Consider the following 72089-nt stretch of genomic DNA (forward strand, 5'->3'; position numbering starts at 1 on the left):
GAAAGATATGAATCCAATTGTTTAGGCTAAGATATCTGAACTGTCAACTGCTCCTTTGACCTTCCAGCTTCTACTGAACTTTTTGAGTCTTTTGATGCTTATTTTGTGTTTACCCTACAGGGCTCTATGAATACTATCCAACCAATGCAGAACCAGAATGCTGTGATGTCAGATGGGGACTATTATCAGATCATCAATCCAAAGGGACTATAAAAACAAGTGGCTCAACAATATGTCATAGGACATCGCTCACAGTTTCATCAGCATCAAGACTGTGTAACAGCAGACTTAAACTGTGTGTTCTTGTATTAATTCTATTACATACAGTACTAACAGTCTCAGCAGCACAGAACTCAACAGGACTGGGCTTTGGAGGCATAACAACTTTGGAAGATAATTCAACCAATGAGGAATGAAAAAAAGGATTCATCTTATATGACAGAAACACAAGAGGCCCAAGTGACTACAGTCAAATACAAAAATGACTGAGTGCTTTATCCTCAGATATCTTCTTCAATGATCTTTTGGGTAAAAGGAAAAGAATGGGCCACTACCCAAACAAGAAGAACACAAGAACACAGCTTTTTATTGACTAAAAGGCTGTATGGTGACTTAAATTTCTCACACCATTTTATACACTGTGTTTTAATGTTTGGAGTTTCTTTTTTTGTTTGTTTTTTGCACTTGTTAATACAGGATTTTATTTTTGGGACAGTTTCTCAAAGCTAAATTAAGTCTTTTCTCTGTCGATATATTTCTAGTCATTGTGTGTGTTCATCTGATAGTTCTGTCTTTTATGTCCTGTCAGTTTCTATTAGAGGAATGACTGCTATGATTCCATGGCATAGTAAAAAAAATAAAATAAAAAAAAAAATTAAAAAAAGAAAAAAAAGAAAAAAAGAGAAAAAAAAGATCAAAAAAAGAAAAGAAAAAAAAAGAAAAAAAAAAGGAAAAAATACACAAAAAGGAAAAAGAAAACAAAATAAAGATTTAAAAAAAAAAAAAAAAAACATACCAAAAAAAAAGAAAAAGAAAAAAAGAGAGGAAAAAAAAAACAAATCTAACTGTCCTCTTACCCATTGGGAACCATTCATCTCCTTTCCCCTCCTCATGTCAGACAAATACACTTGCTTCTGTCTGTGTAATCACAATGAATGGGTACACAATTCCAGTGTGCCTCTGCCACTGTTGCACAAACGTGTTGACTGAGCAAAGTCAAAAGGAGCATGAAAGGGGTTCCTTTTAGCTGAACAAATAAGTGCTCTCCTTACAAGGTGGGATCGGACAGTTAAAAAATAAAAAGAAATATATAACAAACTGTTGTTCCAATACCCGTTTTGAAAAGTCCAGTCCTTTCTCACTGGTCAGTTGAACAGGAGCAGCCTTTTTTAAATGTGCTATGTAAAACCAGTTATGCTCAGCAAGTTGAATAGTTGGGAAGCCTTCATATTGGAGGTGAAGGATTGGCATTCATTGTGAATTACGTTTTGAGTTCTCCTGCTCCACATAACCAGCAGCTTTCCACAGGGAATGGGAGCAAAGAGCTTCCAAATTCCAAGTCTTTTTGTCTCAACAAAATTACGCTACAAACCTTTGAGCATCTTCAACACAAAGTATCTTTTTGATTTTTATCCATTGTTTTTCTAATATCTATATGTTGTTGAAAGTTACTCTAGTTATTAAGGGTGCACAAGAATGTGTTAGCACAGATAAAGAAACTATTTTGTTTTAAGTATATAGGACAAACCATTTTCATAAATGTGCAATAAAACAGTAAAGATATACTAGGATACGAGTAGTCAAGAGAAAAGATTGTAATCTGATTGCTGTTTTTTCATTGTTTGGGGTATCTTATAATTTATTTACTTTTATTTTTGTGGGAACATTTCACCTGCTGAGTGTATGAGAATTTGCTTTTTAAAAAGGCTTTTTAGAGTTTACAGTAGAATCAATGGAAGGAAAAGTTAATAAGGGCTGTTTTTAAAAACTTTACATTCCTTCCTATTCTCTAACTACACTTGGGAAGTGCACTTTAGAGATGTTTGCTGTGTAGCTGGGAGATGAAGGAAGACTATAGGAAATGTTCTCTTAGGAAATAAATTATAGTTATCTACTTTCTAGCTATGAAGTACCCCTTGATAAATATTAATGTTGTAAGAGCATTTAATCACTGGTGCATAATGTGTTTTTGTATACATTTTATGGTCTGTTAAATTCTGGAGGAAAAAAAGAGATGAAATCCATGCTGTTTAAGCAAGTCAAGATGCATACACTAAGTTGCAAAGGCTCAAATATTTTGCAAGAATATTTGTTTTGATAGTGTTTTACTACAACACACACTGAGGAGCCTAAAATGTGCATATTTGTGAAAATATGACAACAGAAAGCACCAGCTAATGCAAAAGTATTCAGCACTGGTTTCTTTCTATATCTTCTCCCTTCCCTTCCTTACACATGCTATATTTTGTTCAATAAAACACAGTGCTTTTTAGTTATTTCAGTTTCTGTTAGAGGCACATGTATTTATTATATTGAATTAATGCAAAAAGAGAGAAAAATGCAGAAATGTAAGTGAAAAAGCCTTAAATAATGGTAGAATGTAGACTTTTGAAAGGATAGAGATGTAATTGAAAAGTGATGGAGCAATAACTGGGCAGTGTTCTGGTACTGTACAACTGCTGATGAGTCACACTACTGAGAAAGCTCTTACTAGGTGAGCTCTTGTTCAACTGACCTCTTAATTCAAGTGTACACGGTCAGTAAACAGTTTGTTATAACCTTTATCTACCTCTGCTGTGCAAAGGCCATCCAGCATCCATTTCTGTGATGTTCCTCTCATACTTTTTTTTTTGTTTGTTCATGCCATTACTCACTGTCATCTTTTTTCGCACTGTACCAGTATACTAGCAAGTCTGGATCATCCCAATTTAACTGGCACATGAGGAAGAGTTATTATTTCTTTATTTCTGTTTTACCTCATGATGAATTAATGTAGAGTTATTTTTAAGGCATTTTCTTTCCTCTTCCTGCTCTTCTTCATCCTTCATCCCTTATTTTTTCTATAAAAATGTTTTCAAGTGGTATCAGTGAAAAATATGACTACTTCGCCGCTTGGCTACACTCAGTCGTGTCATACAATATGAGATATACGAGTGAAAACAGTGACAACATTATTACATTCATAAAGTAGCCAATTTAGAGTTGAGCAAGGGAAAAAAACCAGGAAGTAATTTCGGACTTCCAATTATTACATATAATATGTAATAAGCTCCTCCCCCTCTCCCCATCTGGAGTCAGTGCCTGCATTTCAATGGTCTGTAAATTTTCTCTGTCATCTTTCTGAAGTTTGTTTCTTTAATTTTTGAAACAAAGAGTCATATTGCAGAGGTGACTTGCTGGGGTTTATGTTGTCATTTTCACTCCAGCAGTGTGGTATACAGCTTCTCTTGGTGGTACCTGGGACATCAGGAGTATACAAAGACTCTTCTATGAAGTTAAGCAACATGTAATCATGTATGATGCAGAATTTCATTCCATCCATTCCTCATTCGTACTAGTTTCCCTGGCACAATCTTAAGCATGCTCAATATTGTGCACATATTACTTTTTTTTCCAGAATAAATTTGCATCTTGCCACTGCTATAACTGCCATCTTGTTCCATTTCTCCTTGTACTGTATGCCTAATACATACATGATAAAGAACTGGCTTAACAAGCAAGTAATGCTAAAATATTTCTGCAAATGATTGATGAGAAGAAAAAGAAAAAATATAGAATAATATTTATTTTATAATCATATGGAGAAGATATATTTCCCATGTATTTTATCATCTTATTTTCTGCAATAGGGAAAATCCAGATTCTGTGCAATATGTTAATACTGCTAAGCCAAATGTCATATAACGTAACCAGAGCTATATGTTATTCCTTATTGCATTTGCATTTGGTAATACATTATACTGACATTTTTCTTTCATTAAGGAGACAGTATTTTTTTTTTCTTTTTTTTTTTTCTTTTTTTCTTTTTTTTTTAAATATAGCAGATGAAGGCTGTCCTTCTGCACACCGTATTTTAAAGATAAAAAGAAAAAGAATTATGATGATGTGTTAGTTCTATAAATGACAAAACCAAGCCATCAGCTGCCAAAGAATCTGTGGAACAGTAGATACAAACCAAACATAGGCTTTCAAGAAATTCTTTCTTGAGGGTTATAAAAATTTTTACTGTAAATGAGTAAAAGAGAAAGAATGAGAGCTGTGTATCAAATAGCAGAAATGGCAGGTTTCATCTGGTATGTGATGTGGCTCCTAGCTTACATAGTTATGCTCTTCTATTAAAAAGTGAGGGATAAGGACATTGTCTTCTGCTCTCTCTGTATTTGTTATGATAATGTCCTTTTTATAAGCATTGCCTCCCCACACAGACAATATGCTTATCATGAGAGCTGAAGATATGTACACGCACACAAATTTACACAATGAAACTTGTCTTAGGTGACTACTGAAAGCACAAGCAAAACTCATCTGCCAAGTAGAGGTAGCTTACATTGAAACTATTATATCATAGGGAATTTTAAGATACATTTGAAAAGTCACCTAAAGAAAAACATCTCTGAGGGGGCCTGGTTCTTACTGCAGTTTTTGCTTACGTGTCATTGGAGCCAAGGCTCTCTGATCTGCTTTGTGCTGACAGGCTAGTAGCCAGACTCAGAGTTAAGATGGCTTCAGTGGGCCTATCTTCAGGTACAAACCTGCAACATAAAAAAGTTCACTGTAGCACATAGGTCTACATTTGTTGTCCCATAGTTTTTGCTCAGGAATTGTTCACAGACATAGTGCACCAAAAAGGGATCACTGAGTTCAGCCCTATCATAGTCTGGGTAAGAGACTGGCAATCATACATTGGGAATGGTTCTGACACATTATCACTGTCTTCATTGTCTACTGTTTTATTAGTTTTGTGAATGGGTGGCTTCAAAATTTTGCTGGGAATGCATAGGACAAGCTAACAAATCTCATCAATGCAAAATTAAATAACCCTTCTGGGGTAAAGAGAGATTCCATCATCTGTCAGCAGCGGGTCAGAAAACAACATTATTTTAGAAAAGTTTGCAAAAAATAAGAATTTCAGCTCTAAGTAAGATAGATTTCTTAAAAATTATATTTTTGGAGTCAAATAGAAATGTAGTGCATATCATATCAGATGAGATATTTAATTTCCCAACATATTCTCCAACAACTTTTAGCAATCATATTTACTGAACACTTCTAATTTTTCCAGCATTTTTTTGCAATCATTAACAAGCTCTATCTGTCCCTGGAGGGAGGAGAAAGGAGGGAGAATAACTGTGGGAGATGAAACTAAAAGAAAAAACAGAAATAGAGTTGGGCAAACTTGGAAAATCCATCTTCTTCAAAATATGAAAGAGTTGCAAAAAAAAGATGCATATGTAGGTTTATAGCTGTACAAAAAATAATTCTCTTTTAGGAGAGAGAGAAAAAAATGTGTTCTCTGAAATTATTACAAATACAGCATATTGCAGAATAAATATACCAAAGGATATGACCTATAAAATAAACATGGCAAAAGAAAAAAATTGTATTAGCAGGAATATCCTACTATAGATTGTGAATTTCCAGGTAGAATTTCAGCGACATAAATATGTCTTTTGATATGAAAACTGAAAAAAAGAAAAAAAAAAAAAGAAAAAAAAAAAAAGCAGGGGCTGAAGGAGTATACTGGGTTATTCTATCGTTTTAGGTGGAAGTAACACTGGAGGCCTTGGTTACAGGCCTGGTGTCCATTCAAAGCTTTGATTATGCTTCAGTTTGAATTTCTAGAATCTAGACTACATTCATCTTTGGCACATACACAGAATGACTTGCCCTGTTCACATCTGCAGCTTCAGCCAGAGACCCATGAAAATGATCAGAGGATCTACTAGTCAACTTTGAGAGAAATGCATGTGCTGAACTCCCCAGACAATTGAAATATTAAACCAACATGCAGGCTTTGTTACCAGCCCTCTAGGTCGGGGGGGAAGATCTTACCAGCAGTGTATGTCTCCAAGTCCTTTTGCACCAAGGACTAGATAAGCAGAAGGTACAGCAGGTTTGACAACAAATCACTGTTGAATTCCACTATGGCAGTTCAGACATTTCTGCTCCCAGATGTCCCTCCATGTGATTTTGTCAGGACATATTGCTCTGGAGTAAAGTCAGCAGAAGCGAAAACAGTGATGTACCACTCTGGTGTGAAACGAGGGGCATTTGTGAAGACAAAATTACTGACTGGGACATTTGTCACTTAGGCACAAAGATTTTTCTTTTGAGTCTTAACAGTGGGTGGAATTGAAGAAAGAAAAGAACTTGCCAGAGAGACAAAGCAGGCAGAATAGAGAAATAATGTTTTAAAATTCTTCTACAAGATTTATTTAAATATCTCTTTAGCTGGATAACACTAAGCTTCACAGCACCAAACTCATGTATCTTACAACTAGCAAATAGAAATTTCTGAATTAAGCAATCTTGAAGAAGGATAATATAAAATAGGAGTTAATATGAGACAGTCTACTAAGGAAGATGTCACTTAAGCCAGTGCTCTTAGGCTAATCTTACTTTAGGTCTGCCCTCTCAGAGCTGTTCTTTGAGCATAAAGGAAGCACCTATTTTCAAATGGAATTCACGTTTCTGAAATGCTTGCGGGTTTTTCGTTTCTTTGTTTTTGTTTCTTTGTTTCCCTTTTTTTTTTTTTTTCCTGGATTTTGGTTCCAGCATCAGCTTCTTAGTACAAACTATAGGTAGGGGATGAAGTAATAATCCCATCCCAGCTAAAATGAAGTCAATGAGGTTCACCTGGATGAGCGTCAGTGCTCTAGTCAGCAGGTTACTCTTTAATGAAAGGAAGAGATAAATCTGAATATTTTTTTTTTAGCCTGTTTCTTTTCTGGTGTTGCTCCAGTGGACTCAGATTAAAGTGAAGCAGTGAAACTAAATCCACTGAAAGATATCAGGCCAGTGAACAATGGGGTAAATAGTCAATAGTTGTTGTGGTTTTTAGAGAAGACTAGTAAAAGGCAAAATAATCATTGTCTTTTCTTTCTCCCATTCCTTTCCTCCCTCCACCTTCTTGTTTCTATGATGTCACTAATCTGACCTAGAACGTATCTTAGTCTTAAAAGCCCTCTAAAAATTTAAATGCATTTGATAAGACATAAAGCTGTCCTACTTTATATTTTCCTACATGTGCAGAAAAAAATATTTTTCATTAAGAGATGTTATTCTTTCACCATTTTTCTACCTATCGCTAGTTCACAGGTCCACTGAACACAATGGGATTCTTGCATTTCATTTAGATGGAACTAGGATCAATGCCATGGAGCAAAACCTGCAAATTTCAGTGCAAGTTTTCTACCAACTTCGAGGAGGATTATGAAAGACCAAGTCCCTTTGAGCACTTACAAACTTACATGGATAAGATTAAAACATCTGAACAGCTGAAAAAATGACTTGCTCCAGAGGTTTGTTCATGAGGTTGGTCAAATAATTCGCTGCATCTCTATGCAAAAGTCATGTTGAGCCAAAGCTTTGAGCTTTGATTTGATAGACCTTTCTTTTTCTGAAATCTAACAAGCTTCATTCAGGGTTTGAATATGCAAAAACACAAGATTATAAATATAAGTAGAAATATTTAAAAATCAAAAATATTTTAACTCCTAGAAGTGAAAATTAAATTTAAGAGTTCTTACAATTGCATTTTTTAATAACAATTTATTTATGTACTTCATTAGAAGCTGCTTGGTTCCATTTATTTCTTTTGTTTTGATCAAAAATCAGTTTTTTGTCCTTTTTAAGATTCATACTGAACTATGCAGCTACTAACAACATGCTTATGTTAACAGATTTGCAGTTAAAATTATTCTACTCTTCTGTTATCCTGATTGTATTAACAGAAAACTCAAGTTAAAAGCAAATTTAATTAATTGTATTTAATCCTGTTTCTTTTTTTTTCTTTCTTTTCTATTTTTTTTTTTTTTTTTTTTTTTTTTTTTTTTTTTTTTCATTCTTTAAAGATAAGGACTGGATTTTATTTCAAATGGGCTAAACTGGCATCAGTGTTTTTTAACTATATGGAATGTCCTATGATTCTTAGCATTGAAAAGAGGGCTAAGTGGTCCTGTCAGAAAAAAAAAAAAAAAGAAAAAAAAAAGAAAAAAAAAAGAAAAAGAAAAAGAAAAAAAAAAGCTGTAAATTGTAATAATATATTAAATATTGTATTATTATAGCAACTTTAGTTAAGCAACTAATACTATCTTTAATTTTTTACGGAGAACTTTGATGAAATAATTTATTACAATGACTCACAGAAAAACTTGTTTTCAAAATGACAGGAGAAACTGTTGAAGATTGTGAAAAAATACTAAAAATAATGCTCTACTAAGAATAAATTTAAAGATGCAAACAGTGAGTCTGACTCTTTGGGTACCAAGGACTTCTGAATAAAATGAAACCCAAGGTGTTGGGGGGGATAAAGGTTTTAAATAATGATCATGCTTAAGCAACTTTCTTTTTTCCTCAAAAGAGAAAACAAACACATTGACATACACACACATAAACCCAAAGAAGAAAAAAATAGAATTTGTCTTCTAACTCTAACTACAGCTACTTATTTCATACAATACTTTTGACAAAATATAAAGGTTTCCACATATTCCACCAAATTGCATGATAGTACCGTACAACATAGCAGCTGTTCATTGGTAGTAGAGGGAATGAAATTAAATGAAATTAATAATCATGCCAACAAAAGAAAAACATCCAGTATCCAGTATCCAGATCATGTATGTGTCAAATTTCAGTGATATGAAATATAAATATATATATATATATTATTGCTAATGGGATATTCAATTTTTTACAACAATGATATGAAGGGAAAAAATGATGTTAGCTATTTGTTTGTCTGTTTGTGCAAGGATTTGTTCTCTAAAGGGATGTATAATTGCACAACAGGTCAAAGAGGTGAGTAAAGAGACATCTACAAGTTGGATTTCAAATGTTTCAGGAATTATTTTGGATGACAGTAAATGATGGCAACACATCTGTGGAAATCAGCATCGACCATACCTGATAAGATGAGCCATATTACAGTGGTTGGAATAAGGTACTGTGGAAAACAACAAGTGAAAATTAAAATTTATTTCTAGTTACCCAAGCTGTAAATATGATTAAGAAATAATCGAAAAGCTTCATACTTTCCCAACACTCTCGTACCTGCAGAAATGAAATCTCTAGTTACACTTTCACAGCCACTCTCCTTTTTACCTAACATTCTGCTCACACGGGTAGATGCGTACAATTCATGAATGAAGTCCTCAACAACTCTTTTATTTCAAAATGGTTCTATTACAAACTAATCTGCATGTAAAAATACTCCAAAACTAGACGTTCTCTACCATGAATAGCTTCAGGCAATGTGAATGAGAGTAATATCACCAGCTCAGTAGATTAAAATCAGTGGACCAGCAATGCAGGTTCATCATTAGGCCTTCTGTTACTAAGAAGGAAGAATGAGGCTCTGACCTCATTTCAAATCTGTGCTCAAATTTTCCCTAGATGCAATGTACATAAGAAAGTCTTGGCTTTCTGGAAAGATTTTGGAAAGCTACCAGGAGCAAAGCTGTACTACACCTTTGATGTCCCACTAAAAGGAGAATTGATTCTTTCTGGTTATGAACATTCATAATATGTATTTTAAAAGGCTTCAGATGATATATATCCTGATTTCCTGTGTAGTAGTTAGAGTTGGGAAAGATTATCTGTAGGCAAATATGTTATGCCTTATATTTTCTCCTATTAGAGAATTTTACTCTGGATTGCCTGTGGATTTGGTTTTATTTTGGTTTTTAATCTGGGAGGAAGGGGTGGGGGGGGTTGTTTGCTCAGTGGTCTTTTTTATTGTAGGCTTTCACCCTCAGTAAATAAATCAGGCAGTTTAAGGAAGCTTAAATTATTTCAGTAAAAATTTCAGAAATGGCTAAAACTGGAGCTGCATAGTTCAAGGATATATTTTGAGGCACTAGAAGATCTATGAGGCATAGACACATGGTCCTGTAATTTAATGCTACAATTTTTGTTGCAACGAGAAAACAAGTGGAAAGTTGTGTGGGAGAGTGATAGTCTGGTAAGAACAAAATTAAAAGTAGCAAACCAGATTTGATAGATAAATAAAAGCTGGTTGAAGAAAATAGAAAGTTTTTGTCATTATGAACATCACTTCTGGTTTTGAGGGTTGTTTTTTTTTCCCTCATCATTTTGTAAACATTCTCTTTCATGACTACTCTGGAAAATCCTGTCTCTTCATAAAGTGAACAATTCTTTTACCCTTGATAAAAAATTACTCCGATATACTCCTTATTAAACAAAAGCAACAACAACAGCAACAACAAAAAAAAACGATGTCAACAACAACAAAATAAGTGCTCATTAAGCACATAGAAGAAAACATAATTAATGTTACATCTCTGCAGGAAATTAATGAAGATACTAATATATAAGCCTTGTTTTCTAAGCCAGCAAGAAAATTCACATCTATCTGGAAAAACAGACCAAACAGAAAAAAAAAAATCATTATTGGAAGAACACAGGAAAGTTATTTCATGCTACAGTATGGAGTGAGTATAGCCATTAGCAGGGAATTTTAACAAATCTGCCTTTAAGTGGTCCAAATTACACAACATGGGAAATAAAAATTTACTGACAAGAGTAACTTTATTATGTATACCAGTATTTATGTCCTGTTTAATATCTTTATTGATGATTTGGATGAGGGAATTGATTGTACCCTCAGTAAGTCTGCAGATGATACCAAGCTGGGGGGAAGTGTCAATCTGCCTGAGGATAGGAGGACCCTATAGAGGGATCTGGACCTTCTGGATCAATGAGCTAAGGCCAACAGAATGAAGTTCAACAAGACCAAGTAACAAGGCCTGCATTTTGGCCACAATAACCCCAGACAGTGAAGAAGGTAAAGAGTGTGGAGCACAAGTCTTATGAGGACCTGGGTGAGGGAACTTGAATTGTTTAGTCAGGAGAAGAGGAGGCTCAGGGGAGACATTGCTGCTCTCTGCAACTACCTGAAGGAATGTTGTAGTAGGTGGGTGCTGGACTCTTCTCCTGTCAAGCAGCAGAACCAGAGGAAATGTCCACAAGTTGCACCAGGGGAGGTTCAGGTTGGATATTAGGAGGAATTTCTTCTAATAAAGAGCAACTAAGCATTGGAATGGGATGCCCAAGGAGGTGGTAAAATCACTGTCCCTGGAGGTGTTTAAAGAAAGGGTAGATGTAGCACATAGGCACATGGTTTAGTAAGCAATATTGGTGATGGGTGGACAGCTGGACTAGATGATCCTAGAGGTCTTTTCCAAACTTAATGTTTCTATAATTTTATTATTATAGATATATAGAAAAAAATCAATGACAACTTCAAATAAAGTACATCTTCTTTTTATATGAGTTAGTGGAGCTCTGCGTATTCCTATTTCATTAAAGTCATGTATGATTATATATTTCCTTCAAGATTTCTTGTAATTGTGAAAGCATAAAAAAATTGAAATCTTCATACACAACTGTAAAATTCAGCCTTGCAAAACAGAAGAATGTATATGAAGAACTGCATTTAAACACCAAATGTTTTGAAATAACAAATGATACATGATGAAACTGGTATCATAACCAGTTTAGAAGTGTGTTATTTTAAAACCTGGACACTTGTCTTATGATTCAGGGCATTGATGCTGCCACCATGCCTGGTTTGGTGATGAAGCATTCTTAGAGCTAAAATTCACCAGATCCTGCATCCAATTGCACACTCTTTCCCACCAATTTTGACAGAGCACTGTAGAGTTAAATTTATTCTCATTTCCTTTTATCAAATTATTTTGGATCTTTTTTTCCTTTATAATCATCCTCCAGGCACACAGAACTTTGGGCAAAACTTGCATATGTGAAAGCACAGCATAATTGTATTTCTTCATTTTCTGCCAGATCCTTAAGTTTATCCGTAATGTCGATTTACCTTGCCTTTGAACTTATCCAACATTATGTTGAAAGCAAAGACATGAAATTAATATTCCTTAGAGTATGAACTGGCTCTTCCTTAGCATTTAGAATCCTGGAACTGAATTTCTCTGTCAGGTCCTGTATTCAAATCAAAGACCTAGAACAGAACTACATCCTCTTCTCTGATCTAGTAATTAAAATTCCCATTCAGGTGTTGATGTTCTATCTCATTTATAATTCCAATCTCATTTCACTTCACAGAAGATGTAGTAAAGTGTTAAATTTAAAAATGAATACATACATTCCTATCTTAAATATGTGCATAAATAAGTGTAATGGATTAAATACACAAATAAGTGTAATGCAACTTGAGGCTTGCAGTGCCTAGGTGACATCTCCTAACAGTTTTACTACACATCTATAACTCTGACTCAGGTAAAAAGGCTCTACAAAATCTATGGTTAAATAAAGTGTTTTGTCATGGAATTCTTAGAAAATTTCTTAGAAAATTCTTAGAAAATTCTTAGAAAAATTCTTAGAAAACTTTTAAGCTAGGCATAGGAAACCAAACCTTCTGCGTTCTGTATCTATAACAACTCCAGTTTTATGAATAATTGTTTTCTGCCAAGGACTTGAATGCCATTTTAAATGCTGGAGGAAGAATATAAGCAAGAATAACAAATTCCTCTCCTTATGTGAGATATCTCAGCTTTTTCATCAAATGCCCAAGGATGTAAATGAAATTAAGGAGAAGAGATTTAGCAACCTTTATTACAGAATTTCTCTCCTTTTCTCTTGCCCTTTTTGTGGTAGTGCACACAATTGTACTTCTGTCAATAGGTCAGTGGTTTAAAAGTATGCAGCATGAGGACAACAGTCTTTAACTTTCTTCCTGTGGTTGAGATCTGCTTACTTCATGTGAACACTTTCAGGCTAATAGGTACTGTCTTCCTTTTCTCTTTAATCTATTGCTACTCTGCATGGCAACATTTCAGCTTAAAATTTATGGGGAATGAAAGGGAAAGCCTGAAAACAAGAACGAATAGTCAAGATGGCAGATAAATTCGCTTGCTTTGTATCCTTATTCTCCTCCAAGACTCGGCTCCTTGCTGTAATACATTTCACATCATCTATCATATTCAGGGAATTAATGACTCATTACCTCCTCTGTCTGAATGGCTATCTTCCAGAGATTTGCCTGGCTCAGAGCACCTGGCCTGAAGAAGAAAAGGCAGAGTCAGAACTTCCATCCACCATGAGGCATAGAAATTCTAAGTTTTTACTTTTCACAATTTTTCATCATTAAAATATATATTAAAAAAAAAAAAAAATGCAGGGAAAGGAATCATTCTCTAAGCAGTTGTAGTTATTTTCAAATGGAAAACTCATGAAAGTTCAAAAGAAAGCACAAAATCGAAGGCATCTTGTGTCCTTTCCCTGTCACACTGAAGGAAATGTCACACTCAAAGAAAATGAGTGGATGAAGGCAGATTCATACTTGGGGCTACAAGCAAAACCCTTCCTTGCCCACTTCACCCCTCCCAGGTGCCTCTGTACAGCAGGCACAAGGCTCTGGATGCAGAATGCCCATATGTAGGTGATAACAGCCCATTTACAGAAGAGGAACAAGAAAAACCCAAATGGGAAAAGCCTTCCCCCAGTATCAAGACTATACCCTCAGAGAAGAGATGAATATTAGCCATAAGTAACTCTCCCTGAACGCCCAATATGCAGAGTAGAAACTTCATAGAAAAGTCTATTGCCTCCCTGAGGCTCAGGTGAAAGAAATCACCAGCAAACTGCCCAACCTAGTATAGCTAACAGATTGCTGCCCGTTACTGTTTTTCCACACGGGGATGATGAAGCAGCTACACTTAGTTCAAAAGGCACTTCAGAGCCTTCAAACATCTTCTGAAGGAATTGAGGGCATATGTCATCTTCTCCTTATCTTGTAATGGGTAAGGACACTGCAGGGAATGGAAGAATCCAATCTTTAATGCTTCACTTTGTGGCTAATACCTCTGCCAAAACTTGAGGTTTTTTGACAATGGAATGGTCTACGTGGCACCAGGCTTGCAGTTACCAGAAGGTTTTCACCTCTCTCAAAGGGGCAAAAGGATCCTTGCACTTAGCAGTGCTTTAAATTCAGTTTGAAGGAGGAGAGATATAACAGTGAGCCTGTCTACAGTAAGATATTGTCCTGAGATGTGCTGGCAACACTGCAGCACACCTAAAATCTTACAACATATCTAGCATATAGTAAACCAGAAGGGAGATTTGTAATCTAGCAAGAAATTAACTTTGTGGGGTTTGAGTAGTGTTAATGATTATAAATAAGTTTTGCTCCAAACTCCAGCACTTTAGGAAAAAATTACTCAATCTGTCCACTGAGACAAATGATTACTGAGATAAAGGGCTTCTTTAGCCTGACATATCACTTCCTTCTCTGGAATCAGCTATATTTATGTAGATTAATGAATGTTTATAATACTTGTAATGTCAAAATATTTAGACATGAACATGTATGGAATCTTATGGCACAAAACAATCAGATTACAAATGTATGCCTAGCATACAGCAGCAATTTTTTAAAACACAGACTTTCTCAGCAATATGTAGTAATTAATATTTAATGTGGTTTTCATGATCATTCAGCGAGAGTGTTTGTGTTCAGAGATACCTAATGGAGTACTGTGGACACTCATATCTTTTGCATAAAGGCCTGGTTATTAGTATGTTTTTTCAAACTGGCTGTTCAATGTGACATGCAAAGCTGTTAGTATTGGATCCCTAGCTGTTTGCCCAACTAATACAATGCACAGTGCTAGCAGTTCCAAGCAACTGTGTAGTAGCTGTTTACAACAGAGACACCTTTGCTATCTATAAATACCATGTGATGGCTGAAAAATAAAATATCGTGCAGATGTCTTCATGGACATGCTGGTAAGTGATTAAAAGTAATTTATCTCGTTTCAGTCCTGAATTATTATCAATGTATAATGTGCATCAGGTAGCACTTCTGTGTTAACATTCTATTTCTGCTCTCTCTTTAGATCCACTCCTTTAAAACGATTAGTGTTTAGATCCTTTTAATGTTTAGATCTATTCCTTTAGAAAGAAGTTAAAGTATCAATTGTGTACAAGCATTTTACAAACGCTTTGCCTTCAAGGCAAAACCAATTGAGTTCTTCAGAATTGGTACAGGACATGAGTTCAATCTGTATGACCTAGAGTTAGAATAAACTTTTACTCATGACACATACAAGCTACTTATTTTTAAGTGCTGGAGGACACCACAAGGAGTATGTAAACTTTGAATATGAGGGCTAAATAGGAGTTCGTGGATAATAAGATCTTAAATTCTGATTTCAAATTAACTAAATAATCACAACATAAATATGTTACTAGATAGAATTCAAACATGTGAGCTGTATGTCGTTGAATGAGACACTTAGCTCAGTTTCAAGTCATTACCAAACTCGTCAGTTATCCGTGTACATTGATGGAAGGTACTTTAGGGAGCCACTTGTTATTGATTTACTCACTAGGTCTCAGATTATCATATTCAACGTATGACTTTCTCTTTAGACATCTAAAAATTCTTTAAAAAATGAAATATGAGACAGAGAAGGAATGAGAATTTTGCCCACATTTCTCTTCATAATTTCAGCAATATTTCCCACAGAATAACACCTGTATCTTGGGAAATGGGTGTTTTGTTTGTTTGGCTTGGTTGTTTGTTAAAACAACAACAACAATAAAAACCCTAAAGCATTTTGAGAACTGCTATTCATTAATGATCTTGGGTCTTCCAAAAAACAAATTACTTTCCCTAGTAACCACCAGGTGGCAATCATAAACTTAGCCTGCTCCATTAACTCCTCAGAGGCAGTTACTGCGGGCTGAGAATATGCTGTAAGCATAAAGCAGAAGACATCTCCATGGTGACTATTATACTCTGTTGTTTGTCATGAGTGAAACCAGACGAAACCATGTTCATGCTTTTAAATTACATGTTTCATCTCATTAAGTCCTGAGCAACTAACCTTAGAAAAATGCATTCTACTGAAATAAGTACTTCGTCTCAAAAAGAGCCTGTAGATAGCTTATTATCCATGTGGTATTTTCAGCCTTCTGGACAGTGACCATGGAGAAAATTCCTGGGGGCTTGGAGTGGGGAGAACTATTTAGATTTTAAACTGCCTTTTCTACAGAAGAAAAAAAATACATTTAATGTAATCAGTTTTCATCCTGATTTTTTTTTTTTTCTGTCTTCTCTTTGGACTTTGAGTGAGACGTACAAGCTGAAGCAGGCAGAGAAAGAGGTTCTGCTCTTTCTCTTACATGTCATTTGGCTTTTAAAGACCTAAGAGTCCTGGAATAGTAGCTCTCACTTTACCAAAACACTTTGAAAGCTAAGGATGGAAAGCAGTGGTCCATATATGAACATTTCTTGAAAGATAAAGACAATAGATATCTTTGATTCTAAGAGTTTTAAGATCTTAAAATACCAATAATTTTTTGATTAATTTAACTTAAGAGTAGAAGCTTTAAATATAAAAAAATTTATCTCACTTTTGTTTTCTTTTATTTTGTTTTTTTCTTCCAGATCACCTTCATCTAGATCTTTTGCTATAGATCTTTTAGTCTTAGCTCCCAAAGTCCTAGCTTTGTATGCCTATTCCATGCATGCGTATGCAGTACAGAAAGCAAATGATCTAAAAACAGATAATGAAAATTTTTAGAGACCCAAGAAGCTTTGGAATAAAAAAAAAAAAAAAAAGAAAAAAGAAAGACAGAAAGAAAGAAAATCTGAATAACTGAAAATCATAAGGGAACCTACAGGAAAAAAAAAAAAGAAAAAAGAAAAAGAAAAACCTATAAGATAAAAATTGTTGGAAAGTGATAAAACAAACAGATAAATATATCCAGATAAATATATCACCAATAGGCTGTATGAGCATCAAGATTTGAGTGTAAAAATTTTGTACTCATGCATCTCTTTGCTGTTAATATCACTTCTAGAAATAGTGATAAGGGGATATGAAAATAAATTATAATAATAATAATAACAATGAGACCTCAATCTACACAAGGAAGCAAAAACAATAAGGTGGAACTTTATACACTAGCAGCCTCTGTGATGTATTTATTAACAATTTTCTATTTTGTGTTCTTCTACAGTCTTCTGGATCATTTGTCAAACACAAGGCAGCAAATTTACAGTCCAATTGTGTGAATTGATGCAGAAATGTGCGATCATGTCTGTTTTTCATTCAGCTTTTCACTGCCTTGCAGGCTGCACACTATCTTGTATCTTCTCCCTGGAAAATGTCAGATTTCCAAAGTCAAGTTCACATTTCCATTACAGTTTTAACTTCCTGTTTTCATTCAAAAATTAACTGAATTTCACTATTTACAATGAAATTTAAAGAAAGTATACAACTTTGGTATTACTCTTTGAAAATCAAAATCAGGTAATTTGTGTTTTAAAACAACAAGGGCTATCTTTATGCAGTCACCTTAAAAAACTATGAAGACTAAGTAGAAATACTTGTAAATCTAAGGAATTTTGTTCTGGGAACTTGTGATTCTCCGTAGAAATAAGTAGATGGCAGTGTTGTTACACCATTCAAAGCATTCATTCCTTTATTTCTGGTATTGTCAGAAACCATCATTTTAATCCAACATTAAAAAGTCAAAGCATAATTACCATTAATGCTCCCTCTCTCTTGAGCAATGCCATCAGGGTATATCCTGCAAATAAATTGAAACTGTTAATTATAATTATATTAGACACCCATATTGTATGTTTCAGTATTGCTAGTGTCGTCTTTAGCTCTTTGTTTATCATTACACAGGAGATATTAATGAAAAAGGATGAAGACCACAGTGACTTCTTTGTAGTACAAAAATAATGCATCTTATTTCATTAGCAACCCAGCACAATAATGTGAAAATATTTGTAACTTGATTATTTTATACACACATTTTACATATCACAAAAAAAGAGGCTGTTTAATTTTTCCTCTTTTAATACTGTTTGCAATCTAATTAATATGTTTACATTCATTTATGAAGAAATAACATTTCGTATTCATTTTGCCTTGAAACATATCTTCATTTTCAGTGAATCCTCCAGGGAATTATTTTAAGTAGAGCTATAATGAGTGTACAGCATAAAATGCTGTTTCTGAAGAAACTTTGGAAAAACACATACTTTTTTAGCACTTCATACTCTCTTCTTAACACCAATTTTCCTAGCTCTGTTTTTCTCAGAAAAACCCTTGTTTATTCTTAGATTCTGACCTTTCCAGAAATGAACTGTTATCTTTCCCTTAGCATTTTATTTAACCAGTTATCCATATTCTTTCTGATGCACCCCCCCCCTGAAATTTTTCATCTGTGCTCATCACTGAATGCTGTACTGACTCTGAAACTGTATTTCCTTACTCAAACTTCTGACTCTTCTCAGAACTTGTCTGAACTCCATATCAAGAAATTATTGTTTTAATTACTCAAGAGTTCATTTTTGTTACTTTATGCCACCTTGATTGTAGGATTGTAGAGTCACCCTTTAAAGCATGGGTGTAATTGTTCTGGTTTAAAAGATCTTTTGTTGAACATGACCAAACATCTTCCAGTTATAGCACTGTGAATAAGCTGATGCTACTTGCAGCAGATTCTTTGGCCCTAGGCCACCATCTCTATCAGTTCTACCTTTGCCTGATGAGTCAGTTGAGGAGCTTATTCAGTTGCTAAATGTTTCATTCAAAATAAGCCAAATCTACAATGAACAGCTAATCAATTTAAACTGATTAGATAACTAAGCATGCAACTTCTCTCTAATCAGACCATGATCGTAAACTGGTAAAGTTCAGTACAAAATACAATTGATAGTACTCACTGTTTGCCTAATGGTAAAGAGCATTGTCTCTGTACAAGAAATCTTTTACTATCCTGACTCATACTGCTAAGTAGTTACCCACTCTTACCATTTGAGAATGTCATCTGAGAAGCATACTGATATTTCTCCTTGAAAGGCAATTCATGGGTATAATTCCTTAAGAAAAAATATAGGTTATTTCATTTCTTTCCGATCCAGCTTTCCATCCTTCCTCAAACCCTGGCCAACTGCCACAATTACAAGCTTGTATCTTGTAATCATGTAGTGCAAGGACCTGCAAGGCAAGCTCAGGTCCTCAGGGCTCCCAGTGGCCATGCTGCACAGCAGGGAACACGGAAGCTTTCATTGGAGGCAGCATTCCTTGGCTTCCTTGGGATACCAGTACTGCAGGAGCTTGCAATGGGGAGTGCCAAGGAAGCAGAAAACCAACTGTTAATGAGATTTTTACTGAAAAACCTTACTGGATACAACTGGGACATTACAAAAATTTGACATGTTTTGGTGGAACATTTGAAATGTTTTTGAATATGCATTTCCCAGTGGAAGGTTTCAAGACAGCTGTCATAAATTTAGGCCAAGACAGATAAACAAATACACTGTAGATACCATAAACCATTCTCTTCTTGTCTTTAGATTAATGCCTCAGAAAGTCATTTGCAATAAAGTCCTTTGAGTGTATTCAGTTTATCTGAGCTCAAAGACAGTTATGTTGACATTTTACCGCTCTTCATGTAGAAAAGGTTCTCCAGAAGTACAGAAAGAAGTTCTGCATGAATACATGATGAACTCTGTCTAGATAATCAGAAATATCCAGGCAGATAATATCTATTCTCCACCTTAGCAATTACTCATAAGCAACTATTAGAACTATGTTCACAATTACTTCATATTAGGTCAGCCCCCATGACCTCCATATGTCTCAGAAGAATATACATGTAGATCTTGCTGCATGAAACTCTTGAGAAAGCAAATCAGGGAACAGAAATGACAATGGTATGTCTACATCTGATCATTATGAAAGATCTTACTGTGGCATTTTAAAAGCAGCTATCAGCCTTAGAATTACCCAAGGTTCCCTACAGAAAAAAAAAAAAAAAAAAGAAGAAAAAAAAAACCTCTGTAAGTAATACAGCCTAATTTTCCCAAGGTAGGAACATCTGAAAGTGATCAGAAAAACTGTAATCTAAGAATTCATATTTCTATACACTAACTATAAATATTCTGAATGAGTATGTCAAACCTGAACATCCAACTCTTGAGGATGTAAAGCTGGTAAAGCATGCCACAGTCTGTAGACCATATACGAACAGTTAAGGCTCCTCTCTCATCCAAAAGCATTTCATTCATTCTTTTAGGAGGATCTAGTGGCTATAACTGAACCATCACATATAATGCTGGTATTGATCTATTTGCTCTGAACAGAACCTCTATATTTAAAAAGTTGGTAACATAGCATCCCATGATTATATTTTTTCATAAATCCATTCTGCTCTTACTCCAGTTAAAAGACAGGTTTCAGTTCAAAGGTTTTTGTTCTTTTATTCAAAGTTGTCCAGGAAAGAATGACCTGAAGCATTTGCATTAAATTAAAGTGACTATCTTCTACTTGACTATAGGGGATTCAAACTGTAGTGAAAAAATTGAAAAATAATAAGTCCACACTGAACACATCATAGAAAAAGTATAACATCTATAAGTATCTTAATAGCCAGATCAGGAGGTTATTAGAGCTCCTAGTCAGTTTCACAGGTCCACCTATCTTTCCTGCAGGCATTTTAGCTGACTTTCTACAGTATTATAAATCTGCATTTGAAAGATTAAAAAAAAAAAAAAAAAGCAGATATAAGTAGACATAATTAATTTCTGAAAAACCACTATATAAATCTTTATCTTTTTTTTCAGTAAATTCATATAATGAAAAATATGTATTCAAAATTTTATTATTTTCCACACATAGAATTCAAAAATAATCTCCATCTCGCTAATACAACAGTATCAGAAAGACTATAATTAATGATATAATTAATGATATTTCTTCTAAAATCTCCTGATTCATTCTGAAACTGTACATGAGGTTAGGCAGAGAGAGAGAATACAATATGGTGTAGTATAGTGTAGTACATTGTAGTATAGTATAGTGAAAATAGATAGTATCATTTTTGTTTCAAGAAAAAGCAGTGGGAAAAACATAATTAATGGACAATCATTACTCTAAAGACTCAAAGCATAGAAAACTACATCCAAGCACTCTTCAAATCATAGAATCATAGAATTATAGAATGACAAGTTTGGAAATGACCTCCAAGACCATCTAGTCCAACCGTCCTCCCATTACCCTTGCTACCACAAGCCTCTAATCCATATCTTGTAGCTCCTCATCCAGATGCCTCTTGAACACTGCCAGGGATAGCAACTCCACCACTTCTCTGGGCAGCCATTCCAGTGCCTGACCACTCTCTGAGAGAAACAGTTTTCCTCATGTCTAACATAAACCTCCTCTAGTACAACTTGTGGCCATGTCTTCAGGTCTTGTTTATTGCCTGGGAGAAGAGGCCAAACCCCTCCTCATCACAACCTCCCTTGTTGTGATGAATAAGGATGAATGAGGAAGTTGTAGAGTGCAATGCAGTCTCCTCTGACCTCCTCTTCTCCAGACTGAACAATCCCAGCTCCCTCAGCCGCTCTCATAAGACTTGTGTTCCAGACCCCTCACCAATTTTGTTGCCCTTCTCATGACAAGTTCCAGGGCCTCAATGTCTTTTTCGTAGTGAGGGGCCCAAAACTGAACACAGTACTCAAGGTGCGACCTCACCAGTGCTGAGTACCGGAGGATTACCTTCCTAGTTCTGCTGGCCACAATATTTCTAATGCAGGCCCGGATGCCATAATTGCAATTTTTCTATAGCATTTCCCAGTCTCACCATTTACTTCTACTAAACTGGGATTCATCTTCCAAGTTTGCTCTCCAGCAAAGGATATTGCACACTGTTGGCTCGTGTTCAGCCGAGCATCAACCAACACTCCCAGGTCTCTTTTTTATCTTCACAGTCTCTTTCCTCTTCACAGTCATAATATGATAGACATCTGATTAGAGTGGACAGGTATTTAGATCAAAAGATTTCTCTCAAGTAATCCAACAAATAAAGAAGGATTCCTCACAAAGATCAAGGGTAAGTAGGTGTAATGCCATCAAAGCATACTGAAACTGAAATGCTGAATTCACTGTGATTATTATATATTTTTCATATATGTTTTCCTTTACTGTATTGTTTGTTTTGTAATGCATTTCATCCATCATATTTTGATGGGAAAATGTTGTGTTTTTTGTTTTTCATTTAGCAATTTTTTTTCCTTAAGAAATGCACATTTGAAATGCAAAATAATATAGTAAGAAAAAATATTTCTTTATTCAAAAATTCAGTGTTCTATCATTTTCCTTTATACTAGAACAAATATATACTTTTTACAAGGGTAAGTATTGATAGGACAAGGTGGAATGATTTTAAGCTCAAGGAGGGAAGGTTAAGATTAGATATCAGAATCACAGAATCACAGAATCTTAAGGGTTGGAAGGGAGCTCTGGAGATCATTGAGCCCAACCCCCCTGCCAAAGCAGGTTCCCTACACCAGGTAGCACAAGTAGGTGTCCAAGCAGGTCTTGAATATCTCCAGGGAAGGAAACTCCACAACCTCCCTGAGCAGCCTGTTCCAGTGCTCCATCACCCTCACCATAAAGAAGTTCTTGCACACATCTGTGCAGAACTTCCTATGCTCCAGTTTCCAGCCTTTTCCCCTTGTCCTGTCTCCACACACTGCTGAAAAGATTCTGACCTTGCCACCCTGCCCCCCACACCTTAGATATTTATAGACCTGTATCAGGTCCTCTCTCAGTCTTCTTTTCTCAAGGCTGAGCAGACCCACTTCACTGTAATTACCTGGATCTTCCTTCTTGTCCTTTTTGAAGACTAGAATGACACTGGCTATCCTCCAGTCTTCAGGAACCTCGCCCATTCTCCAAGACCTCTCAAAGATGACAGAGAGCGGTTCAGCAATCACCCCTGCCTGCTCTCTCAGCACCCATGGATGCATCCCATCGGGTCCCATGGATTTATGAGCATTGGTGTTGCCTAGACACTCTCCGACCGCCTCTTCCCTAACTGAAGGGAAATTTTCCATTCCTCAGGCCCTCACACTAACCTCCAGGGTCTGGGATTCCTGAGGGAGAGCCAGAAGACAGAAGGCATTCAGTATCTTCGCCTTCTCAGTATCCCCCGTTACCAGAACACCCCCTTCACTTAGTAGGGGAGCCACATTCTCTCTACTCTTCCCTTTTACTGTTCAAGGGGAAGTTCTTCACAGAGAGAGTGGTGATGTGCTGGAATGGGCTGCCCAGAGAGACTGTGTATGCCCCATCTCTGGATACCATTTTGGCAACCTTATGTAATACCAAGTATGGAGGTTTGTGGCCCTACCTGTGTCAGGGGGACTGAAACTTGGTGATTCTTGGGGTCCCTTCCAACCCAAGACATTCTATGATTCTGTGATTCTATGATTCTAACTTCTTCTTGCGGATCTAGTCATCCATGTCTGGGATGAATTAAATAAAAAGTCTTATGCATCAACAAGAGAGACAAAAAGAAATTATCTTGTGAGAGATGTTTCAAATCTCATGTGAGATCAGCTGATGTTAGACAGTTCAAATGTGCATGTGTATATACACATTTCTTTTTCAGGCTATGTCACAGATTTTTAAGCTCCTCTTAAAATTGATCCCAACACAACTGTGAACAACAGCAAGGATGAATATGATAGACATATTTGAATAAAACTGCTGTTCCCCTGTGTTTCAAAGCTTCTCTTTTTCCTCTGGAGTCTCCCATTCTTAGTTTTTAAATTGCCTATGGTTGCTACAGTTGATCAGCCTCTTTAGTCCAGATTGGCTACTTCTACAAGACCTCTCAAGACACCCTCTTTTCCAGTGCATTTGCATTGAACAATACTATGAGGTATATTGTCGTGAACAATATAACAAAAACAAACAAACAAACAAAAAACCCACAGAGTAACTGGGGATGAAGTTAGGAGAAAAGATTATTTTACTACTCTTAGATTTTAAACAGACAAGGGTTTTATCTTTTATTTAATCACTCCCTGAATTTCTAGAGTCTTTCTCCCTTCATCTGAACAGCTGAGAAATGTAATTTAGTAGTAAAAAAAACAAAAATCCAGCTAAATGCCTTTTTGTTTCCTTGATTGTATTTTACTATGCAAAATGAACACTGAAGATGTATGGGATGATGTAGGGTAGGCAGAATGTAGGTTAAAAGCTGCTTTTATTTTTTCATTCTTCTACTCCAAAGAGTAAGTAGCTCCCAGTTGTTTTTGTCAAGAAAATGTAACACTGACAAGATGGCAGGGTGAGAGACGTTAGGCTGTACATATGTGAAGAAGAAAGAATAATCAGAGAGATTACTAAGAAAGAAGAAAAAAAAATCGTGGAGCAAAAAGTTACTTATTTCCATATAATAAAAAAGGGAAAACAAAAACAGACAACAACAACAACAAAAAAAAACTTTCAAATCACAGAATCATAAGGGTTAGAAGAGACCTCTGGAGATTGATAGTATAGTCCAACACTCTCCTCAAGGAGATTCCCAAGAGTAGGTGCACAGTACTTTGCCTGTTAATGTCTAGGAAATAGTCCCCTACCAGGAGTAAAAAATAGAGTGAAAGATTTCTTAAAGTCTTCTTTTATATTAGTAGTAGCAACTGATTTCAGGATTTGAATCTCAGGGTTTTAACAACTTTACCATGATAAAAGAGTGGTTATGTCTGAGTCCAAATAGGACTAGCAGACAAAACAACTCAGCATTCCATTATAAAAGGATAAAGCCATGCCTATCCAAACAACCACCAATAGGCAGAATCAGGCAGTCATCATACAGATAACAACAAATCCTCAGGTTTGTTTTGGTGTCTGATCCAGGCACAGGTTCTTACCAGCTAAATGAAATCAGCTAATGATAGTGTGATGAAGACCAGCTGCCTACCCATCAAACTTAACCTCCCACTAAAATTAGCTGTATTATCCTGCCAAGCTCTGGGCCTTCAACCTTTCCGGAAGAAGAACTGAAACCTCTGCTATAAAAAGCCTGTTAGTCCAAAGCTAGAGCAAATAATCTCTATGCAAATAATGCATAAAGTGAACTTACTCTAGGGAGCAACAGCAGCATGAAAAAAAAAAAAACCACAGTTACTTATTAACCAGTATTGTTGCAAGAGCTGCTTTAATCACAGTGTTTCCTAGGATGGAATATAGCAGAAAGGAAAAGAAAATTTCCTGCAAGAACTAATGTGTTGAAGTACTGGCACCGCAGATGTATAGGAAAAGGATGTTTTTCCTCTGCTTGTTTTTTACGCACATAACAGTTTTACTGCCATACAACAGTTTTACAACCATACAAGGAAGAGTATCACTTACTTCATAACATCTAGGAGCACTGAGTCTCCTCTCCCAGAAGCAGGCAGCAGTAGGAAGTGACTTACCTCACTGTTGTACACAGGCTTAAAATAAATAAATAAATAAAATAACAACAATCATACAAATGTCTAGCAAGACCCAACTGTCTTGAAAACTCCTTCTGCATCAAACTGCCAGAAATGAACAAGGCATATGGATGGAATATATCACATGATTACCTTATTCTTTCTGCTGTTGGACAGCCATAGACTGAATCCTGGACTGGCTGGAATTTTAGACTTGTTCAAGTTCATCCTTATATTAGTATGACAGCTCAGGAGTGAATAAAACAGGATACTTCAAGCCTATTATTATTTCCAGTATCTTGAGAGATGTGCCTACTATTGTGTTAACACTGTATTTACCAGTTGTTCTAGTTAGACCCATACTCAAGATTCCAAGATTCTGCATTCTGACAAATATACAGTTTCAGCTGGGAAGGAATTTTTTTCTTCAGAGAATCTGGTATGATACCATGTTTTGGTTCTAGGAGAAAAACAATGTTTATAGTTACTGCTAAGCAGTGTTGTACAGAGCCAAGGCAACTCAGTGAAGGGCCCAAGGAGCTGGAGAGGAACAGGGTTGGAATAGTTGACTTAAAATGGCCAAAGGGATATCCCATACCCCAGGACATTCGTGTGGAAGGAATTTTGAAGGGGAGTGGGAGTTCATCTTTTCTGCTGCTCAGGGTTTAGCTGAAATCAGGGAGTAAGCAAATGTCTGTACCACCTGCTGTGTTAAAACCACAATAACAGGAAAGTATTAGAACAACAGAGAAGAAAGATATTTCTCATGAGCAGATATAATTTGAGTAACACACATGGCTTTTTGCAATTCTGATTGATATATGAGGGATGGTCCAAAAGTAATATCTTCTGTTTTATTATGTTGGCCCACAACACCAGAGGTAGATCTTGGTGTTATGGAAGTAGAGGCTTAATTTTCTCAGCAATATTCCGTAACATTTCATTGCCATGCGACAGATGACAGCAAAGTAGCAGTCTGACAAAAAGGCATTTAGTATGGAAGTGCTTATAAAGCAGAGGTGTGTCACTGTATTTCTCCAGGTAGAAACAATGCCATCCACTGACATTCACTGATGCTTGCCGAAACTCTGTAGACACTAAATTGTGGATGTGAACACAGTGAGGTGTTGGCTGGTGACAGTAGTGGTGATGGTGAGGTAAAAGATAAGTTACATTCAGAACAGCCACGCACATATGTCATACTACAAAATGAAGAGTGTCTGAATCAGTTCATCTGCATGAATTAGCAAATTATGACCAGATAACTGTGTATGGAGCTGAATATCAACTTAAATGTGTTGGAAACTGTGCCTTCCAACAAATTTTGGAATTTTGCAGTTTGCTCCAGGTGAGTCCCACAAATGCCTGAACACTCACTCAGAAACAGAAAGAGCACTGTATGCAAGTCTGTCAGGATGTTTTGAACCTATAGTAGAATGAAGGTGACAGTTTCCTGGATTGCACCACTACTGATAATGAGCCATGGTATCATCACTATGAGCGAAAGTTAAAACAGCAGCTCGTGGATTGGCAACATGTGAATTCTCCGTCCAATATAAAGCTCAAGACACAACCCTCAATGAGTAAAGTAATGTGCACTGTTTTTTAGGATAGGAAATTAGTGATTCTTCTGGATTTTGGGAATCAAAACCATCAACTCTGGCCACCATACTGTGATGCTGACTGAGCTGTCAGTTCAAATGTCCAGACAACCTTTTGCAACATGGCAACACCAGTCCCCATAACAGTTGGAAGACTGGGGAACACATCACCAGTCTTCACTGTACTGTCCTCCTATACGCATCATATAGTCCAGTTTTGACACCTTTTGACTTCAATCTGTTTGGACTGATGAAAAATGGACTGCATGGGCAATGTTTTCCTGACAGAAATACCAGCTGTGAAACAGGATGTCACCTCCACTGGTGAGTGTGTGCAGACTTTTTCATCACTGGTGAAAACGGAAAGCTAATGTTAGTGACTATGGTGAAAAATACTGTTTTGTAGCTGAGAATTTACTCTATCAAATAGTGTTACTGCATTCTTTGTTATCTGTTTTAGTTTCCGTGGAAATAAGTAGAAAATATTACTATCATAGTGACCTACACATATCAATTGAGCATTGTTCCTTATTTCACATGAACGCTGCAATGTCCTTAGCTAACTTAATCAGGTTATGAGAATTAAGAACTTGTAAATAAGTGCAGAGGCTTCCAATCCTCATTTCTTAACTTCATTTATATTCCAGCTGAAGAATTCTCCATTAGTCATGAAAAGTAATAGGCTTATAAATTCATTAATTTTGGGCAGACTTTTCCTCCCTAACAAGTTAATAAACACAATTTTCAGTTAGCTTCCTGTCTTTCTCTAGTAGATAGGAATAGCTGGTTCCATTATATTTTGTCTCAATTTAATCTCTCGCCGTTACAAGAAGTGGAAAATGCAATTAAATGCACTTCTGAAACCTTTCCCTGCAGTTTTTTACATTAAGCAATCTATGTAAGGTGATACATACTCTTTTCCATGCATATGCTAACCTTAAGAAAATTTAAAACAATATTTTTTGAGTAAAAAAATAAATACCCACTACCCCTAGAAAACAACAGTGAACAACAGCAACAAAACAAGAAAACAATAAAAGAAATAAAAGTTATTCTCTTTTATAGTGAGATATTCATCCAGAGGTGATAATGTTGAACACAGATTCTTGACAGGTCTCTTAGGAGAATATTGTCAAAGGAGCCTAAATTTTTGTTTTTTCTCTGCTCTCATTCCCACATTCTTAAGTGGACCATGAACATCTAGAGGATTTTAGTTTATCTTAGACAAACTTCATACACTTGCATTTTTTCTTATCTATGTATTCTTTCTAAGCAACAAGAAGAAAACTGATAGCTATGGCATTAGATAGGGCCTAAATTTATTATCTCCTCATGCAAAATGTGTGTGTAGATAAGCAAGGTGGAATATGTCTCTATCCCCATGTATCTATAGGCTTTTGCATTTTAGGTCTTAGCTCTCTTTTTAACTTAGTGGAAAAAAATGGATTTTTAATGATTGACTCATGTGACCAGTTCCAGGATTTGTACTTCTGGATAAGGTTGTGACTATTTGTTGAAGAATTCACAGAATCACAGAATCAAAATCGCAGAATCGTACGTTTGAGTGGAACCTTTGGAGATCACCTAGTCCAACCAATCCCACTCCTAAATCATGTTTCTTAGAGTATGTGACACAGGAAAGCATCCAGGCAGGTTTTTAACATCTCTAATGAAGGAAAATCCACAGCATCTCTGGGCAGCTTGGTCTAGTGTTCTGTAATACTTGAAGTAAATACTTTTTTTCCTCACATTCATATAAACCTTTCTATGTTTCTCTTTGTGCTCCATGTTCCTTATCCTGTACCACTGGGCACCACTGAAAAGAGCCCGGCCCCATTCAGTTGGCTCCTTTCCATTAGATAGTTATAAGCACTGATATGACTTCTCCTCAGTCTTCTCTTCTCCAGGCTGAACAGTCCCAGGTAGCTCAGCCTTTCCTCATACCAGACATGCTACATGTCCCTGATCATCTCTGCGGCCCTCTATGGGACTCTCTCTAGAAGTTGCCTGTATTTCTTGAACCGAGGAACCCAGAACTCCAGATGTAGCCTCCCCAGGGCAGAGTAGAGGGGGATGACAACCTCCCTCAGCCTGCACACCACACACTTCTTAACGCACCCCAGAATAACTTTGGCCTTCTTGGCTGCAAGGGCACCAGTACCAACCTCCAGAGAACGTTGCTAGTTATAAGTCTCCAATTGGATTCTGTGCCATTGATCACAACCCTCCAAGCTCTAATTGTCAGCCAGTTCTCAATCCACTTCACTGTCCACTTGTCAATCCCACACTTCCTAAACTCACCTACAAAGATTTTAGCCTCTTAAATTGCTATGTGATGCAATATTGTAATTAAGTTTCCAAAATCACTAGCTGTTTTAGAAAATCTTGGCTTTCTAATTAAAAGTAGCACAAAATAAAGGCTTGATGTTCTACTGAGTTAAATATCAGTAGCTCACATAACATTTCTAATAATGGAGCAAGTTATAATAATCTCTGTCATAAAAGATTACCTAAATTTAATAGGGTTAGAAACCTTAATTCCTCAACAGTAAAGCATCTCAAATGCTAGTATGTTGCTGTATGTCTAGTATGTTGCTGTTAATCTTCTAGAATAATTTTATAAAAGGCTTCTAAAAAAGGAAAAATCTAGGAGAAGGAGTACAAACTGGCAAGATATTTATAAATGGGAAATAAAACAAAAACAACAAAAAACATAGGAATAGATAGTTTCCACAATGATGGCAGTTAGAAGCAGCTTTATCTCAAACCTGGCCAGCTCTATTTACTGCCCAAAATAATCATAAATGATCTGGAAAAAAAAAACCAAACAAACAAACAAAAAAAAAAAAAAAAAAAAAAAAAACAGTATAGTGTAGAAAGCTGTAGATGACAAAACATTACTCTAAAATTTGACTACAAAATATGCAGTAAAACGTCCAAGAATATTTCTCTATGAAGGGAAGTAAAAGGCAACATGATACCTGAAATGCAATTTTAGTCAGTAGAAAGTGTTTTGTGTTGTAAAGAATAGCCATAAAAACGTATGTGTAATTACATGCTCTAAATTTATTACTTCTACTCAGACACAGAAAATGACATCTCAGTATCACTCCCCAAAATATCATCCCAATAGTCAGGAGAAGTCAGGAAAAAATGGCAGAACATAAAAAGGATAAAGAAATATTAAAGAAGGAATTGGAAAAAAAGGCGGGTTTTATCATAATGCAATTTTATAAATCTGTAAGTTCCCACCAGTGAATACAGCATGAAATTCTTGCTCTGTTTCAGAAAGTTACAGAGAATCTAAAAAAGACACAGATAATGATACAGCCTATTGGTAGAGGTTAAGAGTAAGTTCTTTGTACCAATAACAGCAAATCAAGTCAATACAGAAGCAATGCAGATACCAGTTACACATGACAAGGAAAATCTGACTAAGAAACATCTACGTACTCACTTTTCTTCTCAGTTAACTAGAAGCATACCTACTGGAATCATCATGCAGAGGTTAGATCAAAGGAGAAACTTTTCTCAAGGGTACACAATTAAGCTGTCAAATTCATTCTGTGAGATTGTGGTGGAAGATGCACGAGAATGAATGCACAAAAATACACAAGGGTAGAGACATTCTATATTTATTTATTTTTTCACACATTTTTCCTTACTACTGATCATTGGTGGAGACAATATACTGGACTGAGCAGACTAAGGTCTGTGCAAGGTTTCTAATGTAAAAAATAAACATAATACTAAATCAAATCTAAAAAAAAAATTAGAACTGACATGATATCTAACAGTAGTTAATACCAATAGGGAAAAGCCTGATAATCATTTAACAACTGTACTCTCAATCTGTTTCTCTGTTTGCTGCTTGTTTTGTAGCCAAACATGGAATGAGGGAAGAATTTAAAATTTATAATTGTTCATATTTTGTACAGCATATCTCCATTTTCAGAGACAAAATCTCATTGTTACGTAATTTATCTATATAACTACAAGTCACTTTTCTGAAGATGCAAGACACAACCAAAGGATTGGACTCCCTCCAACATCATGATATGTATTTGTGAATTTAAAAGAGTTAATTAAGTTGTAATCATCCCAATTCTTGGATTGGCTTTCAAGAAGAAAGTTAGTGGGCATTCTCTTTCCCCCAGAATCTCTCCACTCCCTTATTGTGTGGGAATACACATACCCGATTCCCCAGACATTTATTATCCATTGAGATTTGGACATTATCACTGTTTGGTTTATGTTGCCAAGAAATTTGTAGTCTACCTGATAGACTTTTTATAGATTTAGGGACACAGAGAGGTATTTAAACCCTGATTGTTACAAGAAGTTGTTAAAAGCCATTAAACTTAATTCTGAGGTTTTCCCAGCTTTTTTGGGGGGAAGAGGAGAAGATGGAGAATTCTGAAACTGTTTGAAGGAGTGAAGCTCCTGATATAATAGTACATATAATACAAAATAATGAAAAAATAACAGTGAACATATTTTTTCCCTGAAGGGACCCATATGCACAACATTTCCGTTTTGGATTATCTGTGTATTTTTTCTCTCTGCTCTGGTGTATCATGTCCTTTGAGCCATGAAATGTAAAAGGGAATTAAGAAGACTGTTTAGAAGGAGGCTTTCTGTGAACCCTTGAATGCATTTTCAGGTTTTTCTGTTTTTCATCCTGGACTTTCTTGTACCTGTGTGTCTGTTCTGGTGTTAGTAAGAAGGAAAAATGACCTGATGTTACAATGCCAGTAAGTTTAAAAAATTTTTTGCCTTCTCCTAAATTTCATGTGCCTTTTCCATGTTATGAATTGTTTCAGTATTTTGAGAGAAGTTGGTATACAAATCTTAACAACATCAAGTTAATACTTTATCAAAAATTGATTGGGAAATAACACATCAAAAGACACCTCTACAGAGAGAGGAAGCTGTACAATTTTAAGCTCTTGCAAGTATAAGATCAGTAGGAGGTTTTCAGGAAAAATAATTTTGGGCAGATAGAAAATGAAAGCACAGCAGGGTCATCTATCCTCCTGGCATTTGAGAAAACCCTTGCAATATACAGTTCAATTCCCTTCCAATTGTTCAGCTGTCTGTATCATTAACCCTGCAGCCAAGAAAGTAAACAGAACAGCAGTTCTAAGACTGTTATTCATCACAAGGAATTCAGACTCATGTCCCTACAATTATCTTCACTGCTAATGATTTGGAAGAGGAATGTTTTTACAAGTTTGTGTTTCTAGGACCTGAAGACAGGAGGGCTGAAGATATTTGACTTGTTTGATTGGAGTACTCACTTTTTTTCCATTTGCCAGCAAGCCTAAGATCCACATTTGATGAACTTGATTTTTTATTTTTTTTGGGGGGGGGGAAGGTGTTGTTTTTTGTTTTTGTTATGTATGGTTTTTGTTTTGGTTTGTTGTTTTTTAATCAAACTAAAAACAGATTCTTTGTTTTAATCTGTTTTTTTTTTTTTTTTTGTGATTGTAAAGTGTATCTTTTGGGTTTCTTTGGTTTCTCTGTTTTTTACCACAAGGTAAAGCATTGATAACAGTGTTTTTTATTGCTGAACAGAAAGCGGAAACCTGTAGTAGAGCTTTTTTTATGGGAAGAATTGTTTAAACAAGAATTAGTTGACTCAATCTGTCAACATTTTGACAAGTAGAGAAAAAAAAAAAAGAAGAGTAAAGAGGACCTTATCATTCCCATATAATAAGAGATCAAAGAGATTGGTTTGTTTTGGGAACAAGAGAGCCTAGATACAGATATTCACTCTGAAGTTTACTGTGGTCTGTTGAACAGGAAGAAGTACAACAATTTTCTCACATCTTATTTTGGAATTCTTCCTACAAATAAAGTTAAATATGTTCAAGGGATGTTTGTCAGACTGCCACCTTGTTAGTCTGCACAAATTATTTAAGTTACTGTTAGTAAATTATTTTTTGGTACAGTTAATAGGACATCATGAAAAGATTAGAGAACTGATTTTAAAAAATCCTCCTGCCTCTACCTGTATTAGCCTAGAGATTCTCTTTTAAGGCAATTTTTTGAACCATGGAAAGTTCAGCCTTGAAACCTTCACTTTCCCAGTTTCCAAGTGACCATTGTCCACCAGTAAAACTTAAACTGAGTATAAATCAACTTTTTTTAGCGATGTGGCAACTACAAACACCTCAGCTGCAAGAACCTCATTCACACACACACACACAGTAATAATTCCCAGAAAAGCCAGAAAGGGCACTCAGACAGAATGATATCTTGTCTCTTAATTCCTATCTTAGAAAAAGTTACAAATGCATACACACAGTAGTTCCTTTCCTTTAGAAATAAGATGCCTTCAGAATTAACAGAATATTGAGCCACACTTTGCAATATCTGCTATCCGGATTTTGATGCGTAGTTCAGTGACTGAATCACTTTTAAAGATGGAACTCACTGCAACTAGCATTAGCTGACTAAATTGTTGGCATTTACTTTCCACCATCAGTAGTGAAAGGTAGCTAAGGCCCTCCAGAAAAACACTTAATTTCATTCTAAGCTAAGCAGGACAAATTTTCTGGAAACACTTATTTGTCTCCATTAGCTAGGGAGGAAGGCAATGCGTCATATCAGGTTTGAAGCCTTTGAATGGCTAAAATTCAGGGGTGAAACCCATTCCAGAAACCAAAGTTTCAATTTGGACTTGAGCCACTAAAAAGAGTATTTTATCAGTATAATTTATCAGGTACGTGAACTTAATAACATGAATAATATCACCAACTCAAAATAATGTTTAGAAGATTTCTTAGGACTGTGCTCATTCTAGTCAGCAAAATTCTACTACAGGTCAATAGTTTAAATCCAGAATGATAATCACAAAGCAAATTCCCTTTGCATTTTTAGCCTCACTGAAAAAGAACGATACTTTTATAAAACATGAAAAATTCAGATTTTTTTGTACTTGCAGTTTAGTTTTATAGATTTGTGGTTTTAGATCTTCCACGTGAGTAGTTTGCATAATTACTGAATGTAATTTCTGAATGTGGAGGTTCACAAGTGTAAATGTTCTCTTAAAAAAATTGTTGCCACTCATGTAATGAGAGAATGATTTTTGTGTTCCTGGACGACACGTATTGTGATACAAGTCCAGATCCTGATACAGGATATGCAAAATTCCCTTCCAACAAAAGCACTTCACATTTAATTTCTGACACAGAAGCTGACACAGCTTCTTGGATGTTGCTGGGGAGAAGAATATTCACAAAATAGTTCACTCAGAATCTCAGATATCTCAGTAAGCATATGTCAAGCATGCCTGCATGGCATTTCAAACACAAGTATTAAATACCATGAGGGATACCCTCATCTTATCTCTAGTTTTTATTTTCCTGTACAATTTCCCTTTTTGTCTCTTTTTCTTCTTCCTTTGACTTTTTAAAAGTAACCCTCTCCCAGTTTCACCAAATTTTTCTTTGTGTATTTTAAAGAACACTCTTCACATATTTTCCCCTTTGTGCTTTCAATTTGAGCACTCTACAAGTTGCTGTCCTTTATAAAGACTTCAGAACAGCTATTATTAGCAGAAAATTGAGAAGTGATACAAAATACATAGAATCCATTATTTTATACTACCCATGATTGTCTGGTGAATTTGAGTACAGCTTCCACTAACAGAAATACAGCAATTGTCTTTAGTGCTTTTTAATTTTTTTAATGAAAGAATTTTGAGGATTACTGGTGCTCTATAATGTGCTATCTTGACTGAACTATCAATGCCTTTAGAAACATCATGCTAGAAAAGAACAAAGAACTTTCTTCAAAACCTGTATAAGTTTGAAAATATAAGTATTCCATATCTTGCACTTCCTGACTGACTTGTGTGTTTATGAAATCAAACTTCATATCTCACACTGAACTTCATTCAGCCAGTGAATGCCTACAAGAGAGATGCAATTTCACAGTTGATTTAAGTCAGGTTAAGAGCAAGCAGTCTCACCTTCCTGCCTTTGGTTATGTCTTCCCATCTCATTTCATATATTGCTGTTAACATTCATGCGACTACACTGTTACCTTAACAGGTGTTTGATCCAATGGAAAACTTCTATGCACACAGACTGTGTCACAGTTTGACAGATACACTTGCTGAAGTTTATTCTCATATGGCTGACTGCATATGTAGCAGGGCTGATTTAGAAAAAAGGTCAAGAATTATGAAGCTCTAGATTATTTTACGAAATATGAGAACTTTGTATGCTCATTTATTCTCTTAATATGAAGCACTAATAACTATTTCTGCTGCTATTTATTTATTTGTTTGTTTGCTTGTTTGTTTGTTTTTGTAATAAGTTCTTAATTGACTTCTAATACTTATTTCCCTGCAGGAATTATAATCTTCCAAATCAAACATGGAGTTATTCTGTCTGGATGTGTTACATAAGATGATGATGAGTGCCATTTTTTTTCCTATACTCACTTGCCTGCTGGTGTGAATTGCAATGTTTTTCTTTAACCTTATCTTCTTTTTATGGAACATGTTGTAAGGTCTGTAATTTATTACAGTATTATTTTCTAGACACAGTAAGTTATATTACTCATCCCACTCACCTGTGAAAGATCATTCAGAAGGTGAAAGATCTTAGAGATATGGCAAGCATTAGTCTAACAAATGATGATGAAGAGCACAGTATAAATCATGTTTGTGGGTTGGATGAAATGATCAGAGGTGAGTCTAAACATCATATATCAGCGGGCAAATTTTGTGTAACACCATACTTCACCCCAAAGGCAAAGTCTTTTCTGTCAACTTTTTGTGCCCAGTCCCATAACAATCCAATGTATTATTTGACTAAAGTAATATCTTGGTGTTAATCAAATTTGCACTTCAAATTATTTACAACTTTCTGTGTAAATATTTACAGTGTTATGTGCCAAATCCCAGTGTTTCTGGTTTTTGATGTTTTGTGATTATTGTCAGAAATATGAGAAAAGGAAACGAGAAAAGGAAGCTGAGATAATATTCAGATACCTCAGTGCTTATGCTTACTTTCAAGAAAGGGTATTATTTTATAACAAATCTTATGTACGTAGTAATAATATAATTCTAATATGATTCTATGCTCATATAACAGTATAGTATATAGTACAAATATTCTGTACTCATAATATGCATATTAAATGAAATGCTAAAATGTTGAATGTAAATTTTTATTTCTGGTCATGATGAAAATAAAATTTCTCTGTTAAGAATACGACTAGATTAAAATCAACAACCCATTCAGATATGTATTTAGGTAAATACTATCTGTAACTCAGTCTATTCAAAATACAAAGGAAACCTCATATGGAGAATTTCCCATGGCAACAATGTAGGCTAGGTCCTATTACCACTATGCAAGGTACTAGTTTGTGTTTGTTTCAAAAACGATACTTCATGTTATTTTCTTCATCATTGGGATAACTCATTATGTCACCCTAGTAAGTTTGAACATACATATGTGTATTTAATTCTTTGATCCATATAATTTAAGCCAAAATTGAAAATGAATAATATCCAAAACAAACTATTCTCTTGACTTTTTCATTTTTCTTGACTCTTATTTTGGTGTCATGGCTAGTTCAGATACTTCTGTTTCATCAAGTATGCTACGTAGAAACAAATACAAATGTGTGATTTCTTTTTAGTTGCATCTAAAGACTGTGATATTTGAAAAGTGTTAATGTCTACATGCTTTGTAAAGTAATCTTTTTCTCTGTAGAGACTTCCAATTCTTTGATAGGAATTTAAAATGGAAAATGCCTATAGACTGAACTCTTGCTTCTGAAATGTCTTCTTGCAGATTTACAAAGGGAGTAACTAGGAGCTGTTGTTTTTTCTTCCTAGGAAAATTCCCTGTTCCAACAAAATCCTCTCTGTTCAAGGTATGTGTTGTAGCAATTTATTTCGAGACACAACTTCAGTTCTGTCATGTATAACAACTTTGTTTCTAAATTAGATTTCAAATGATGTCAAATAAATGCAAATTTTTTGAATATGTTTATTTTCTTATCTTCTGGGAACAAGTTATAAACCACAATTATTCCTCATACTTTTTCATGTGGTGATGAAGACACCTTCCTTCTAAATTGTGGTGAGATATATTAATGAGAAATAGAATGTGAGAGGTGATGGGAAGGGAATCAAGAGGCACCATTTGGAAGAAATTTATTTCTTTCCTTAAAAATTTGTGTAAGAAAACGATAAGCATTGGAACTAATGAACTCTGGTTTTGTACACCTTCCTGTCTCATGGATAATAACTACGATGCATAAAAAAGTGCTAGCACCAATTAAAAATTTTCCCTTTGTCAGAGCATTTGTAAGGGCTCTCTTCTGCTTCCTGATCTGAGTTAGACTTCCAGGTGTCTGCTTTTCCCTCAGCTGTTTTAGTTGCTTTTGCAGAAAACTTTACAGAATTAATGTTTAATACCTCTATTCCTTTGTTAAATTTGACTGAAAAGAGCTCATTTTAAAAGTTCTTGGGTCAAGAAGCAAAAAGATTTCATGCAATTAAATATGAACATAAGCTTCACTTCTGTATAAAATCAGACAAAGAATTTTATAATAAAATGCCTTTTTATAACTCATATTCATTGCGAACTCCTGTGATGAAAACTTTCATTAACATTAGAAGGGGAATTTTTAGGATTGCTTGTACACAAAGCATGTCAGTATTCATTTTGTAGAATCATAGAATGATTTTGGTTGGAAGGGATCTGAAAGATCATCTAGTTCCAACCTCCAGTACTAGGCAGGGACACCTCCCATAAAACCAGGTTGCTCAAAGCCCCATCCAGACTGGCCTTGAATGTCTATAGGGAGGAGCATTCATAACCTCTCTAAGCAACATGTTCCAGTGCCTCACTACCCTCATAGAAAGGAGTTTCTTCCTAATATCTAATCTAAATCTGCCCTTTTCCAATTTAAAATCATTTCTCCTTGTTCTATCACTAAATGCCCTTAGTTCCTCCCCAACATTCCTGAAGGGCACCCTTCAGGTACTGGAAGGCTGCTCTAAGGTCTTCCCAGAGCCTTCTCTTCTCCACGTTGAAGAGCCCCAGGTCTCTCAGTCTGTTCTCATAGGCAAAATTTTCCAGCCCTCTGATCATGTTCTTGGCCCTTCTCTGGACTTTCTCCAATATCTCAATGCCCTTCCTGTGGTGGGAAGCCAAAACTGGATGCAGTACTCCAAGTGGTGTCTCAAAAGAGCAGAGCAGAGGGTCAGAATTACCACTTTTAACCTGCTGGTCATATTTCTCTTGATGCAATCCAGGATATGGTTGTCCCTCTCCTCAGGGCTGCTCTCAAGGCATTCACTTCCTAGCCTGTGTTTGTGCTTGGGATTGCCGTGATCCAGGTGCAGAAATTTGCACATTGCCTTTTTGAACTTCATGAGGTTGTCATGGGCCCACCTCTCAATACTGCCTAGATCCTTCTGGATGGCATCCCTTCCCTCTAGCGTGTCAACTGCACCACTCCACTTGATGTCATCATTTCCATTGGTTACCAGTGTATCCCATGCATGTAGAATCACATACACTGAAGGTTGAAGAAAGGAACATTCAAGGAAATACAACACTATTCACATCTGCAATGCATATAACTATTGTTGAAACTTACACTTGTTTGTCATTCATTCTTCTACAATGCTGACAAGATAAAAGGCTTTATTAGTTGAACTGCCTTGTTGATGAACTTGTCAGGAATATTATTTGTAAAGACTGACTGTGTACTTTTCCTACTTGCAGAAAGCTTTGCATCATCTTGGGAAAAAAATAAATAAATAAAACAGGAAATAATGCAGTAATAATAGTTTATTAAAGTAAAAGACTTCTGTATGATGATTTCCTTCTAGAGGTTATTATGTTGTCATTCAATCATATCCCCATTTCATTTCATTTCATTTCATTTCATTTCATTTCATTTCATTAATAGTATTATAACAGAAGAAAATATAAAATACTTTCTGCATGTTTGTAGGTATTAGACTGATGCCTCTAAATCCTGGAGGTCTACTTCATAGTCTGTGATATATATACTGCTAATTAACTTGATCCATCAGCTTTCAGAGCAATCTACCTTCACTCAGGAGAGCTTTTGCCCTCCAACTTTGTTACACTAGAGTAAATTATTTTCTCACTGTTCTGTCATGTTTCAAGCATCCTAAACTCTGTTTCCATACAGAACCTGGATTCAGTGAATGCCTAGTATCTAAATGAGCTGAATCTTTTGTTCTTTTTTTTTAATCATCCATGTACAGGCACGGGGGGGACTCTCTCAGTGAAGCAGGTTCTTCAGTGCAGAGGTTTAGTTGAGATAACCTGCACATTCAAGGCTGTGCCCTTCGGAGAAGCCCTTCAGAATGTTTAATGAAGCAAAGAACTGAGAAAGTACTTTGTTCTCGTGGTTTCTTATCCATTCTTAAAAACCACAGTGTTTAACAACACACAGTAATGAATCCAGTTTGTTGGGTGGGAATACAGTATTCTTCATTACAGATGCTTTAACAAATAGAATCAATTAACAGACTGTTATGGCAGCTCAGGAGTCTGAGAAAATGATTTCCAATTACAAAATTGCACTTGTGCAACCCTCCCTTGGATGTTTATAAGAATGTTGAGATAACCTTTGAAGGGAAGTTCTAAACTAAATAAGTGTTAAAATAGCAGCTGTTAAGTGAATAAATTTATTTTGGTATGCTGAAGTGCAAATTAATGTAAGTTGCTTTTCTGATTCCAGACTGTTTTTTTCAAGAGTGAAAATTCAGAACATCTTTTCACTTCACACTTATACATATATTCATATAACATATATGAGGAATTAAATGGTTAGAAAAAATCTTTAGACTCTTTCTATTTCAGTTTTCCCTATTTAAACTTCAATTTAAAGTAAAACTAAGTACAAACAATAACATATTTAGCTGAAAGATGCATGATTTTTGTTAGTCTTAAAGGAACATAGTAGAAATATGATTGAGGAAAAATAGCTTTGGCATATATATAAAACAGAAAAGAGACATTATGAACACATTTTTTAAAACTAGCATGAGCAAAAATCATAAGGCCTTCTAGGAAAATATTTAGTGTTTTTCAGTGTTTGCAAGAGTTTGTGAAGGAGAAGTATTTCTACGAAAAAAAGAAAAAACACAGTTAGCCTCCATCCTGTAGGCAGCATATTAAAATGTAGTATCAAAAGTTGTTGCTTATTTCACTTCAAGACTCAATTCATTCTGGTCATGTGTTTTTAGATAAATGGAAGCACTTACCCTAAGAGTATTACTTTCAATTGACAGATATTACTGTCCATCTCCACATTAAAAAGACAAGAAATATATGTATATATCTTGCTGGGATATCAGCAAAACCTCTTTTTGGCATAGGGATTAAGACAACTGTAAGTATAAACTGGAGTTTTATTTCAGTACATGGACATGCTTCCACTTAAGGATGTTTGTGTGCATTTGTACCTTATGCACGTGCATGTGATTAGGTGTACGTATTGGATTCTTTCAGAAGAATGCAGAAACCTCTTCAGTGTGTCTGAGTATCAGTCAACTTGGCAATTATCCTCTTTTACTCTTCAACTTTTATCTTCCATTCATATGCATGAAGATAGCTTTGAGGTGTTAAGTGATTGCAAACATCTTATGCAACTTTTCTTTCTAAATGTGAGCACCATAACATAGTTCCCAGGAAGGAGATTGTGGTAGTCTGTCTAATAGCTTGGCGTCTCTGATCATCTGAAATATACAAAACCTTTACAATATATTTTTGTTGTAGTTGAAATCAATTATCCTTGTGAGACCCTTCCATCTTGGGATCTTCTATGATTTGAAGGAACATCTGTATTCACTATGGCCTGTACCTAAATTATCTCTCAAATCCTATGTATGAGTCAATTTCCTGTTATAATACAAAGCCAAAAGAAGTATCACATCTCCATTTTTTTGTAATAACAGCAAATTAAATGACACTGGCTCAAGTTAAAAGTGTTAATCCTTAAAAACGAATCAGCAAAAGTAAGAAATTCTTAAACATTCTATATAATATATATAAAAAACAAACAAGAATGAAAGATAAGAATACATCAACTATTTAAAAACTTAAAAAAAAAAAAAAAGACTGCTGACTATTCTTTGAAAGGGAAGTTTCTGGAGAAGTCAAATCTACAGAACGTGCACTCCTTAGATATTCTATTCATCCAGTTCATGGAATAATAGAATGTCTTGGGTTTGAAAGAGCTTCAGAAGATCATCTAGTTCTAACTGCCTGCCATGAGGAAGTTTTCCAGCTTCTAGATTAGTATGCCCAGGGTCTTGAACACCTCAGGGATGGGGCATCCGCAGCTTCTCTGGCAACCTGCTCCAGTGCCTCACCAATATCCGAGTAAAATATTTCTTCCTAATATCTAAACTAAATCTCCCTTCTTTTATCTTAAAAACATTGCCCTTTGCCCTATATAATGTCTGTGTAATAAGTTTCTCTCCATCTTGTTTATAAGCTCCTTTTAAGTACTGGAAGACCAATGAGGTCTCCCCAACTTTCTCTTCTCCAGGCTGATCAAACTTAACTCTCTCTGCCTGAATTCATAGGAGAGGTCCTCATGGCCCTCCTCTGGATACACTCCAACGGCTCTACATTTTTCTTGTTTTGGGGGCCCCAGGCCTGGAGGCAGTACTCCAGACAGGGACTCATGAAGGCAGAGCAGTGGTGGACAATCACATATCCTTCCCTGCTCTCCATCCATCTTTTGATGCAACCCATGATACAGTTGGCATTCTGGGCTACAAATACACTCTACTGACTCATGTGGAGCTTTTTGTCCACCAAAACCCCCAAGTCCTTCTCCATAAGGTTGCTCTCAATGAGTTCTCCTCTCAATCTGTACATGAACCTGGGACATGGCTCATTCATGCCATTTTCCTGAATGGGATTGCCTCAGTTCAGAAAGCAATATATTTTGTACTTCTAAAAAGCAATTGTCAGTAGAATTCTCACCCTCATCAAGTTTGTTGATGACATCAAGCTGAGTCGTGTGGTTGACACGGTAGAAGGAAAGGATGCCATTCAGAGGGACCTCAACAGGCTTAAAAGGTGGGCCCGGGTGAACCTAGTGAGGGTCAACACAGCGAAATGCAGAGTTTTGTACTTGGGCCGGAGGAATCCCAGGCATCTATACAGACTGGGAGGAGCGGTCCTTGAAAGCAGCCCTGTGGAGAAGGACCTGGGGGTCTTGATGAATGAAAAGCTTAACATGAGCCAGCAATGTGCCATTGCAGCTCACAAAGCAAATGGTACCCTGGGCTCCATCAGAAGAGGGGTGGCCAGCAGGAACAGGGAGGTGATTGTCCCTCTCTACTCTGCTCTTGTGAGGCCACATCTGGAGTACTGCTCCCAGTAAAAGAAAGAGCTCTAGAGAGCTGTTGGAGATGGTCCAGAGAAGAGCCACAAAGATGATCAGGGGATTGGAGCACGTCCCCTATGCAGACAGGCTGAGGGAGCTGGGTTTGTTCAATCTGGAGAAAAGAAGGCTTTGGGATTACTTCTTTGCAGGAATTCAATACCTAAAGGGAGCCTTTAGGTATTGAGACAAGACAGGAGACAAATCAACTCTTTGAAAGGGTAGATAATGCAGGACAAGGGGAAATGGTTTTAAGTTGAGGGAGGGAAGATTTAGATTGGATATCAGGGGGAACTTCTTTACAGAGAGAGTGGTGAGATACTGGAACAGGCTGCCCAGAGAGGTTGTGGATGCCCCGTTCGTGGAGGTTGTTCAAGGCCAGATTGGATGGAGCACCGGGCAGCCTGGTCTAGTATTAAATGGGGAGATTGGTGGGCCTGCTTGTGGCAGGGGTGTTGAAGAGTCATGATCCTTGAGGTCCCTTCCAACCCTGGCCATTCTGTGATTCTGTAATTCTGTCTCATTTTTCTGGGATAACTCTATTTTCCACCAAAATATATTGTTGTGTCCCTGCATATACAATTTTTTTCAGTACAGATATTCAGTGTTTAACACACTTTGTTGTTAGAGGACTGTTCAAATTCCTTGTCAGTGCTGTTTAAGAGCTCTTGATATGCTAATCTTCACCATTGTTGAATGATAATAATCAATTCCTACTTTTTTTTACTTTTTACATGGCTTCTGATTCATGATTTCTTTTTACTTATCATCCAGTGAGTACCTCAAAAAATAGAATCATAGAATAGAAAAAAAAATAATCGAGAAAAAATCTAAGGGGATACTTCATCATTATCTTTTCATTTATAAATGTTGTATTTCACTTCAATGATTATGTGCATAATCTTTTTAAAAAGCTACGTAGCAAGTAATGTCTTCCCTTAACAATGGCAAAAAAAAAAAAAAAAAGTCAATAAAAACATCAGGTAAAATCTTAGCTCTGGTATGATGGCAACAAGAGTTTTACTTTGTGTCTTTCCAAAGTATAAATATAATCTTGGAAGTCAGAGTAAACAAGGAGTTGTATTTTCCTCTTCCTCACATCTTGCCATTTTTGTCTCTATATGTAGACTTGCCAAAGGTAATGATGTAACTGTTCTATAAACTCTAAATTATTTTCTGAGGAACATTATTTTCTTCTGGATGACATACACGGAAGTTCATATAGCGCCTTGGAGAACTCTAGAAAATCACTGCGTAAAACTCAGGTTGATATCATAGCACAGATGTTAGTACTGAACAATTGTACCATTCTGAAAATTAAAATGCACACATGAAAAAAACCTGTTTTTAGACTAAACCATGCATTCTAATACGGAGATTTTTACCACATTTTCAGTTTTATTGCACTTATTTTTAAAAGTAAATATTTTCATCGTTTTCTTCCTCGACTGAATACAAATATTTAATAAAGCAGAGCAAAATTAAATTGTGCTAAGAAACATTTAAGATAAATTTTCAGTGGCCATCTTAGAAACATAGCACTCAACAATGTAAAGGTGTTATACCATTTAAGGAAAGGTATTTGAGTTTTCCATTTTTCACGACATTTCAAAATGTCAATGTAAGGTGATTGCCTCTATAATACATGTTTTGACAAAAGTAATTAAAGCGTGGACATTTTGAGTTATTCTGATATTTGAAACTAAGGCTTGTCTGTGTTATTACTTCTCATCCATCAGTTGTTTTGTTCACAATGACCTTAACACTATTCTGGCGCAGTCACCTTGAAGGTGAATTCTAAAGCTTTGATTAGCAGCCTGTGCTTTTTTTACCCATTACTCCTTGGGTAGGTAAACTAACATAGAACCAACTTCTTAAAGGTTGATTGAAGAATCTGGCAAAGATTAGATTCTTTAACCAGTGGTAGCACACCTGTAGAGTATAAAGGAAACTAATTCAGAGAAGTACTAAAATTCTTTAGAAAAAAAAAATACACTGATGCAGTCTCAAATAAAAATCATTTTGGACTAACATAAAGTATTAATACTTTCATATGACATGTTATTTATTTATTTATTTCACATTTTCTGTTTTGTCCATCAAAACAACATTCACATGCCAAGCACTCAATTATTGTGCCTCAGCCTTTTTTTTTTCTTGTGTTCTGTATTTTCTTCATTATAGAAAAATCTTTTAAAATAATCTTTTAAAAATCTTCAAAAATAAAATCTGTATTTTTGTTCAGGTACATTAAAGTTGAGATGGGCAATTTATTTTTTGGGGTCTAATTCAATATTTGAAGCCTTACTGGACATAATTATCTGGCACTCTTCTTCAACTGAACTCTCAAATTAATCTGCCAGTGCTAGGATACAATCCACTACATAGTCCTGATGGGTTCTTGGTGAAGTCTAAATGAGAAAGGATTTTAAAGTTCAAAAATATAACAGGGCCTGTCACTGATCTTTTATGTATGGAAATCCAAAGAAAAATGCTTTTTAATAAAGATATTAAGACTTTTCCTTCATTTTTTAATGTGCTACAGCTTGCAGAGTAATCAGAGAATCATAGAATATCTTGAATGGGAAGGGACCCATAAGGATCATCATCTCCAATTCTTGGCTCCACGCAGGACCAGCAAAACATTAGAATTTAAGTCTGAGAGTGTTGTCCAAAAGTATCTTGAACTTCAACAAGTTCAGAGCTATAACCACTGCCCTGGAGAGCCTGTTCCATGCCCAACTTCTAGTGAGGGGCATGGAACCTAACCGCCAACCTGACTTTCCCCTTATAAATCTTCATGCTGTTCTCTTGGGTCCTGTCACTGTTACCAGTGACAGTAGAGCTCAGTGCCTGTCCCTGTGAGAAGATGCAGCCATCATGAGGTCTACCCTCAGCCTCCTTTCCTCAGGACTGAAAAAAACAAGGGAGATCATCTACTCCTCATTTCTTCCCCTCTAGATCCCTCACCATCTCTGTGGTACTCCCTTGGACACTCTCTAACATTTTAATGTCCTTTTTGTACTGTGATGCCCAAAACTGTACATAGTACTCATGGTGGTGCTGAATCATTGCATGTAGAAAAGGAAATTCACTTCCCTCAACTGGCTAACAATGCTGTGCTTGACGCACCATAAGATATGATTAACATAAATTGAATCAAATCCACCAGAATGAACTAGAGGTTCATTCACTAGGAATATTTTTTCCTCAGACCTGGAGGAAAAAATTTTACTCCCCATTTTTCTCATTCACCCTTCCACAATCAATTTCTTCTGCTTGCAGTGTTTGAAGGGGAAGTTATGCTGACACTGACATTTTGGTTAAAAGAAGTGGAGCTGTGGTGTGAGCCATTAGTTTAAATGGAAATGCTTGCTAATAAGTTTAGTATGTGAAAAATAATTTTAGACCACTGCTAGTGAGAAAATCACTGCATTGAAACATGTATCTCCTTTTTTATTGAAAGAAAATTATTGTAAACTTTTAATAACAATTATAATGTCAGTATAGACCATTTCAGGTAAAATAAATCCTTATATTTTATTTATCTATATAACAAAAGACATCATGTAATGAAACCCATAAATTTTCACAATCTCCCTTCAATTGTTACTAAATTTAAATTTTGGGCAAAGAAAGAGGAAATACGATACATGTAGAAAAAGAATTTGTCCTGACTTTCTAAAGTAGTAGATTAATGGAGCAAAAAACATATTTCTTCCTCAGGTAGACTATGTATTAATCTGAAGTTTGCTTAATTTAAACATTTTGATACAGGAGATATAATAACGTGATTGAAAAGTCTGAAGAGATACACGTAGATGGGAAAGTTTTCTCAAGATTGGAGTTACATGACATGGGTTCTGAGAAAAATCTGTAGTGTTTATATTTTTAATCTCTTTCTTCTGGAGACTGTGATTGAATTTGTTGACTTTGACAGTCTATGACCTTCAAAGATGCTTGTCCTATTCTCCATCATGTTATTTCTGCTCTACAAGTCCTTTTTTAAAATGATATGTTATTTCTGAATGAAAAGTAATTCTAAACACTTTACATCTTCAGTAGAGATTTGATACTTTTTCATGTCAGCATGTCTCATTGTTAAGCTACCTAAGACAATGGATCAAAATGATTCAACACTAGCTTCTGAGCTTACATTTATTATGAAGTACAACACGCTGAAGATAAGTGACAGTTAAAACAAAACTCTGCCAATAGCCGTTTCTTGTTAATGATTATAAATATGAATATATATCTTAGTTATCAAGGCGTGGATCATTTGTGTCATGTATCAGCAAAACAATGGATGTAGACAATGCATATTCATTCAAATATGACAAGACTTATGAGTGGAGCTCTATTCAAATCTACTAAGGCTTCTTTCAGGTGTATTTGCCTCTTATGACTACCTTTTTAAAGCAAGCTTGAGTGTTTCTGTGATTCTGGATCTGGGAGAAATAGGAACACACCTGATGAGAAGGAATAAAAGCGAGGGAGCTGGTCTTTTCTCAATAGGGCTAAAGGCAAAGGATAAAAATTAAAATATGTTTGGTTCATTCTGAACACAAGATAACATGTTTTCAGTGGGTCAAACACAAGAACAGGTTGCCCAGGGAGGCTGTGGAATCTCCATCCTTTGATGTCTTCAAAATCTGAGTGGTCATGGCTCTGGGCATCCCTCTATCATAGCTGAACCTGCTTGAGCATGGGCATTGAACAAGATGATCTCAAGAAATTCCTTACATCCTAAAAAATTCTGTTTCTCTGGTTCTGCATAAATGATCTAAGGGATAAGAATCCAGATGAGAGCACTTACTCCAGTTAATAATCTGGGTTTATTGCAATCTAGTTGAGCAGACGTACTCTTCCAGCCTTCATTTTACCTCAACAGACATAGCAAATTCAGAACACATTATGTACATATTGGCTTTAATCAATGTCTGACGATCTGCCAACTTGCAGGAAACCTCCCTTTTTCTTATCAAGTAGCTGCCCCTCCCTTTTTCTTTTTCTTTTTCTTTTTCTTTTTCTTTTTCTTTTTCTTTTTCTTTTTCTTTTTCTTTTTCTTTTTCTTTTTCTTTTTCTTTTTCTTTTTCTTTTTCTTTTTCTTTTTCTTTTTCTTCTTCTTCTTCTTTTTCTTTTCCTTTTCCTTTTCCTTTTCCTTTTTCGTTTTCTTTTTTTTTCTTCTTCTTTTTCCCAAGTTCTTCATAGTTTTAGAATTCAAATGCAGTAACCTAACTCACTAATTTTCACTATTTTCCCATTTAGCATTTATAAAAAAAAATATACTGCTTGCGTCAATCCTGGGTTTGTAGTGTTGATCAAGGATTGGGTTTTTTTGTTTTTTCTTTTTTCTTTTTTTTGCAATGTTTCTAAAGATACCTAAGCAATTTCTAGACATATTCCTTAGAGTCTATTGGGCATTCTATGTCAGTGATCTTGTCTGAAGTTATGTTGAATAAGTCTTCTTAGATTATCATATACATTCCGATCAAACCTTCCAAAAACACTAGTCTTTAAGTACGCTGTCTAGGTATCCAGAGTGCAAAACTAAAATTAAGCAAGAAACTTATAGTGACTGATATTAGTTCTATGTGTGCATTTCCAGCGTACAATAGCTGTGAGTATTCTTTGCTTTTTTGGGGAAAAAAAAATAAAAACAAAAACAAAACAAACTCATGCTTTGTCAGAAAATATTTAAATATAGGACCATTAGAAGCTTAACCAGACTTCTTATGATGAGGTGTATGGAGAAAGACATAAGCTATACATCTGTGCACTTCTGCACTCTTATCACTTTCAAGTCTGCTTTGTGCAAAGAGTGGTATGTAAAGTGCATACAGTGATGGGAAAGGTCTGGGAGAAGCAGACATCATTTCTACAGATTCATAATTGATTCTGAAGTTATGCGTCTCCTGTGAAATCTAAGAAAATTCACTCCCTTACTTTCCTACCCCTTTCAACTCACTTACCTTCCCAATCTTCCTTCTGTAGGAAAGATATGCTTCCTACAGCATATCTACTAAGTTCTGTAGTACAGAGAGGCAAAGAATCTCATAACAAGACTGTTTCATAATGCAGACATAACTTGATAGTGAATAACTTTGTAGATACGTGGGTTCTACTGCCAGTTTACTAAAGCCTTCCTAGAGGCATTACACTGCCTCTTCTATTGATTGGTAATCACCATAAAACATAAGCAATGTTTTTTGTTGTTTTTTTTTTTTCATTTTGTGTCACTCATACACAATGCATTATGAAGCATTTTTTGTTTTAATGGTTAAAACATTCACATTCTTTATCAAGTATTTCACATGTGACAGTATTTATAACATTAAAGAAAAGAGGTTGCATTCTAGAAATTATTCTTCATTTTACCAATTTGTAAAATGTAAAAATTTGTGGCCTGATATCATATACATTTTAGTCGATGGGATTTCTGCTGAGAAGATCAAAAGAGAAATACAGCATGAAAATAAAGCAAATAACATTAAAACTATGTTGATATGAAGCCTCCACATGTAGAATGGTGATGAAAATAGAACTACAACAGCTATTCAGACACAAAATAAGGACAACCATTGTTGTAATAGTTTCTAAGTGATAAGGAACTGAATTGCATATGGTAGGGTTCAAAAGCTGAGCACTTACTTATCATATCTGTTCCTTAACTTAATTTTTATTTTTTATGAAGTAGTCTAGGTAACGCCAATAGAAAGCTTTGGAAAATATAAAACCTGAGTGATTCATTCTGATTGCTCTCTGCATTCAGACACTTGATCTCCCAAAAGACTTCCTGTCTTTCCTCAATTCAGATTGCTACTCCCTAGATATCCTAAACAAGTAGCTCACTGTGATGTTTCAAAGAGAAAGTAGTTTTGTACAAGCTCACTAATTCAAAGCCAAACACTGGCAATTTGACTTGGGCCTTAATATATCAGTGATGGATTTTTCAGATGTTTGTCACTGTGTTTAAGTATCAGCACGAGCTGGCCACAATGTCTTCAGAATTGAGCCCAGAACTTTCTTAGGTCCTCTGCAATATCATGACCACTCACATTTGATTCTGATTTTAGAGAAGGGTATAAAAGCTATGAAGATGAGTTGTACAAGGCTGATACAGGGAAGCCTACCTTCATGTTATGTCCTACCACTGAGAGTAGTACTTCCAGTCATACCATGTGTCCTGTAATGTCTGAGTGAGATTACTGTGTCATGGTTTTATGATTTTTGGTGATCGGTACTCCACATCATAACATCATGTAATGCCCTGGGAGTTAAAGTGTTAATGCTCCAGTTCTGGGCACCTGTCCAGAAGAGAAGAACTACATATCCCAGAAGATTTTGTGTTCAGAGAGGAGGTATAACCCCTGGCAAGGTCACTAGACCTTCCCTTTCTTAGCTCTCCTCCATGCTGCTTAACCCGGCTGTGCACCTCACCTCAGAGTCATGGAGACTTTTCCATCTTTTGTACTCTCTCTCTCTCATTATATTTGACTTATTAGCTTCAATTCTAATTATATCATATTATAGAGTGTTATTTTGCATTCCAGTACCGTATTTAGTAAATTAGTTTGTTTCTCCTCAGATCATTGCTACTGTTTTTATATTATTCGAGGTCTCCTGTTTCCCTTTTCTGGAGGCACGAATCTGAGGATCCCTCCGTCCCACTAGTCAAGAAACTGGGCCGAACCAGCCTGTAAACCACTGACACTCTGCATGTGACACTTCTAAGACACTAATATCGCTCCATTGGATGTGATTCTACTTAAAGTATAGTTAGAGTAGTTTGGATACTGTGTGTTGTATCTAAGCCTTATTCAACTGGTGATACGAAAGTTTTATTAGATTCTGGAAAGACCACAGAAACAAAACTTCTTGGCCATCATCCACAACATTTTCTGAAACATGGTATTCCTTGGGCATTAACAGAACCTGAAAGAGGTGGAGGGAAAGAATTAAGAAACTGAAGTTCAGACAGAAGTTGGTACACGTTTTCAGCCAGCAAATGAGGTATCTCAGTGTAAACTAACAATCTCTGGGACAGTTTCTTGAGCAGTTACCTGTGACCCATGGAAATGCTTTTAACCCCATTGTATGATCAAGAAAGAATAATAGCTTCTTCCCATTCTCCTTCCTTTATTCCTCATTGTGCAGCACAGCTGTTTTAGCTTTGACAGGAATAGGCATGTGCTTTTTGCAAGCCAAATCAAGGACTTCATTAATAAAGCCATCTATTCCAGGACAGAAAACATCATTTCTTCACTTCAACATATGATCTGGGTGATGAATTATATCAGTGAAGATTCAAATATATATTGCATTCTTGTGTGTTATCCTTTTAATTTATTAATACTATTGAAAGCATGCTCCAGAGTAAACCATATAGAGACATGTCTGTGCTTTGGTTCTTGATCAAATTAACTGCACTTTTCTAACTGAAGTAGTTTATACTTCAGATTAAGTGTTATTATTCTTTTGATTTCATGAATAACAGTTTTAAAATAATCATTGCGGGAGTCAGGATACAAGTGTAGTGGTTTAAACCAGCTAGCATTTAAACACTGCACTGCTGTTCATCAAGTTCCAACCCCCTTGCAAGGAGTTCCCAACATCTGGATCAGGCTGCCCAGGGCCACATCTGAGCAAGTCTTGAATGCCTGCAGAGATGGGACATCCACAGCTCCCACAGGCACCCCGTTCCAGCTCTTAACCACTTTTACAGTAAAGAATTTTCCCTTAATATCTGACTTAAATCTCCCCTCTTTTAGTTTAAAACCATTCCCACTTCCCCTATCACTAACTGTTCATATAAAAAGTCAGTCTCCCTACAGTTAATAAGTTCCTTTTAAGTACTGGAAGGACAAAATGATGTCTCCATGAAGTCTTATCCAGGCTAAACCAGCCCAGCTCTCTCAGTCTTTCTTCATAGGAGAGGTGTTCCAGCCTTCTGATCATCTTCATGGCCACCCTCTGGATCTCTCCAACAACTCCACATCCTTCTTGTGCTGGGGGCCCCAGATCTGAAGGCAGGACTCCAAATGGGCCTCATGACAGCAGAGCATAAGGGGACAATCACCTCCCTCATTCTGCTGGCCATCCTTCTTTTTGTACAGCACAGGATAGAACTGTTATTTAGGGCTACCAGCATATGCTCTTGGTTCACTTCAGGCTTTTCATCTACCAGAACTCCCAAGTCTCTGCAGGACTGCTCTTGAGTTCTTCTCCCAATCTGTACACATACATGGGATTGTTCCTACCTTTCACTTAGCCTTGTTGAATCTCATTAGCTTCTCATGGGTCCACTTTTCTGGCTTGTCCAAGCCCCTTTGGATGGCATCTTCTCCTACTATAGTAACTGCACTACTCAGCTTGATGTTGTTACCGAATTTCCATATAATATGGAATATCCTTTCAGCCAGTTTGGAACCCAGACTGGCTGAACCTCCAGCCTCCTTTCTGACAGGGAAGTATACGAAGCTGAAAAGTTTTTAACAGTGTAAGCACTGTTCAGCACCAGCAAAATATTGGTATGTTAGTCACATAACTGTCATCACAGCCTCCTGTGGTCCTTAAGATCTCATGGAGATCTTTGCTTACAACTATTATCTACAAGACAGAGAAATATATGGCTTTAGTCAGAAAACTTTCCATTCTGGTCACAATTAAGGTGGGGTAATTCTTGAAGTTTCCTACTACTACCCAGACAGTTCTGGTACCTGTCAGACCAGGCCACAACTCAGAAAGCAGTTGTTCCAGGAATGGGCAGAGAGTACCTGTTCATCTCAATTCACTGCACTTGTACAAAGGCAAAAAAACAACAGTGGTTTATCCTGAGGTCATGAATGGCCCAATATAGGGAACTGCACCATCACACTCAGCTGTGGCATAGAGCGTGGTTTTTACATCTTGTCCATACCGAGGCTATTGCATGATCTGCATCGACAGTTCTCTACATACTCAACTGTTTCCAACTTTCTCTTATAATCATTTTCCTTAGTATGACCATGTCCATCAGTTTCATGTTTTTCCATATATAAGCACAGTCTTTGGAAGTGATAATAAGTACTTACATGTGTTCTGCAAAAGTACACATAAAAAAACTCTCCATTTTACCTTGTCAAGTCTAATTCCATCCATTTGGATTATGAAACACTTCTGAATATTTAAAAAATGTCTTTGACTTTTCTATCTTAGCAAGCAGAAAAAAAAAATAAAATCATATTTTTAGTCTGTCCAAAATCTTATTTCCGCTTGCAGTAGATTTGCTTGGCTCCAACTAGTGTTAACAAAATTAACATAAATACCTCTTATCCAAAATGATGAAGTGTCCACTTCCCCCCAGAACTGTGAAAGGAACTCCTCAAATTGGAATATCCCATAACAACAACTTTCCTTAAAAAAAAAAAAGGTCAACATAAAAATATGGGATAGATGTTGTTATGTTGGTTGCAGTACACAGATTTGGTGCAACCCACAGCACATCCCATAGTTATTACCATTATCCAGACCTACTAGAGAGCATTCTGGCTGCCTCTTTGCCTACGTAACTAGTGTGCATACATAACTAGTGTATGAAACTTGAGAACATGTCTTATTTTCCAACTTCCACACACATGTCAATAACTTGCTGCCTCAGAAAGTAACATGATCTATGTTAATGGCAGCCAAAAAATGTAAGTAGATTTAAAGAAAGGACTGGGAAAAGTTATGGGCATCAGGTTCATCAGTAGCTGTAAAATGCAATGAATGACAAACAATCTGTCTCAGAATGTTCCAGGAAGCTGAGAGGTTTAAAGGACAAAAGAACCGCTCTAAACCTGTTCTTTCATTATTCCTTCAGCATATGAATGTGGAAAATATTTAAGGCAGGATGTTGGATCAAGAGGACTTTTGGATTGATGTATTAGAGTCTCAGTTCAAAGTTTTGCCAGTTACCTTCTATTGTTATTACTGCAGAGATGTCCAGAAATGTTGTCCTCAGTTTACATAAGATACTGCTTTTCATCTGGACAGTCTGTTATGTCAATGACTGGTCACCCATGTTAACTTATATTTCCAATGTTCATGTTTTTCCTTTCAGTACTTTTCCATTTTTCCTTTGATTCTGAAATAGTGAATTTCTGAATATTCGTGCTCAATAATATCCCAGTGTCATAAAGATCAAATCTGGAGTATTATAATTTTCCATGTCTTTCTTCTTACAACTAATACACAAATAACCTATGTTATTTCCTCAGAGAAGAATGTGATTTCCTCGGAGAACAGCATTTGTCTATATTCTACATATGTCTGTATTTAAAAAGTAAAAATATTCAAAGGAAGCAAAATCTCTCCTCTCTTCCCAGTATCCCTTATTGGTCATTGTTTCACAGGAATTGTTCTTAAGTAAAATTTCATTATTCTTAAATAAAATTTCATGTAAAGATGAAAAAAAGAACAAATTATAATTCTTTCAGAAATACGTGGTTCAATACTCATTTCCTTTTCAACACATAGGAAGAATCTACTTTATGAAAGTTAGATAAGTTGAAGTTGCAGATCTAATTTATTTGTTTGAATTTAATTTTATGTCTAAGTTTTTGTTAACAGATAGATACTTTGTGGTGGGTATTGAAGATGAGCAGGTTCTAAGCAACAATTTGGCAATTCTAGGGTGCTTATAATCTGATGAAACAGACCTCTGTGTAAGTATTGATCTTGAATAAAGGCTGATTGGGTCCAAGTATTATTAGCCTACACTTATAGATTTTTGCAAGTGTACATTATTGTATTAATCTTTTGGAATACAGAGCTGAAAGGAATTTATCTTGTTATAAAATGAATGCATTTTGTGAACCACTTGTTCACACACTGAAAAAAAATCAGCAATTGCCTTCAGAAGTTCAGGTCATATGTTCAGCCCCTGAATTAATTATCTTATCAAGACTGATTGGGGTGAGACCAAATAATTATTCATTAGCATTCAGCACTTCTAGCAGGCTTCATTTTGCATGCTGCAGTGTAAGCTGCCCTTTATCATTTTACTCATTCTCCTTTTTGGGTTATACCACATTGTTCTGCATGACTGGGAAATGAAATTGGAAACGGCAAAAGAGAAGGTTGGAGAAAAAAGCAGACATGACTTTACACAAAAAAATGCTCCTTACACAGTTTTGCCTACTGAATGATCACACTGCCTATGAACTATTTCTATAAATCTGCCAGATATTGGTCTGTTTGCTCTCTTAAACACGGTGTCCTTACTGGGAATAGGTTAAATGGCATATTAGCTCTCCGTCCTATAGTAAATCCAAATATTTGTCAGAGATTTGTTTTGGAGAGTACAGACAGACATGGATAACCCTGTCAAGGATCAGTCAAAAACATTAACTAAGGAGACACTCAAATTTCAGAGTTTGCAACTGATAGCTGGCACTAACTCAACAATATGAATATAACTCAGTATTCCATCAGTAAGTATCTAGAAAGTAGTGAAAACAGACCCACTAAATTCACTGGAATCATTAAAATACTCTGAAACTAGAAACACTCCTTTTGGTACTTAAATATTGAACAAAGTATTATGTCTTAAATGGCAAAATTTTACAGTCCCTGATTTAAAAAAAAAAATCTTCTTAATCACCAAAATACCTTCAAAACAATGTTCGGCACTCCATGTGATTTCTTCAGAAACTACACTTACTTATATTCCATATCTACCTATATTTTTGAAATGAAAACACGGTTTTAAATGCATCTTTGTCAGGTTACTATCAATGGAACACAAGTTTAATTTTATAAATTACATTTCAGAAAGTACAGTAACATTATAAGCATACAGACCTGCACATATTAAGGTACATTTTACTTGAAGCTTCTCGGTACAAAACCCTTATTTGTTTACAAAAAGACAAAGTACAAAAACAAGATCAATCAAAACCAAACTTTACACAACAATAGGAACAGTAGTCTAAGAGACTGAGGAGTCTTTCTTTCTGGAAAGAATAGTGAGCCTCCACATTGTTTATTTTCACAACACAGAATCTTTCTACATCAGCTTGTCTTCTCTGATCTTGCATATAAATGACTTTCATAACTTTGCCACAGAAGTCTGCTGATCTACTGCAAAATATTACTGTGTCTTATGTGCATCCCTGTGAGCATTTCATTCTTTATATTCCATTCATAGATCTTCATGATTCCTTTGTATTTTAGTAGCCTTCTGCTCTTTTGCAGCTTCACAGACAAACTCTCTTTGGAGAACTTCAGCTGTCTCACCACACAAAACCAAGTTCCATTAACAACTATAAACAAGCATAATTCCCTTTGTTTTGACAATATTATTCCTACAGAGTCTGCTTCAGAATCAGATGATTGGAATCAATATGCTTATGGCCTATGTGCAGCTGAGGAGCCCAAAAACCTCTGAGAGAATTCCAGGTTCCAAGTCCTAACTGCAGTGGAAAGTCTGGAAGTGTTGGCACTTCTTAATGAAAGTGGGGTTCTGTGGGTTTCCAGAAACCCTGCTGGTTTATGGAACTTCATTTTTAATAGCAAACCTGGGAAATTCCAAGTACTAGAAGAATGAAGAATGCTAATGCAGCACCAATATACTTGGAATCAACCAACCAACTAGAGATCAGTCATTTTGGCAGTATCCCAGTTTAAGCAGAACTTAACAGAAAAAAAAAAAAAAAGGAAAAAAAAAAAAAGGGAAAAAAAAAAAAAAAGATTTAAATCTAACTGATAGAAAGTAATCCAAGATGTATTAATAATAGCTGTCAACATAATTTTAAGTAAAAACAGACGTGGGTCCTGGTATCAGACTTAAGTGAGTTGGAGGCATGAAGTTAAGTGAATGGATATAATATACTTAGTTTTGTAAAATATTTCATGCACTCTGACATATGGTACTTTGTACAATATTCTGACTAAAATAATGATACATGAGTTGACTAAGTTATCATAAAGTAGTTAGCAATTAAATCCTCATCAAATCAGGATGATTTTATCTTGTAAATTTGCCTTGTAAGAGAGTTTATACATTTTGTCATTTTCTTCAGTAACTTTAGCACCCACTTTTCTTCTGGTGAATGGGTCGTCTTATTAACATAACCAGATTCCCAGTAATAGGATAAAAGAAATAAAACTGAATCTCTTCAAATGCTTAGATATAAATGCTTAAGCGAGGACTTGACTACACGGAGGGACTGCATAGTTTTATCTTGAAGCACTTATCTATGAATGCCATGAGTAAAATATTCTGACTAATCATGGATACTCTCTGATAATTTGTTACAGCCTTGCTTTAGTTGAATATCTCTTTCCCTTTGACAAGTCTCCTGGGAAACTAAGATGAAGTTAGTCTTTTATCATTATCTCAAGTTTATCTTTCCAAATGTTCCTATTATAGTCATTTTGGAAGCAAGAATATTAAGGCAGAGTTATTACAGGACTGTCATACAAAGTAGTACTGCCAAATAGCATGTAAGTGAATTGAAGACTTATCACAAATATCTCAGAGATAATTTAGTACTAAATAAAAAGAAGTAAATCAGTCCTTGAGCCTTAAGGCACCTTTCAATAGTCATAGTAATAAATCAGAATGATAGCATGCAGCAACCACTGATTCTTCCTCTTAATCAAATAAGATCAGAACCAAGCCATCATTCCAACAGAAGAAGCAAAATTTAATTAGCTTATCTAAGAGTGTCATTTAGTGAATCAAAAGCTTTGAAAGGTCAATGAATTTTGCCCTTATCATCTCATTATCTTAAATCACTAACAAGATGTCATTAAGCAACTTCATGAGAGCAGTTAATGTAGCAACAGCTCTGCCATAATTTAAAGAGAAATTCCAGGCTGCTTTTAAATATTGATTCTTATTATGATTTCATTGACAGAAATCTCCGGTAGTCCATCAAAGGTATAATTTGGAAGAAGGAAAACAAATATCAACTTTTAACATGCTTTGTATATATTTCTGTTTCTGAAAGAGCCAGTAGAGCAGTTTTCATCATGTGTTGTTCAGAAACGTGTACAAAACGTGGAGCAAGAACATATGCAACAATACAGTTGAAATACTTCATTCAATACTGCTGATATGAATAATAGTCTCCATATGATATCTGACATTATGAATCTTTTCTTAACAAAGCCTTTCTATGGGTTCTGCTCTCACCATTGCACAGGTAAGCTCCTTTCCCACTACTGTTCTGTAGGACAGACATACAAACAGTTGAATAAACACCTTTGAGAGGGCAGAAACCCGCAGTGAGGGAAAAGACTGTGGTGAAAACCTCTCACAACAGATTTGACTTCAGAGCAATTCTAATGGGGAACTGCACCCTAGAACGTAATTTTGAGGAGTTATGCTGAGCACTGCAGTGAGGCAAATAGTAGCACATGAGTTAAAATAATTTGTTTACATTCCCCAAAATCAATGGAAAATTAAAATTTTCTCTTAATATAAGAAAAGCACAGAGGGAAGGGAAATAAAATAACTTGCTGAGGTTATCATCTCAGATTGTGATCATTTTAACATAAGTCAGAATTAGAGACTAAACTACCTACTCCTGTGGCAGTGAGAGGCTGTCACAGTTTTTGAAAATACATGCTCTTAGCTGAAAAAACATATATGCTCTTAGCTGAACTGTTTTTTGTTTTTTTTTCACCCTCTATTTATTGGACCGATCCAGTTTAAATTGATTTTGCTATCTTTTTGTTTATAGAAGGATAAAAAAAAAAGACTAAGGGAATTCCCATATCTTACAACACACTGTAACAGAATTTATATGGCAGTTTTTCATTGTGAAAGGATGCAAGCTTTACAAAGTCAAAAGTACTGTAGTCTTAGCTTAAAAAAATACAAAATCTCTGGTGAAAAAATATATATATATATCTACAGTTTTAAACTATATAAGAACTTCTCAGACAGGAAACCAGATACACCGGCTGCTAGCAGCCTATGCCCATGTTTCTGAAACTAGTGATGAGACAGGGAAGGATGAGTAAACTTTCCTTCTGATCTTGTTCCCTGCTATTACTGGCACAGTCATCTCTATTCTCTCCCTTCATACATCTGTAACTCAGGCAGATTTCTCCTTCAGCCAGCTTTTCACCCAACGAGGAAAAATGAGAACCATGCCTGTTTCCACAAGTGTGTGAGCTAGTTGAGTTTCTTACTGAATTTGTGCTTTAGTAACTGCTGCTGCTTTACCATCTGCTGCTCTTCTTTTATGTCTTCAAGCAGCTGTAAGTAAAGCCAGTGCACTCAGTTCACATTCCAAGGTTTTCTTAGCAACCATGGAGGCTAAAAAAAAAAAATTTTAATAATGAAAATGGAGTTTCTGCAGTCACTAGGCAGATGCCTACTGACCCCCTCTAAGAGTTCATCTAAAGCATGGTTGTCTGAAATTAAGCAAGAGGAAAAACATCTCACGAGGAATTTCCTAGTAAAGCAAGTTTGTGGGTTTCTTTTGTTGTTTTTGTTGTTGTTGTTGTTTGAAAAACAGTGATTTGCTGAAACCTGAAGGCAAGTTTTTACTTGGAGGTAGGGAGTCAGCTCCTTGCAGCTACAATCCAAGTGGGAATCTGAGCAATGTAGTAACCTTGTATTCTGTCCTTTTGCTATCTAGGAGCCTAGGAACTCTGTGAGGGCTGTGAGCTGCTCTTCAGTCCATCAGTTTCCAGCTTCTACCACCTATCATTACAATACTACCATGAATAGTCAAGAATGTAAGCTATGGGGTTTTATGAGGTGAGATTTAGTCGTTTTATGACTAAAAGACTAGAAATAGTTGAATGCCACTGGGTTACAATATGAACTTTTCCAATAGTTAAACATTAAAAAGTTAATCTCAAGACTACAAATCCATAGGGTCTGGCTTGATAACTTTAGGAATTTTAATAGAGGAAACTGTGAGAAAGTCTATTTGAAAGCACTCATTACCTGTATGCACAGAAGTGCAACAGTTTTCTTTCACAAACACTTTCACAATCACTACTCGATTTTTAAACCATGCCATTTTTTTTCACATGTAATTTTGTCACGTATTATAGAAATAAAAGGTGAAATTCTGTTTTTTAGGATGAACATAAAATATCATTTGAACACAAGAACTTGGCTGCTTGTGGAAGCAGATGATAATGTAGCAAAAGAAAGAAACAAAAAGATGTCACTGAACTAAAGAATAAATAACAGTATATAAGGTTCTTTAAAAGGGTGATGCCTCAACTGTGAAAGTTCTTTTAACAGACAGGCTTGTATCAATAATCTGCCGATTAGCACTCACTGAATATATGTTAATGGAATAGACCATAGCAGCCCCAAAGGAAGTGTAATGATCAATTGTGGCAATAATGTACAAATTAAGGATCTCTAATCGTATGCATTCACTTGATAGACTGCAATGGTTTCAGAAGAATGTTGCATTTTATCATGCCAATGATCCATGGATTAAAGGCTTGCATTTATATAGTACATTGTAATGTCTTTGAGGGAGCTATTAGGGTCTATCATGTCAATGATCCTTGAATAATGAGTTGTTGGAGAAGTATCTTTTAGTCCATGCTACTGTGCTTCAAGGATGTATCAATGTGGCTTAAGGAGTAACAGGTATAATTTACTTTCTGTAGCACTTCATGGACTTCTATTTATACAGTGGGTAATCACATGTGAATGCAAAATAAATAAGTGTTTCTTAAAGGGGAAATAATGTTTTATTTTTCTTTCATGCCTGTGATAAATTTGTAGCAATAATAATTCCTTACTCCCTGTTTGGTGCTGATTCACGTTAGTGAGGTCTGTCACAAAACTGTAAATTCTATATACAGTGCAGTGTTCGCAATATCAAAAGCATATTGACTAGTGGCAGTAAGAAAATAAGTAAGAATGTCATCCACGTGGGATAAGCAGAGTCTCGAGTGGTTAAATACCGTCTTAATAATGACTTAAATTTGGACTGGTTATTTTTATGTGGATTCCAATATGCTGCTTTAGTTTGAAGCAGTCTGATAGCACTTGGTGATCATAGGGGTATATGTAACTGTAAGTGTAACATGTTTTCTGATTAAATCTTAAAAAAAAAAAAAAAAAAAAAAAAAAGGCATTTATGAACAAAGGTTCAGAATAAATAATTAGCTTTTAAATAAATCTTGTTCACTTATGGGTTCTTCCTTTTAACGTCCAAATGTAGAAAAGTTCTCAAGTTCATGATTTTCAGAATGGCTGAAGGTATGTACCAAAAATACTTTATACATTAAGAATATTTTCTGAAAATGTGTATACTGTTGTGGCTCAGTGCATACTATATGAATATGTTGATCTTAAGATTTGTTCAACCATCCGAAGTTAATTCTAGATTAGCAGTTACCTCCTCTTGCTCAGACTTCCTCAAAGGCAAAGTGTGCTCTTGGCCCTCAGAACATGTAAAGGGGGAGGAGAGAGATATGCCCTGAATAAGCATGATTTGGCAACATCACCCTGCTGTCATATTTCTCACTAACTGTCTGCTTCAATGTCTGTGGTTACTCTTGGGAAAGAAGGGACAACTTTGCTGCAGGGTGTACATAGTAGAAGGCAAAGTGAAAGGAAGAAGGAAGATGTAAGCAATGTTCCACCCCAGCTTGTTGCCACATCCAACATTTCTGGCACACAGATGAGCGGAGGAGACATTTTCTGCTGCGACTAATGACTTTACAGGCTACTGCAGTCTGGCACATACATTTCACTGCAGCCCATTGTATCATAGCACTGGGAAGCAGACACTGCAGCTGTTAAGTTTGGACTAGTTTTGAGGGTAAATTCTTCAGACAGTGTATAAGAAAACTTGAGTACAGTTCAAACAAGATGTAATGCAAATATAGTGCATGTAGCACTGCATGAAGTGGCTCCTCCAGTCACTGAATCTTAGTTCAAACTCCATTCAGGGCATTCAGAGAGGTTTTTTTCCAGATGGAATGTTATAGCTATAACTCCAGAGGAGCTCAGCTTCTCTTTTACAGTCAGTAGTGGGAAATAGGAGGTAACTTCAGCCAGTTTTTTTCTGATGGACATCCTACCTAATCTCTGCCAGTAGTTGTAAAAACCAAAATGATACCTCTGGCTAGCCAACTGCCTCTCTTTTTTCCCTCATCTTTGTAGCTTGATTTCTCATTCCCTTCAAGGCAGATGGTCCAGATGTAGTTGTATCACTCTATGCACTAAAGCTAATGGACTGCACTGAGCTGAGAATTTGGCCAAGTGACAGGACTTTATACAAGGATTTGCTTTCCCTACACCCTACAGTGCCCCTTTTCCTTTTTTTCTTACTAATTAAATAAGTATTGCAGCCTTTAAATGTATCACATCCAATGCCTCACTATACTGTTAAAACAGCCTAATTTGGTGCTACCGCAATTAATTCAAATTATATATATATTTGCTTATAAAGAAAAATAAAGGCTTGAGTAGCATCCTTGTGTTTAGAATGTCTTTTTGTTATCATATCACATATTCATTCCTCTTTTTCAAATTAGTTCCACTGAATTAACAACCTTGCTCTTCATCCTTGCCTGCTTTACTGCTTTTATTTTATTTTATTTTATTTTATTTTATTTTATTTTATTTTATTTTATTTTATTTTCTTAATAAAGTCACAGCAATGAACTTGCCCTATTAGAGACAGTTTCCATGGATATGACTGTGAAGTCATAAATTAAGGTTTGTGAATTCATCCCACAGTCAAACTGAGAAGTGGAGTAACGAAGGAGAACAATCCTATTCAGGTACCAATATCTCCAGCAATATCTTGTGCACTATAGAATATTATAAACAGAGAAAACTTCTTGTTTTACAGGTATTCTTTTTGCAAAGGAATCTAATTAATATCTATGATACCAGAAAATATGACTGTAAATAATACTCAAAATTACCTCTAACTGTCTTTAGTACCATTAACATGAAGGTACTGGACTCAGGGACAGCATGAGCATAAGGTGCATTACATTCCAACTTCAAAAAGTGGAAACAGTAAGGGAAAGAGAGTTCGGAGAAATCCAAGACTGCATTTTGATCCTTCAAGTACCATCCTGCTTCGAGAGTGGAAGCTAGAAACAAAGTCACAGTTTGACTCTTTAAAAAACATAGGATTCTCTGACTTTTAAAGTTCTAACATCATGAGACGGAAAGCTTGACATTTATGTCAGATGTGCAAGATTTTTTAGAATGTTTTAGGATAAGTCAAGTTGAAATGATTAGTTCATATGAACTAGTAAAATAAAAATACCACTGGATTGAATATAGAATTATAGAATCGTAGTGTCATTAAGGCTGGAATAGGTCTCCAAGATCATCTAGTTCAATCATCCACCCACCACTGGTATTGCCTACTAAACTACACCCCTAAGTATGACATCTACAGTTTTTTTTAATACCTTCACAGATGGTGACTATACCACTTCCCTGGACGGCCTGTTCCAGTACCTGACCACTTTTTTGGAGAAGTTTTTCCTAATATTCATCCTGAACATCCCCTTGTGCAACTCAAGGACATTCTCTCTTGTCCTGCCAAAATATGTCCTCAAGTTCCCATTTTTTGTTAAGAGGCCTTAAAACTAAACCAGTATTAGACTTTGTGCAGCTTCTGTAGAGGCTTAGAATTACTTTCTGTTTTGTTTTGTTTTGTTTTCCAGGAATTAGAGAAATTTTACTGAAGAGACGAAATGCTGGATCAGAATTCTTTGACAATGAAAAGGATTTAAAGCCAGGTCATATGCTGGCTGGGTCAGTGCACAGCGATGTTGTGGAAAAGTTAAAAGGAATACAAAATGTATGCTATGAATAACCTGCTTGTGTATTCATGCTCGGAGCATGACAAATGAATCAGGGGATTTAGGCAGAGAAACAGTTTCCGGATCTTGGCTACGCTTAGTCAACAGAATATCTGAAGTTTTCTCTGTGTGCTTTAATGCAAGATTGCATATATCTAGAAGATTTAAGGTCCAGAGACATGAGACTAGACAGCAACTGAGCTGAGACATGGAGATCATAAATTTGGATTCAATTGTGTTGATATTTCACAAACTGTATCAGCTCCTAGGTACTCCTAGTTCTGTCCTTCTAGTTGTTGATTTTTTAGACAAAAATAATGCAAGCACATTCTCTCTTTGTAGAAAACAAGGTTTCTTCTCATCTTGAAAATAATTCAGGGAGAGAAATATAAATTCCAGTACACTCCAGCCAGAAACTCCAGAAAAGAAAAAGCATGTATATATATCTTTAAATTAATACAGAAGGAAGTAAAATTGAAAAGATAAAGCAGAGAGAATGAGAATATCTTTATGAAATTAGATTACATTTAGTCCTGTACAGTTATATTGATCTACCAGCCTGCCAGCCTATTGATATTTATTATTTTTTAGTTTATTTTATTTATGGAATCATTTCTTATAACTGCAATCTACATTAGAAACCATACATAACTAGTGAACATGTAGTTTTTTAGCAAGTTATTTCAGTTAGAGCTTTAATAAAAATCAGTCAAAATACCTTTGTACATTTTTGTGAGTAACTGGTGATCAAGTGAAATGGATGTCCCTGTGATACCCTGTTGTTGGAAAAAAAAACCATGAAAGAGGTCATGTATGCTAGCTTTTTTCCAGTTTCCCTGCCCTATACTTCCATGTCATGCAATTGAGATGTGAAAGTGTTGCACCAAAATCTGACAAAGGATGTGCATGTAAGCTTGAATGCAGTGGGGATAACAGAAGTTATGTTTAGTTCCTTATTTCTATACTTTCATTGTGTCATCCGCAGTTACTATCAAAAGTTAAAAGTAACAGAAACTTTGTTTGTAGTTGAGTTTGTAAGGAGAGTATTAAATGATGATAAGATGAAAAAAATAAAATTTATATTAAAAATTCTACGCAACACTCCACAGAAAATGAGGAGGGAATAGCAGTCACTTATGCTCTGATTTGCTTCCTTCTAAGAGGAAGCTGCTTTCCTTTTAAATAAAGAGTTTCAAAGAAACAGTTGATATAAAGAATGCATTCATTTCTTTGGAGGCTTATGCCTGGAAGGTGCCTTCTGAGTAGAAAAAGTATGCAACCAGATCTTACTACAATTTGTTACTCTAGCTTTTCTACAATATTAAAAAATAAAAAGAGGGAAATTTAATAGTTACAATTTATAATCTTAGAGTACTATATATAAAGATGCTGATCATCCATTGAAATTATTTTTAATTCAGGATCAGTTAGTTTTTCTCAGAAATTAAAGGTTACTCAACAACAAAAGGATTATGGCTCATTGCGTAGAAAAATGAGCTGGGAGTACACATTCTTGATTAGTTAATAATAGCAAAACATTAACTTTCCCAAGGTCTTTGTCAGCTCTGAAAGCAGCTGTTATTATATAATATCCACTTATAAAAGTTTACCTTCAATATATTCTCTGAAAGGATATACAAAAGGTGAAGTTCCTGTTTCAGCAAGGCTACCTAAAGTTCAGTTGTACTGACACAGTGTAGTGAGACTCCCTCGTTTCAAGTTCAACAAGTGCACAGACTCAAGCTTGGCAATCTCTATTCAAGTGTGCAATCCTCTTCCTGGAGAAAATTCAATGACATATGACTCAAAAGGATAATTTCTGTGGAAAATAAATATTCCCTTGAGTAAATAGAGAGGCCATGTAACCTCAGCTTTCCACCTGCGTAATAATTTTCTGTGGTAGGCAGATGAGAGTAAAATTCACAACACAATGTCTAAATTTGATACTTTGGAGAATAAAGGATTGTGAGGGAATGAACTTTTAAAGAGACTATCCTAAAAAATATCTCCATTCATTTCCTTCAATTTTTAGATAAACATAAAGGTATTCACAGAATAAATAGTTTCCTTGCTAAAAACGTATTTGTATTTTCTCTAAAATTATTAACAAAATGTTATCATATCTTTCAGAGAGGGTAAAAAAAAGTAATCTATAGAATGAAACAGAGGACCTTGGAGGGAGGCCACCTCCTCACCACCCCCACCACTCTACATATCCTAACAGTGATAGATTCATGCAGGAAAGATGGCTAAAAATCTTGATGAATGTCTTTCTACAAAATAAGTATGTGCTAAGGGAATCAGATACTGAAAGAAGCATATCATGCCCCATATCAGTATTATATTGAATAGTTCTTCATTTCTCCATCGGTTATTTGCTATGACATTTACATGATCTTTCAAGAGGGACAGTTAAGCAGTATTCACCAGTGTTCCTCTCATTGGGAGGGGGAAAATATGACAAGAATCAAAAGAGAGAGCAACAATTATAATGTAATAGCAAAAATGAAGGAAAGTAAGAACAAAGAAAGAAACATAAGTGAGGAAGGAGTTTTTGATTCAATGCTATATTTTTAAGGTTAATTTGTATGCTTTTGTAATTATACAATTAGGGTTTTCCGTAAGTATGACTTCATATTTTCTACAATGTATTGACTCTTTAGCCTAGTTCATCATCCTGATAGAAGGCTACGTCAGACTCGTTAAAATTGAAAGCGTGCAAGGAAGAAATGATTGTGATGGGCTGTAACAAATTCAGCACAATTTTCTCTGCCAGCCACATTGTGACTGCTTAGAGGAGAGAGGGCATCATTTCAAAAGAAATAACTCTATGTTTTTCCACCCCCTTTTCTCCCTCCAATTCTTTTATTGCAAATTAGAAACTCTTCTACTGCAGATTATAACTATTGTTTTTAATGCTGCATAGATATATCTAAGTAGGTTTCATTGTAGTCTAGTGATAAATTACATGAAGACTTCAATATTTTACATATCCGAACATTCCAAACACTTTAATATTGTGGAATCTAAGCTTTGGCTGTTTCTCTGTTTGAACAAGTTACAGCACAGCAATGTTCAAGGACAGGTCAGGACTGAGGTCTATGGTTTCTACATCTCAGTAGTTTGGGTTGCATGTTTCAAGAAATCAACAGAAGACTTAAATAGATAACAAGTAGTTCAGACCTGAGCAGCCTGTGACAGAAATCTGAGTCTGTAAACTTTTTAAGAACGGTGTCTAATTTATTTTTAAATATAAGAAGCTGCAGGTAGAAGTTTTGATACAGGACTTTGTTTCTTTAGGTAAAATTTAATTTGGAGCTGTTCTGGATAGTAATGCATGAGCAACAAGCAAATGCATTAATTTCTTCCTGCACCAATAGGGAAAAAGATCACAGCAGACTAGTAAATATAAAGCCCAGAGGTGAAAAAGAAACATATCAACCATGAAATTGTGTTAATTCAATAATTAAAGTGAGCCTCAGTTCAAATGTAGGCTCTGGTTGTGCAGGAAAGATGGGAGAAAAAAATTGGGATTGTTACATTCACATTAATAGTCAGGAGAAAAGAGTTCCAGTAAATTCAATGTTTTATGAACAGTGCAGTATATTTAGCCTTGCACTCGACATCATTTCACTAATCAAAGCAATACATGGGGGGCAAAACATCCACCTGAGTTTAGCTTTGAGAAAGAGATAGTAAGAAGTGGGAGTCTTTGTTCCCAGATGCTACAGCAGAGCCAGGCTTTGTACTGCTCTTCCCAGCAAGGGAATGAAAACAGCGCTGTAGGGAGAAATTAATTGTTATCAGGAACATTCCAGCTGGAAATCTGTTCAGTTACAACATGAACACATTTCAAGGGGCTGAGTGTTTCCTGCTGATCATATTAGTTTCCCTTGTGCCCTAATGATTTCAAAAGCTTTGTGAAAAATAATAGTTCCTATTAGAGCTAGCCAGGAATATATTCTTTGATTTTGCAATTTTTAATTTTCATTGATTTTCCATGTGTAATCCCAGAGAAAGTTCTCCTAGATAAAATCAAAGACCCATTAACTCAAATATCCATCTGAAATATGAGATCACTTTATATGCCCACTTCCAATGAAAAGTACTTGCTTAAACAAGCAAGTTCTTTCCAGGTTACCAAGTATTTACCATTTTGTGAAAAAACATCAGTGGAAGTGGAAGATTTTCAGAAAGATTGCAGTACCGCATGGTGAGACGGTTAACATTCTCCAGTAAAATGTGTTGTGACAGAGGTAATGTAGGGAGTGAACAACCCAAGAGTCCTCCTTAGCCTTTTGGATTGCACTGTAATTAGTATTTCTCCTCACAATTAATTCTTTCCTTCACCTGAGAAGGCCTTCAAATAGAAAGTTTCAAGTCCTCAAAACTCAGATATTCTGATTATGGAAATGTCTCATTAAAGAGTTCCTAGCAAGTTCCTGTATCTAGTGTTATCCATCAAAACTCTTCAAAATGTAATCAGCAATCTGTAAGTTCCTTATTGCAAGAATATCAAAGGCTGTATTTCCATGCCATTTTTCTCTCTTTCAGAAAAACTATTTTCATTATCAGCCACGGAATTTAACTTCTAGGTGTCCACTGCTAAATGGAGGAGTACATTAATTTCTGTATATGCATAAAGTGAATAAAATCAAAATAACTAGAGACGGAAAAAATTAAAGCAAAAGTCTGTTACAAACAGCTGGAACATCTGTGGCTTACTTTGAATTCTATTTTAGTCTTTTTTATAACACTCAGCTTTTTACAAAATATGATCCATGTTTTACATGGCTTTTGACAAGGTCCCACACCACATCCTTAGATCTAAATTGGAGACATATGGATTTGAAGGCTAGATTAGGTGGATAAAGAACTGGTTGGATGGTCATATTCAGAGGGTTGTTGTCAGTGGCTCTATGTCCAGGTGGATGCTGGTCACAGAAGGTGTCCACCAGTGGTCCATCCTGGGGCTAATGCTCTTTAGCACCTTTATCAGCAACATAGTGGGATTGAGTGTACCCTCAGCAAGTTTGATGATGACACCAAGATGAGTGGTGCAGTTCAACCAATAGAAGGGAGGGACACTACCCAGGGGATCTGGACAGGTTTGAGGACTGGGCACAAAATCTAGTGAGATTCAACAAAGCCAAGTGTGAGGCACTGCACTTGGTTTAAGGCAATCCCAGTTATAAGTACATAACAGTTATAAGACTAGGAGAATAACTTACTGAGAGAAGCCTTATTAGAAGGACTTGGGGTTAGGACAAATAATGTAATAATATCCTTGGGATAGGACAAATAAAAATGGCCAAAATTGCAACATAGGAAGTTCCACACAAATGTGTGGAAGAACTTCTTGCTGGAACAGGCTGCCCAGAGAGGTTCTGAAGTCTTCTTTGGAGATATTCAAGACTCATCTGGATGCTTACCTTTGCAAATTTCAGTAGGGAACATAATTTAGCAGGGGAAATTGGATTCCATGATCTCTACATGTCCTTTCTAATCCCTGCAACTCTGTAAATCTGTAATACAATTTTTCAGGTCACTAATGTTTTTCTTTACTTTCCCCTACTTATTTATAAATCTTTACATTTATTTTATAATAAACTTCCCCTTAGAGTGTTGATGACTAGTAGTTATTGAAAAGAACATTAAACACAATACATTGTCTTCTACATACTTGAATTTGCTTACTTACTAGGCTGAAAATGCAACAGCATAGTTAAATAAATGGTCTTTCTTTTTCCACAAGACTGTTTTAAACATGATGCTTCTCTTTGCTCCTAATTTTCCTTGGGAAAACTTAGTAGGACATGTATATATACTCTTATAAAAACAATTCTTCAGACTTCATGAAGTTATTAGGAATTTATTTTTCTTTAAATGTCGTATGTTGGTGGCTTAACATTCTTATTCTTTCTGTTCATTCCCAGGACCTAACACATAGCAATTATGTTGTTTTCTCGTACTGGTTTGTCAAAAATATACAGCACCAAACAATTTTGTGTAGCTTAGCACTAAAAATATATTTATTGTAAGGAGCTGTACTCTGTAATACAAGACTCCCAAGAAGCCTACAATGTGTTTGCTAGAGGTCTGGCTGGTAAGTACCATATCTCACATCCTGGCATTATCTTCTTATTCTCCATTGAGAACAATAGATGCAAAGGAGGCAAAAAAAAAGAGGTTAAACACAAAGTCAGTTAAATAGTATGTTTTTCAAATACACTTGAAATACAAAATGTTCCTTGTGCCTTTGGGAAATTACCTCTTTCTGATTTTTAATAAAACCTGATTTTAATAGAAATTAAATTTTTGTCAGTAAATTATTTTTAATGACAAAAAGTCTTTCTGGCAAAATCACTTTATTATTAAAAGCAGATAAAAATTACAAATTACAAAGTTCATACCAACTTTTCGTATAATTGTATAAAACATTTTTATTTTCCATAGTGCTATTTTATTGCAAAGAGAAATTTGCAGGCCTAGATTTCTCTGAAGTTATCAGAATATATCTCAAAATATTAAATATCATTAGTTTTGTTAACAAAATAAAAAATAGCAAGGTCCTACCTTACACTGTAGGACATAGGTTATAACTGACTTCACAAGACATGGTGTGAATTGATTTGTTGTGTTTTCTATTAGCTGCAGTTTACATTTCTTCTTCCAGAGAAGATGGTGAGTAAGGGTACTAGAAAAGCACATACTATTAGCAACACTAATATATTCAGAACTTCCAAAATACATTTTTGTCAGAGCAAATTAAGAAAAGTGGACAAGTTGTATTCCTGATCAATTCTCTAGGGAAAATCTAATCAGTATAAATATACATACATTAGCTGAAATACACATCATCTCCGGTCTTCAGCTTCAGACAAAACAACTGTAATACAACAAATGTAATCTTTTACAGATGGGAAAATAATACTCTTCTGTTCATTGCCATCAGTGATTGCAGTTTTGTTCAGCAGTCTCCTGTTTTTAACAGCCGACAGATAAAAAACCAGACTAACTAATTTGTTTCAAGTAGCGTCAGACTGGTTTAGTTTGTTGACCCATTTTCCTTTGCCTCTGATGACCTTTCGAAGGCATCATTCATAGTGAACATGTTTCAGGGCAGAAACTGAGAACTGCTGCCTAGTGTCAAAACTTCATACCATTTCCATTTCTCAGTCCTAGCAGGAATACTTTATGCATGCACAATAGGCTATTTTCCACTAATATTGACTGAAACTTCACAGACACAAACATGCATACACATATTTTTATCTATGCATATGTACATACATATACATATATTACTACACATATTTGTCAATATATATTTTCTACCTTTGAAGAATAATTTGGGGTTCTGTTTTTTTATGGAAACAATAAAATTGCCACAGTATAGGAAAAAAAATTTAGTATTGAATTGAAAATTAAATATGAAAAAAAGCATCTCTCTACGTATACATTTATTGAAGCCTTTTGACAAGAAAAATACTTGAGCACAATTTTTGATACAGCTAAGGGGTATTGTATCTGTAATTCCCCTTAGAGACACAACTATGGCACTGGCATAAAACTGAAGGCATTTCTTTGTGGAAGCTGTATACTGGCAATGGAGGAATGTTGGACATGTCTCACAAGCACATTCACAAGCTGTACCTTTAACTCTCCACATATTAATTTATAAAATTTGAAGCATATGTTTCTTTTTCAGACAGATGTGTCTGCACACAAGTAACATAATAGCAGTTTTATTTTTAATATTTTCGTTATGGTATAGATAGATAAATAGATAGGTAGATAGATAGATAGATAGAAAAGACAGACAGATGCAGGGATTAGAAAGCCAATTTCTCATTTGAAAGGCATAGAATAAAATGAGGTCATGAGATGAGATACAACATCTCAGATATAACAGGTGCAGGTGTCCAGGAAGCATTTGAAAATCGCTTTTACAGGCAAATCTTGTCTGAGAACAAACTCATATGGCAATTAGAAAGTAATAGAATCCTATGCCTTTCAGTAATACATTTCTTCTCTGCAGAGGTTGCTGGTAGGTTCTGAACTACTTTTTTTTGGTATGCAGTGAGTCTCAACATTGGGCTGTTGTGGACTATAGCACTCTATAACAGTTTAAACTGTACAGCAACTTGTACTGAAATTCAGACACAAGCCACACAGCCTGATTAAGACTCTTCACAATTCATGAACAGAGACAGAGGAGTGCAGAGATGTCTCACCCAGTTCTGCTTAGTGTTAGTATACTATTTTTTACCTATCCAATAAACCTGTAATAAAGCCAGGACACAGAGAAAATCTGTACTCTTTCATGGATCATTATTCATCAAGTACTGCCAATATGCCAAGATAATTATCTAAAAAAAAAAAATTATTTTATTTTAAATTTATTTTATTTTATGTATTTAATTATTAATATATTAATGTATATTAATTATTATTTAATTTATTTTATTTTTATTTAAATTCATTTAAAATTTATTTTATTCCAGGTAATTATTACCTTGGTCATTGCCACAGGAAAAAAAAAAAAAAAAAAAAAAAAAAAAGTAATAATTGAAAGGTCTTTGTAAATCTTATGTCCCTCAGAAATCTTACTGAAAAATCCTAGAAAATTTTAAACTAAGAGGGAAATATTTTCTTGATTTAGGTTTGAAACCTCTGATTTCTCTTTACATACATTCAAAAAATTACTCAACAGTACGTTTTGAAGCAGTAATACAAACATTTTTTTTCTTATTAAAAGAAAA

General features: G+C 35.6%; 1 protein-coding gene across 1 annotated transcript in view; it reads left to right on the forward strand.

The window, feature by feature from the left end:
• Nucleotides 1–926, forward strand: part of NALF1 (NALCN channel auxiliary factor 1) — a 444365-nt gene extending 443439 nt beyond the window's left edge. Inside the window, exon 3 of the mRNA XM_052664393.1 lies at nucleotides 121–926. Coding sequence (XP_052520353.1) covers nucleotides 121–416 — 296 coding nt within the window. The 3' untranslated portion in view covers nucleotides 417–926. The remainder of the gene's footprint in view (nucleotides 1–120) is intronic.
• The last annotated feature ends 71163 nt before the right edge of the window (nucleotides 927–72089 follow it).

This window comes from Tympanuchus pallidicinctus, unplaced genomic scaffold (genome assembly GCF_026119805.1).
Source record: "Tympanuchus pallidicinctus isolate F22 unplaced genomic scaffold, pur_lepc_1.0 scaffold6, whole genome shotgun sequence".
Classification (NCBI taxonomy): Eukaryota; Metazoa; Chordata; class Aves; order Galliformes; family Phasianidae; genus Tympanuchus; species Tympanuchus pallidicinctus.